The following is a 72,089-nucleotide window of genomic DNA, read 5'->3' as shown; positions in this document are numbered from 1 at the left end:
TAGTCTGGAAAGAGGTTCACAATATCCATTATGAAAGTTAATTATTAATGTCTATGAATTCAAAAATTGGGAATAAAATACATCTATTTATTTACAAGATCTTTTTATGTCAATGACTTCCATCCAAAAAGTAATTTCTGTCTCTAAAAGTAAAAATAAAAATACTCCTATGACATCTCGAAATCGTAAATATAGTGATGTCCACACTAAATCTATATTTTTTTCAATAGTAACTGGGTAGCTATTACTATAGTGGTGGCAATTGTTATGTTATGATTTGTTCATTCATTTTAACTCACCGGATTTAGCATCTGAGGTATAGCTTTTTCGTTATATTTGTCACATTTCTCATTTAGTAAACTATCCTTAACTTAAAAACTCACTTTCTAAAGTATATTACTATAAAAAGAACACAACATATCGCTCAAATGTTAACTACGAGAAGAAGTGATGGTCTTGAAACATCTTAGTAATTTGCTATTTTAGTAACCTTTTACACCAACGTTACGCCGAATGACCCGAGATTATTCGGCGACATTGGGGCTTTGCAGATTTGTGCCTGTACTCAATCATTATATGCATTCACTATTTGTAAATATAATGTCCATAGAATTCCTCGTAATTCACAATAAAAGAAAACTCACTTAATCGCTTCACAGAACCTAGAGCTGATTTTCAAAGTTTTAATTACGGGGTATACGTGACACGATCGTCGATGTATACATTTTTACTTAAGACTTTAGTCATATTAATTAAACATAACTTTTTTGACCGTCAGACCATCGCTTATTCACCACATGGGTTGAGATATTAGCCATTATATATTTATAGTTTATTTGGTTTGAATGCTCGCCTATCATGTTTTGCTTTCAGAATTATTTTTCAAACTTTCGACGACCATAGTGGATTACATGATATTCAATGGAGTTTGACTGGCATGTTTGGCGTTAACGTTTCACTTAGCGAGACAGACATTGCTGTCAGAAGACCATTGGTAAGTTCGTATCTTTTGCATCTACATACATCAAATAAGCGTACATACCAATGACAATTGAAATAAATAACAATTATATTGTAGTGTATAAATGGACTGTGTTTATTCATGCATTTCAACCTTATTAGGTCCAGCATTCAATTCAGACTTTACCGTAGCTTACTAGTGTATTCACTACCGCCTCGTTTTCAGATTGGTGTTTCGCTGTGTGATCTTCCAAGCTGTTCTTGCATACCGAAAGATGGCGAGTGTTATTTTAGAGATTATGACGTAGAACTCTCTGAAGACTTGCTGGGCATACCAACTGAAGACCACGAAGAAATCAAACTATATTATTATATTTTTACAGTCACAGTTACAAACAATGCTATGCTCACGACCACAAGATCGTCCCAGGTACAGTACTAAACCGAAAACACTATGTGCCATATATAATATATTATAACATATTATAATTTTTCCAAAAATTAAAGTTCTTATATTAGACATTTATGAAAAGGTTGGTCGAGCGGATATGCGTCATGCGTTTCGTTCTAGTTGTGTAAAACGATTCACATTGCATAGATCTGTGACCCGTTATTCATCCAAGAATTTCGTATGCTTTGATAGTTTCACCCAGAGTCAAAATTTTGTTTAGGAAATAGATCGTACATGCTTTGTTAACAATTTTGTTAAAACTGGATTGACACAAGAAGTGTATTGACGCAAATGAATACTGCATAATTTAGACAAAACATACTTTCCGTAATAGCTCGAACTTGATCTCCCAATCCAATTTTCTTGTGGTCGTGTCCCGAAGCAATCGGACACATGTTTGTTACAACTAAGCATTTTCATAAAACTGCTATTCAAATAATCAATTTCAGTGGCCGTGAAGAGCAGTCTATGTTGTTTACACTATGCACTGTGTTAAGTTTTTTAAGCATATTAACTTATTATTTTATTCAGATTACGGTAAATGCAAGTGAACAATTTGTTGGGCCGCTGAGTACAACACCTGACTACGTAGGTGAGAAAATCTCATGAAAGTTTGTTATGCTTGTTAAAATATATATGTGTTTTTGAGAGATGTGTTAAGGCACCTCAATACTCGTAACTGAGATTACCAATTCACAAAAAAATAAATAAAACACACTATTAGATTTGTTCATATCGTAAACTTTGCTGTGACAGTCCAAGGATAACTAGGTGCGTAATACAATGGGTAATACAATAAATTGCATGGAACGTGCATAGATAAGCAGAGTGAATTAATGTCGGTATTTATTAAAGTGACATCCCTTATTTAGCAATCACCATGCATCTGTTCCACCCGCCCTCCCCCGTATTCAGAAGATTGCACTTCTGTGTGACAACACACAACAAATTATTCAGAAGTGTAAAATAAGCTTTCTTTAAAGGTCATTACTTCCATCTTACAGATGCAAATCGTCAAACAAAACGTGACATTATATTACCATCTGCAACTGGTGCCGCGGCTGCTCTAGTTGTTACAGCGATTATTGTTGCAGCTGTGGTTGTGTTATGTCGCAGAACAAAGGCAGGTAAAGACAGAGTAAGAAGCAACACTGAGAACACCTCATCAACAAACCAGCTAAACAATACAAGGATGAATGAATCAGCACATGGTGGTGTTGGAAGCGAGTACACTGATATCATTGGAAATGAACCGCGTTACGTTAACATAAAGAATGATGTCAAACTGAATGAATACGAATCGATCGTTGGTCGGAAACAGCACTACACTGATATCAACAAGGACGATGTCAAGGGGAATATCTACGAAACTCCTACGAATGCTATGAATGACGAATATGAATTAATGCGATATTGAGTCGATGTCCTAGGTTATATAACCATTATAAATGCAAAATAGCAATCATATATAGACAAGAATAATCCGTGGTTTATAAGCTACAACGCGCATGCACATTGAGTAATACATAATAGTAAACAACGGAGTGGGATATGATTCACATGTATATCAGTATATGTAGTTGTATTTCACACCCAACATGGCTGTCTGAACTACGCACGTGAGATATAAACTTAAATATTATTAAAATGATCATGTAGTATTTAAAGCATACATAATTAAGCTATATTTGACAACTTTCTGTCATTTATCGATTTGGCACTTCAGAATTCAGAACCAGTTGATTAGGCCTAGATATTATCAATGTTTGTCATATATTAAGTTGCTGATATTAATCGGAATTTTGTTATAAAGTTATTAACATTTACGTTATTGTGCTTAAGGTGTTTAACAGCATTTCTCAACGAATTCCACAGATGTTTATGATATAATATTGTTTCATCGTATTTCAGTGTTTGAGTGATGACATGTGTGATTTAACAAAAAGGTTACATTATATACGCAAGTTTTTCTTCAATAAATATACCCTCTTGAATTGTCAAGATATAATGTTGCAGCTTGAAGTGGTGTATAATACTTTCGCCGTTAAAGTCGCACCCATGCAGAGAGCATGTAACGTAAAGATAATGTACAAAATAATTGAAATAAAACGATGTTGACCTTGTAGGGAAACAACATGTTTGACTGGAGAGGCCAAATCCAATGCACCCAATAGTGTAGCTACCAATTACTCCAAAAAAATATAATATTTAGTAAATGAAGTAAAAATATATTATCCTGAATACGGATATTTATATACATATAATATGTTTAAAATAAAAAAAAATACAGTTATATCAGGTATAGAATATGGGTTGTAATGAATGAGTTTGACCTTGGTAAAGAAGTATGTATTGTACTTCGAAAACGTAGCTACGCCATCGCCAAGAAAGTCAAATGAAAAGAGGGATGAAGTAGTGAAACCGCGGGAAAATATATATTTACAAAATAGTGAACAAATTCCAACATATTAATATTTTAATTGCAATGGTCCTATATTTTACACTACTATATGTTATTTTTTTCTGGATTATGTGTAAAAGTAGTTATGAATGAAGTTATAGTTAGTGTGGTAGCCGTCTGCTTTCTGCACCGTGGTCGTGAATTTGAATCTTCTTGTAACACGTTAAGTATATCATACGGTGGCCCATATGTACAATTGGTTCACTACTTAAACAAAATCGGCCAGCTGCTGGAAAACTGCGTCGAATTTATGAGACCAGCAGGAAAACCATTTACCTTCAGTAGGCCAAGGTGAGTGGTAATGCAAATCTCATATCTGTTTGTTAAGTAAAATGAAGAAAAAACAACCTGCATACTTGAAACACCATGTTTGCATCAGTGTTGAATGTAACTACATGCTGGCTGTAGGTTTCGTAGGTTAACGTGTTACAAGTAAGTGTGTCATTCTAACCTCTATACAGCCACATATTTCATAGTACATATAGCTACATACTTCTAAAAGTAAGACTAATCGTGGTTATGTATGTCGTCTCGTTCCCAAAAATAATGATCTTCCACCATTCAGAGTGTCTTTTTTTCCAACATTTTTTTCTAAAATGAGGTATCTATATCGCACACACACCAAAATGACTGACAAAAAGTAAAATTTCACCCATCAAGCCTATGCGAAACTCGCGACCATAGTTCGGTCTATAATGCCGTATACTCGATCATAATTTGAACTACAGTGCGATATAATTTTCACCTTCACATATTCTATGATGGGATATGGATTTGAAAATGTTGGCAAATTGGAGCTAAGATAATAAGCCCTGTCACATCAACCCTTTGCGCCCGGAGCGACTCATCCAGTCCACAAAGTCGTACCAGTGTGTTTGTCTACGACTACGGGTGCTAGTAATCAGTGGAGATGGGGTAGAATTTTTCACATTGAAATATTCCATATGTTTAATATGTTAAGATCGGAGATGTAATCTTTCACGAGTGTTGTAGTCAGTGGCTCCCTCTAACTATTTGTAAAACTTTTATCCAATGAAATTGTAGAATGCATGACGCATTATTTAAGGAGGATGAAAAGAAAGCAGGCTGGTGGAAATGTTAGGGAATTGTTCTGTTTAAAATAAAATCATAATTGGATATATACTAGATATTCAGCAGGATGTTGAACTAAACCTAGCACTATCATCCACCATATACGGCAGTTTTGTATAATAATTTACGCTTTTTGTGATGATTTCGACGCTTTTGTGAATTTAATATAACACATTGAACACTATTTAAATACAAATATGTGAAGCATGATGATTCATACTCAAGGATGAACAAAAATTAATCATGTAATTTGGATATCAAAAACGATGTCAGAATAACGATTGATACTAGAGTACTAGAGAAATTCAAATTATACAACATCTTATAGTAGAAACAAACCATATGCTTAAACACATGTACCGCACCCACGGCTGTGATAATTTTGCTTATAATTGCAAAACGACATGGATGTTCAACACCTAAATAGCAATATTGTTAATAGTTAAAGTAGCGGAGCGATTTTCATATAGCGGAGCAATTGTATATATGGGCCACTGTAATTTCACATAGTTACTTGTACACGGACAATTATTTGGTTCATATAATGATATGAATATTGTAGGCACAGTAATGAACATCCAAATCAACGATTATCTACAAAGGATGTGGGATTCCGGTACTTACTTTACATTTACAGATGAACATATTTTTGACAATCTTTCTCGTGTCCCCAAGACGTAGTGCGTGAATAATGGGACCCATCGCAACAAATAGAAGACAATAAGTATAAATAATTAAACTGATTCTTATATCAATGCTGTCACGTTTCAAATATACCAAGTTAACAATGAAAAATATAGGCAACCATCCACAAGTTAAAAAGTCGAGTCCAAGCAAAAATAGAACGTGCATCACAATTTTAGAATGTGATTTCCAAAGATGTGACGATGTCTCCATGTGCTGATCTTGGATATTGCGAACAGCGTTTTTCAGTTCATTGATTTGTCTAGCGCTTTCGCGAGCTTTTAAAAATATCTTTAAAGCAAAAAAGTAGCTAATCAAGACGATTACAATTAAACCAACATAGTAATATAGATAGAAATACAATTTCGTTGGTACATCAAGTGGTATACACGTGAACCCGTCTACGCCGTCTTTTCCCCTATAACTGTTCCATATATAAAGAACGGCTCCGCTTAGCAGCGAGACTAACCACGCAACACCAGAGAAAATGTAGAATTTCCTAATGACACTGTCTGAGCTAGCCTTGAATGGATAATGTATTTGAACATGGGCAAGAAGAAGGATATTCAGAACATGTAGTGCCCACGATGTGATCGCGAACGTCGACACAGCCGAGGATGTCACACAGGCGTAGTAATTCCGGAAGCTACTTGGCGTATTCAGCATCCATATCATGAGAGGAACAGCGAGGATTGCGATGAAAAGGCTCATGCACAGTAACTGTGCGTGCAGATAGTGTAGCAAGTTATGTAAATGGTTATTCGTATAGAATGCAACAAGAATGACAATGCTGAAAATGGTGATAGCGAATGATAACAAAGACAACACAGCAGTTGCTCCGCTACCCAACATTTCCTCTTCCATGGCAGCAATTAGTCAAGATGGTAGTAGCATTAATAACCAGTGTTAAATTCATATATTGAAGCTGTCTCTGATGTCGCTGTTGCTCCACAAATCGTGGCAGTCTTAAATATATGTAGGTAATGTTCGATGCATTTTGTATAATCTAATTAAAACGTGGTGTATTTGAAAGTGCATTATGACACGTTGTATCAAATAAGATTAAACGTCGATATGACAGACGAAGGCTTAAAATACGCGTGTTTCGCTTATATTTTTTTTCCCTGGCAGACATTCACAGCATCAATCAGCTAAACGGTTTACATCAATATTTGTCTTTTTGTCAGCGTTTATTGTTTTTGAGTTTGTTCAATCTAACTATATAATGGATTTCCGAAATAATTTGAGCGACAGTTGCATTTTACGATGATTCAACGGGGGCAGTAATGACTGTTTAGTTAATACGTATATCATATTGTCGCTAACCGCCTTAGGATCATTTAATTGCTATACATGTTTTTCTTAATTTCGATATAAACAAATCTTTATTCAGGTCTAATATATATTTCTTTCCATGAATCTGACACATTTTAAATGAATCTTCGATTTTCATATTATTGATGTGTATTCACTGTGTTTTTCTGAATAATGATGTTTTGCAGTACATTTCAACGTTTGACATGACACGATTAATTAAGAAATATACAAATACTGACAGAATAATATCAGAGTATTAAAAACGCAATGTAGACAAATAGTACGGTGTTGTTACATGTAATATTAATTCAGTAAGACATATACAGGCAATTCACATCCGAGTATAGTATTACAGGTGAGCAGACACTATGTACTCAATCAGTGTTATTATTCCTTCATAAATCGCCACGCGTGGTTAATGTCGGCGTTTTAATATCTTTTGAAATGCATGTGAAACAGGCTTTGGCTCTTGACTTAATATGCCACTATACTCCACCAATTACACATCCTGAATTCGTGTGCACATGAAGTGTTTTACTATAGAGTCGATGCATTGTTTATTTTACGATTTCTATTCCGTTGCTATATAAGAATAATGTAGTCGTCATATTCAATTGAAATGCTTCGGCTTTTGAGTTAATATGTCGCTACAGTACACCAATTATACATGCATAATACTGTAAAGGGATTAATTATTCACTGGGTTTTAATTTTGCTTATATCGCTGACTGGAAAATGCGCCAAATTAAAACCCAGTAAATATGTAAAATTTAGCATAGAACACATTATCTAAATGATAAAACCGTGAATTTAAGACCCACTGAATATGCCTGAAATGGTAAATCAGCTAAACCCAGTGAAAATTAGTCATTTTACAGTATATGTGCAATCTGTTTGTACAGCTCTAGTACTGTATTATAGGGAGCAGAACGATGTTACTGATCGATTTCAATTTCCTTTCTGCATATAGGTAAGGTAGTCGGTATTTTAATAACGTTTTTAAAATGCACGAGACGGGGCCGACTTACAACGCCCTGTTTAAAGTCTTGTAAAACTACACGTACACACTTGTATAATAATAGGAGGGTAAATAGGAAAATATTACTGTTTTTAATCAGGGTTTTCATTAACATGTTATCTAGTCTGTTGACTGTGAAATCAGTAATAGTAATAGTAATATATCCAGCATTAAGTTACCAGTATTGCCATTGACATTGGGATTTATACGCACCGCAACTATAAATACTTATTTTATACTTATTATGTGTTTTAAAAGAAAAACAAATCGACTGTCAGTCAGTCATCTGACTTGGATATTTTAACAAATTAAAAAACAAAACAAAACAAAACCAAAAAACAATTCGTTTTAAGGCACACGCGTTCGTGAAGCTTTCTTTTCCTATTTATGGAAAACTTATTCGGAATTCTTGTAAAAAATTACGTAACACTACGATGTTAGATAAGCACATTTCTTGTAGGTATGTGGGTAGGAATGAATTATAAATTACATTTTACATATTTATCACAGCAACTAAAAAGCTTTTTTTCGAAAGATAGGTTTTTAGAATACATTATAGTTAGGTAAAAATTATGCAAAATAAATCCTCTTTCAATACCGGGTTTGATGCACGCATTTAATTTCATCTGGCCTGGGTTTGTACACCTCGTTTTGTATTTTATTTGTTATATAATTTTAATTTTAGGATGACGCGTGAGTATGTCATGCGTGTCCCTATTGTACGCGCAAGCGTTCATAATAGTACAGCTACAATTCAAACAAATGTCACAACATAAGCCAAATGTAGCCGTATTTTCAATGTGCAAGGCGAAGCAATATAACAGTACTAATTTAACAAATTTGAGTTATGTCATTCGTGGCCTCAAGATTCCTCATGATACAGACTAGCCTGAATTCCGGGCTAACCTGGATTTCGTTATACTTTCGGGCAATGCAGCAATAATGGAATAACGAAACACTCAATAACGCAGAACTTTCCGCATATCAAATTTACGTCCGACGTGCACTGAAATGCAGCTATTTTTAGCTTACATACGAAAGAATGATCAGTCTAGAAACCAATGTTCCGCAGACCGCATTACCATGAGGGAAAGGGGGTAGCCCGGACCATAGTTCGTTGACTATTTCACAACAGTTAGGCAGGCAAATTCCGACTTTTTCTGTAACCAATATAATTACATTGTTTTGTTTTAGGATGGAAATGACCAAACAGTGCTCTCCAAACTTATTTAAATCTTTAACCACCATTGCGCAGAAAATAAAATCATTGTGGAAGAAATAAACTAGCAGGAATTCTTTAAACATTGTGGCTAACTTGTATGTGAGAAACTTCCCTTGTTACTTTCATTTATTCAAGTTTTATGATTGTCAACTGATTGTCACAAAATCGATATCAGACTAGATTAGCCAACGGCTATTTCTGGTTCCTATTTATAATTGATTCTTATTTTGTAGACTACAAGTGTACATTATTAGGTAAAATAAAATATTTGATTGATTGATTGATTGATATAACTATATGGGGCTTTCAAATTATTAGCTATTCTCTGACGTAGAGTATTTTCTTATATATAATGAAAACATCCTTAAACTAAAAACGACGCAATTACAGAAAAAAAATGAAAACACGTGACTAATTTAATGTAAAAACGTGAATATTTGGTGGTTCATTTATGTAGTTCCGTATAATATACTATATTTTGGTATAATGACTATTTCGATTGTTTCAAAGCGTTAAAAAGTCGCCTTATTTTTCATGAATGCGTCAATATATATTGTTCTTTGAATAATAATGCAATAGTAAATATGATAGGTGTTTGTTTTCGTCTTTCAAAATAGTTTAACTCAATGAAGTAATTGGCTGAATGATCAAACAATGTGTTTTATAAATATATAGTTTACATATAATATGCGTTGGCTAATATAGATATGTTTAAAAAAGTGTAATCACAAATTGTGCACATGGTTCGAAATACAGGAGACATTTATTTTCTTTGTGATATTTTTGTTCAAAAACGATCTTCTGTTATTTTTTTCAGCTTAATTCAGACGCCATATGTATATAGTCTGTATACTCATGCCATATGAAGACACATTTCCGCACATAACTCACATTCTAGTAATTTTGTCAGGAAATGTGCTTTAGATTTTTGTTTTGCAATCTCGGTCTCACGGACCTTCGGTCTCATGAACCTTCGAACAACTGGAATGACCCCGGTAGAAAAGTGGGTAAAGTATGAACTATGCACTTTATTATATTCTAATATTGCATTTACATGACCTAACCTTGTTGGGAAATAGGAATTTTATGATTTTGAATAAAATCATCAACTCAGTTTCCTGTTCTCACAATTTTCATGGGCAAACATTTTTCCTATATAAACAAAATTGATTGCTGGTATTGACCTATGTGTACTATCAATGTCAGCCATGCAGACCAATTAGTGTCATAGCAGAAGTCATAAGCATTTTGGTAGTTATTGGTAGAAATATTCATAATTTTTGGTAGCTTAATAAATTACCATCTACACCCATCAAAACAGGTACATGGCAAAAAACATTAAAAACTGTTCAGCATTTTTTGTGAAGTCGTCCTCCACATCCATCCATGCAGACAATAGACACAGCATCATTGTTATAGCTTAGTAAAACTTTGGTCCGTTGAGCTGAAAAAAGTTCTGATTGAATGCAGAATCCTATTATTATCTAATGTGGAAAGTGGAAAGACCTATCTGTCAAAGAAATGGACCACTTTGAAAATGTGGTAGAACTTGTTTGTTATACCTTACATTTGAAGTTGCCATATTCAGAAAGTATATAAAAAAAGTCCTCATTGGTAACTTTCCGAAAAGTGCTTGTTGCCTGACCACTCAATTTGAGCGAGTGGGGACTGTAACGCAAAGTTCTAACGCAAGTATAGCAGCCCATCACAGATTTAGCCTATAGTTACTGGTTCTTACTTACTCAATAATAAACCAAAATTTGGCTTTGTTGTACTTGAAAAGTTCAGAATATGCAACAAGATACATATTATTAAATTTTTTTAATACAATTGAAAAGTCCATGTGTGTGAAAATTATACACTTGAACTGAAATAATTTCTCGCATATATATATATAACTGCTGCAAAGAAATTATTACAATAATGTACATATCTATAATTACAGTATTTTTTATACATTAATAATTGTCCTTATATTCACACCAAAACCACTTCCCTTCAATATGAACATAAACAGGATGCAAAATATACAATTTTTGATACTTTCTTTAATTCTATCCAACAAGAGTAACATGTAAAACACTTCCCACAATGAAGGTAAGTAATCACACTGTGTACACTGGAATGGCTTCCTTGCATGAGTTCTCGTGTGTTTTTTTTTAGATCATGTGACTGACTAAAGCCCTTCCCACATTGGGTGCACTGAAAAGCCTTCACTCCAGTGTGAGAAAAAATGCGTCTTTTTAGGTGGGCGGATAGAGTAAATCTCTTATCACACTGTTTGCATTGAAATGATTGCACCTGTGTGAGTAAGCATGTGTCTTTTTAGATCGCAAGGACGAATAAAACCATTCCCACACTGTGTACATTTAAATGGACTTTCTCCGGTGTGAGTAAACATGTGTTGTTTCAAATTATAAGACAGAGGAAAAACCTTTTCACATTGTGTACACTGAAATGGCTTTTTTGAATGAGTAGGCATGTGTTTTGTTAGATGATCAGGCTTACTAAAACACCTGTCGCATTGTGTGCACTTAAATGGCTTCTTTATTGAATGGTACAACAAGTGTGTTTTAAGATATCGGGGCTGACTGAAACACCTGTTGCATTTTGTACACTGAAATGGCTTCTCTCCCGAATGGATAATCATGTGCGTTTTTAGACGCTCAGGCCGACGAAACCACTTGTCACATTGTTTGCACTGAAACCGCTTCTCACTTGAATGAGTTTGCATGTGGCATTGAAGAGTTGTAACACGTCTAAAACACTTTCCACACTGTTCACACTGAAAACGCTTCTCGTCTGTATGACTAAACATGTGGTTTCGTAAATTACGAGGCTTATTAAAGCATTTGCCGCACTTTTCACATTGAAATGGCCTCTCTCCTGTATGAGTAAACATGTGTATTTTTAGTTGAGCAGATTGAAGATAAAACTTATCACACTGTTTGCATTGAAATGGCTTCTTTCCTGTATGAGTGAATATGTGTGTTCTTAGAGAAACAGAATGTCTGAAACACTTGCCACATTGTTGACAACAAAATGGCTTCTCCCCTGTATGAATAAGTTTATGTGATTTTAGAGTACTATATATACTAAAACACCTGTCACACTGATCACACTGAAATTGTTTCTTTCCCGTGTGGATAATCATGTGTTTTTTTAGATTTCTAATTAGCCTAAACTTATTATCACACTGTTCACACTGAAATGGCTTGTCTTCTGTATGAATGAGCTTGTGTAGTTTTAGAACAGAACGCTGACTGAAATTTTTTCCACATTGCTCACAATGAAATTCCTTTCTATTTGTATGAGTAAGCATATGTCTTCTCAGAAAACCAGACCATCTGAAAGACTTGTTACACAGCTTACACTGAAATGGCTTCCCATCTGAATGTCCAAGTATGTGTTTTTATAGAATAGAAGCCCGACTTAAATACTTTCCACATAGTTCACAAAGAAATTTCTTTTTCTCTGTATGAGTAAGCATATGTCTTCTTAGAAAACCAGACCATCTGAAAGACCGGTTACACTGTTTACACTGGAACGGCATGTTTAACACATTGACTAACACACCTCAACATACATCATAACATCATCATCTTTATAAGTATGAATTTCATTTTCCAGCTGTTCACATTAAAGTAATTCCAAGTCTGAATGGGTTACCATGTGTAGCTTTTGAGAGTCAGCATCAGGAAAACTTATTTTACATTGTTTACACTGTGGCCATAGATTTTTCTATTCATCCATTGTGTAATAACTGCTGTTACAAATGTGTATGAAGTGGCTCTTTCGTTACGCAGAATCAGCAATTTTCTATTCCCACTGTCTATTCTGATATTGCTGTCTTAGTTCATCAATGCCATGTGAGTTCAGAGGAATTGCATCACAATAAGTCAGTACAGTAGAAAAATGGTAATCAGGAGTCCTCAGTTCAGATAAATACCATTTGATGATAATTATGGTTCTTCACTTCCTGAAAAAACTGGTTATTACCTGACTACATGTACACTGGTTACTGGTAAACACATTTTGCAGGCTTCTTATTCATTGTCCAAAAGTTAAAGTTCTCTTTCAATATTCATTTCTGCACAAGAGAAAAAAAAGAATTATCAATATTATTGACAATATTTGATTTAGTTTGGAAGGAATGATATGTTGTCAGCCTATTTTGACAGGCTGGGAGATAAGTTTAGAAACAGGGAAATAAGCTTACAAATAGAAAAATTATGATCTTCAAATGGCAGATCTGTATGTAGGAAATGTAAATGGAAATTAAGCTGTGACATTCAGATCACGCTTGCCAACAAAGACATTGAAAATAGAATTAATATTGTAATTTATAATGCATTTTCTGTCATGGTGATGTTTTACAAAATGTACAATGTCACCACTCAAAATTTACATTGAAACATAGTAAAACATAGGATTAACTGTCTGATGATTAAATTATCAAAAGGCGACAGGTACTCACGATAGCACAATCTTTATATACTCTTCCGTTGCAATGAATAATTTTCTAGACTACTCATATTTGAAGATTGTACTACTATAATTATTTTTGCAATGAATAATTCTCTTATTGCATTATTTGGTCATGTGATCGAGCTGTTTGTGTATTGCTGTAACTCCACATTTCAGGGCCATGTCCAAGAATATTAAATATCTCATTTCAGCCTGTGTGATAAACAATTTCAAAATGGATTTTCATAATTTGTTTCATATATTGCTACATTAGAATTATGCACATGGTTATGAATATGGTTTTGATATGATTAGTTGGGTCATGTCAGAGATATTGAACGGCTTAGATCAAAGGATGCATGCATGGATGCACAGAGCTGAAACCATTAATGTTTTGTTTTCGGACCATGGGAAACTTAACTGAAATACACCAGTAAACTAGCACAAGTCATGTCAATGTCAACTTAGAGTTTGAATAAAATTGGCCAAGGTATACATGTAACTGAAATATGGTTGATGACATTTTCAAAAGATAATTTCAGGTGTTTCATGGAAAAAATGGCAGCCAGTTCGTCAAATGTCAAATTGACACACATTTGTACACTATTATAAGTTGTCTATGTATCAAAATCGTCAAAGGCATGTCCAAGAAATCATGTTAGACAGACAGAAAGAACCAATCAAAGAAAGTTCAGAAAGAACTTGCGTGTTGTCATGATGTACAAATAAGAAATACTGTAATATTGTTTCTATGAGAGCAAATTCAACATTTAAAAAATATAACTGCAAGAAATGATCAGGGTGATTGCAAGCAGCTATTGTTCAAACAATTTTAATATTTAATATTCTAATTCGGTAATTGGCTAGTTAATATGCAAATTAGGAAATTAATAAGCATGATACAAAACTAATCTGTTCTGCACAATATCCCAGGGCATCCTTGTACTAGGTTTCATAGAATAGTACATGAGAAACAAATGAAAATGCTTAAAATTGGCTAATTATTATGCAGATTAGGTCATTATTATGCATGGTATTTCAACAAAAAAACTAGTCAGGTCTGCACAGTACCCCAGGGCATCCATGTACCAAGTTTCATAGAAATATATTGATTAGTACAAAAGAAACAAATGCAAATGCTTAAAATTGGCCAATGATTATGCAGATTAGGTAATTATTGACAAGGATTTTCAACCAAAAACTAGTCAGGTCTGCACAATACACCAGTACATCCATGTACCAAGTTTCATAGAAATATGTTGATTAGTACAAGAGAAACAAATGAAAATGCTTAAAATTTGCTAATTATTATGCAGATTAGGTAATTATTGACAAGGAATTTCAACCAAAAACTAGTCAGGTCTGCACAATACACCAGTACATCCATGTACCAAGTTTCGTAGAAATCTGTTGATTAGTACAAGAGAAACAAATGAAAATGCTTAAAATTTGCTAATTATTATGCAGATTAGGTAATTATTGACAAGGATTTTCAACCAAAAACTAGTCAGGTCTGCACAATACACCAGTACATCCATGTACCAAGTTTCATAGAAATCTGTTGATTAGTACAAGAGAAACAAATGAAAATGCTTAAAATTTGCTAATTATTATGCAGATTAGGTAATTATTGACAAGGAATTTCAACCAAAAACTAGTCAGGTCTGCACAATACACCAGTACATCCATGTACCACGTTTCATAGAAATATGTTGATTAGTACAAGAGAAACAAATGAAAATGCTTAAAATTTGCTAATTATTATGCAGATTAGGTAATTATTGACAAGGAATTTCAACCAAAAACTAGTCAGGTCTGCACAATACACCAGTACATCCATGTACCAAGTTTCATAGAAATCTGTTGATTAGTACAAGAGAAACAAATGAAAATGCTTAAAATTTGCTAATTATTTTGCAGATTAGGTAATTATTGACAAGGAATTTCAACCAAAAACTAGTCAGGTCTGCACAATACACCAGTACATCCATGTACCAAGTTTCATAGAAATATGTTGATTAGTACAAGAGAAACAAATGAAAATGCTTAAAATTGGCTAATTATTATGCAGATTAGGTAATTATTGACAAGGAATTTCAACCAAAAACTAATCAGGATACACCAGTACATCCATGTACCAAGTTTCATAGAAATATGTTGATTAGTACAAGAGAAACAAATGAAAATGCTTAAAATTGGCGAATGATTATGCAGATTAGGTAATTATTGACATGGCATTTCAACCAAAAACTAATCAGATCTGCACAATACTCCAGGACAACCATGTACCAAGTTTAATAGAATAGTACATGAGAAACAAATGAAAATGCTTAAAATTGGCTAATTATTATGCAGATTAGGTCATTATTATGCATGGCATTTCAACCAAAAACTAGTCAGGTCTGCACAATACCGTACCCCAGGGCAACCATGTACCAAGTTTCATAGAAATCTGTTGATTAGTACAAAAGAAAAAAATGAAAATGCTTAAAATTGGCTAATGATTATGCAGATTAGGTAAATATTGATATGGCATTTCAACCAAAAACTAATCAGGTATGCACAATACCCCACGTCATCCATGTACCAAGTTTAATAGAAATATATTGAATAGTACAAGAGAAACAAATGAAAATGCATAAAATTTGCTAATGATTATGCAGATTAGGTAATTATTGACAAGGAATTTCAACCAAGAACCAATCAGGTCTGCACAATACCCCAGGGCATCCATCCATGTACTAAGTTTCATTAAAATCTGATAATTAGTTTTTGAGATATCAGTAGAACAGTCACGCACAAACTGCATAGTGTGCTTTGCACAGGAGTCAAACACATGCGCACATGTAAGTCTGTGCTTTGGACTTCAATTGACAGGGATGTTACTTATACTGCTCTTTCCTCTTCTAAAGACAACTGTGGTTCAACTACTCTCAAGTTCCAAATAAATTCCCCCCCTGAATAAACATCTTCCCGGACTAATCTTCAAAATCTAATAAACTTACTCCCCACCCGGAAAATTTCAAAAATGACCGGTAAATTGTTCCCTTGCTTCTAAAATGTGCTCTTACTGGTGTATATGCAAACTTTTCACCGTCCTTCGTAATTAAGAATACAAATGGACAAAAAAAGGATGCATTTCTAGCAATATAATTCAAAATATCTGTTTGCTAGGTTGCAAGATCTAATTAAATAGCAAACCAATTACTACCTGTGTCGGCCTGGCTGAGAAACTTTCCAGCCAAGTTGCAAGGACAATACTTCTTTTTCTTGATTCGCGTGCTGCCGTGCGTTGATAAAAATGCATGGGTTGGTTGGCTGCAGCGATCAAGTTCCCCTAGTGTGACTAGTAATCTTTTACATAGGCATCACTCTAATTTAGGGGTCAAGGAGGAATGAAAGGCCTTAAATTGGTTCTACAATAGACGTCACAAAATGTTGAAAAATTACAGTGAATCGAAAAAACTGTTCACATGACCACAAAAAATATTCACTATATTGCAATATAATATTGTAATCACTAATGTAATATGCATTAATTTTTTTATTTTGTTGGTAACGAAAAGTATGTTTTAAAACACGAATGCAATGCTTAGTAGCAAAAGATCCCAGTCCTATAGCGCAACCCGGTAATGCTGCATTTCACAAGTGAATAACTTACTTGCATCCAATAGTGATTATAATAACATACAAAAAATAAATCTGTTGAATTGTTATGAAATGAAAGTAAAATTCAACTTAGTTTCACCGTAAGTGAATGATCTCAGTCACATTTAAACGTTGGATGCGATATACCATCCACCATGTTTTTCAAAGCACATGAATGACCTGAAACTTTAACCTGTTAGGTCAAGTTGCTAATTAACCAATGAAAAGGTTGGATGGTGCCAATGTGTTTGAATTACCATAGCTCATTTAAATATGTTAATGACAGTTCAGCAAGTTCATGGTGAATGCAACACACAAGAAATTTACCGAATTGTTCTTTTGGCTTTGATTTTGATGGGAAAATGGCATGATTTTTTTTAATCTGCCCAATTTAGAAAAATAAATAAACATACCATTCCAAATAAGAATGTAACGGGTGGAAATTTTCAGGAAAAAAAATAAACATACCGCTCTTGAAACTTGAGTGTACTCATTTGATATGCCATTTTTTTGTGAATTCATTGTTATGGTTCACTTTTACTAATCTAAAACAGCTTAGAAAGAATTGCCTTGTGAAAATAGTGTTGGAGGAATATATGGAATAATTAATAACAAAAACAAAAAAAATTAAATTACAGGTCAGCCTATTAAAAGAATTCAAACTTCAAAAATATTCTAAAATATTGACTGTTGAGTTGAAGCATATATCAGAGGCATAAATTGATATAGCCTCTCAACAAACAAGCTGCTCTTGGATTGGTCTGTCCATTTAGCAGTAGGGTTGGGTTGCCAATCAGGAACAATCTTTTAAATAGCGTCACATTGTATGAACATTTACAGTAGTTTAAAAACTTGAATTATTTCTCCCCCTCCCGCTTCAACAGATTACTACAGACCCCTATGTTACGCCAACGCCCTAATAGTCAGATGGCAGCTTGTTTTGTTGACAGTTTTTGTTCCTCGTTCTACGCATTACCCGTTGCTATGTGGTGGACCACAGTTGAGGGACTGTGGGTGGACCAACTATTGTATGTGCCTGTAGTCGAGCCCACTGACACTTGTTATCGGTCAGAATTAATTGCGAAGGGACCCACCGCCAAATTCAACTTTCGAGGACTTCGTACCTGTACGTACATGCCACAGTTCTCAATGTCAACCGACTAGAAGCAAGCGGACAGGACAGGGCCGGGCCGCGAGGTTAAATACGACGTACCAATCCAGATCGAGGAAGTTCATTTGAATACCATGCTTTTCAAATGATCTCACGTGAAACCAAAGTAGTACGTGAAACTAATTGGAACTGTACTTACGATTGAATTATCGTCGTTAGAAATTACTGAATACAGGAGCGATCTTCAACAGAACAGTGCCGAGGGCAGCCATGTTAGACAAACTAAAATTTATGGTTGAGCTGCCCTCTATCGACTAATACCCCTGTAACTTCGTTTAGCAACAGACAATAGCACAGGCATGAGAAAGGTATCCTCGGGAGCGGAGCTACGTCACAAGATGTTCCACGTGCTAAGACCCGCACCACTGTACCACGTATTTCTATGGGCTCTGAGGAACGCGGAACACCGAGCGAAGAGCCGGTGAAAATTCGAGAAAACGATAGGAACTCAACTTTGAAGTAATCCTGAACAATCAAATTTATATGCGTTACACACGCAGGCGTAATCGTCTCAACAACCATCCAAAAGTACCGTTTTCTGAGAGTTTTCGGCCTTTGTTTTCACCGTGATGGTTGCCATGCGGTGAAAATGCCCGGATGTCCGCCCCGAGAATTCCACGTCACAATTAAATAATAATGATAATAATATGAGGTTATTACCTCAACGTATGCATTCAGACAGTACGCCGCGTATCGACCTCCACTGCGCGTTGGTCGATACTCCAGCTATACTGTCTTCGTGCATACTATGACAGAACCCCACACCCTCCCCGTGGCTTTCGTTGCGTATGGAAGTTATTTTCACGAGTGATGCGGTGTATCCTGCGGCCGTACTTTCACGAGCGAAGCGAGTGAAAGTACAGCAGAATACACCGCATCTCGAGTACAGCAGAATACACCGCATCTCGAGTGAAAATAACTTTCATACGCAACGAAAGCCACGGGGAGGGTGTGGGGTTCTGTTATTATTACATATGTTCCATACTTGATTATTTCGTATTAAAGAAAGAACGTGCAAACCAGGATGGAATTTAGGTCGGGAAATCTGAGTCACTGTCCGAATAAATAACTCGTTGACGTTTAGTTGGGAACACGACAGAACCAGAACTTGAACTGGACGACTATGATACACAGTTTATGTTGAAGTTAAAAGTTCCGCAAACATGCCGTGCAACTGCGGTACTCCACTGACGGGATGACTTTCGTCGACAGCGGTTGTCGCTGAGCTGCACGCTACAACTTCGTGCGTGATGTTGCTTGCTGGTCGTGGATTGACTGAGTCTTGATTACCGGTTAAAATGTTGCTCTTTTGGCGTTGGTAATTTTTATTTGGAACTGAGTAACGCCGCAACGTCGCCAGCAGAAACCTGGTATCTCGATGCTGATGGTTGCGGCTGCATAGTAATCGCTGATTTTACTGCGGGTGGATCTTCTGAGAGCCCTTCAAGGTTTATAAAACTCAGTTTCCAGGTGATCAATATACATTAAGTTCTCCCAATAGTAGTATTCCATGTGATGTACACCTGACATGCCAAAAATGCTGTTGAACGATTTGAACTGGATAAAAATAGCAGACGAAAATGTGTTTACAAAATAAAAATAGTTCGGTAGCCAATGAAAATACCATGTTCATTTGCATATCGACCGTGAAAATACCGAAAACATTATTGCATGGGTGATATGCAAATTAGTTTGGGCCAAAATAAGTGACTGCCTAAAAGTATCATTATTGTTGTTCAAATTTCATTTCACTCGGCAAGTATATTCATGTACCCCAAGGGGAAAATATCATACTTCTAAATATTGTTTATTTCGAAAAACTGTACCCCTGAAGGGACTACTTTGTTTGCTCTCAGACCTCATTTGCATATGGGTTGTGGAAATACCGATTTTGATTTCATGGACGAATCAAAATAAACTGCAGTACATATGTAATAATTTGAGGTATTCTCGTAATAACCTTATTATTATGACCCCAATTCTGACACATTATTTGAAAAATGAAACATATTAAAAAATATGGAGCAAATATGGACATGGAATGTCATGATTTCCCGGCATCTAATTTAGGAATATAGTGTTGACGGGCATCGGTATTCAAGTAAAAGTTATAATTACAAACGCTCTTCAATGATGCATTTTACGATGATACCAGAGTCGCAGTGTTTTGATTATTTATTTTGAGGAAATGTAGCCTTTACGTTAAGCAAAAACTATCTATTAGTGTCCATGTAGGTACAACATTATATATACAAAGACAAGGAAATATTTGTTTCACTTAAAAAAAAGTAGTGTCTATCTGTGAGGAAAATACGAAAACATGATTACAAAGTCTGTGTTGACTTTCCGCTTGTTTGGTGTTAGAAATAGTCTCAAACTGATTTGAATAGTAAAATAATAAAAAAATAACTTAATAAATTAGAAAATAAAAATATAGTTTATTGTTAATTAATTGTTTGATTAAGAACAGTCAGTGTGAAACAATACAGATTTGTTAAATAAGTTTTTCTATACCGCGACCAATGCGTTCTCATGACGGCTGTGTAATTACCTCGCCGTGTGCGCGCGCTCATGGTGAACATGGAATGAACTTTCTTCCTTACAAAGAACTCAGTATGTAATCGTCAATTTCACATTTCCCAGGTCCCCCTGAGAAATGAGAATGATATTATTGCTACGAATAACTTGACATTTAGGTGTGCAATGTTGACCAGCATCTTGTTGACAACATTTGTAATAGCCGGTGAAAATGAGAGAGAAATCAGTTTCAGTCCATTGTATCGTAAGAGGGGCATAGAACTTCTGCATCCGAACCATTTGTAATAGGATTACGATGGCCTCCAACGTTAGATAATATGAAGGATGCTGAACTCAGAATAAATAAATAATGTGTTTATCCACATCTTCGCTTTATAAAAACATATAGTATATTGTAGTTTTGAATGAGATAACAGGCAGAGAAAGTGAACTCCTTATTCCTAAATCTCCACAACCTTCTTACCACTGACTTTTGAGAAAAATGTATGTGAATATGTGTGATATGATGTATGAACCGGATTCGTTAGACCATTTTGAGTCTAATCCGTGAAACAAAATAAACTGTATCAATGGTCCTTGGAGTACATGCGGTCCACAGAAACGAATATCGACAGTTGTTTTGTATCTTGAAAAATCGCAAAGTCCCTGTTGGCTCATCCCGAGCTTACGTAGTATGTGCCATCTCTGTCACTACTGTATAGCAACATGTTTCAGTGGTACTGTCACAGGCTATCTATACTAGCTTATTTGCACCATCATGAGTTTTTAAGGTATAATGTTCCAGCTCAGTGCCTCCACGTATTCGCGGAACTGGAATGAACACATGCGAAGCCGTGCAATCGCTGCTGTATTACTTCAGTAATAAAGATATGGTAACATGCTTGGGCCGGGTTCTATCCCGTGGCGTTATAAATCCAAGCACTGTGCAAGAATTATAATTAAATAATAGTATAACTATATATTGCTGTTGTAGATGTGTCAACTGTGCGTTACGTTGAACGAGTGCTTGTTTCTCGTAAGGTGTGATAGAAAGCTGCGGCGGAATATGTAACGTAACACCTGAGTCAAATTACCCAGACTGTCACTGTCACGTGGTCCAGCAGCAGACAGCGGTGGACCACGATCACTTTACTAATGACTACATGGAGATATGTTTACTGTTAATCGCATGAATCCGATTGGCTGTGAGGCAATATTCTTCCCACGTGATTTTAATTTGATTCATTGTGGGGATGAATACGTCACGACTAAGGGAAAATAGCAAATATATATTACACAAGAAGTACCAATCACCACAGTAGAGCGAATTGCAATTATCTTCGAGTGATTTATTTATTGCACACTGATAATCTTGGAATTTACAGCACAATATACGAGTACATCTAGGCACATGCATATAACTGTTATATGTACATGTATATGCTTTTTCATAATTGACTGAAATTAAAGGGATAAGGTCAATGTTGTGATTTTTTTATAGTTGCCTGATATTATGTGTGTGCTGTTAATTAAAAGGTAGTTGTTGATTATTGTGTACGTTTCAAATCCGAAGGGTTTTAATACATGCCTCCAAAAGGCTACGTACATCGCCATTGTTCTAAATAAAAACGCCCTCACGCGACTGTGATTGACAATTTTTATGTAGCACCGTGACGTAATATCGTCTGATTAATCCATTTATAGAATGAAAGTACACTCGGGCGTATGTTTTCTCCACACTCCAGAATCCGTATTTTGCAACAATTAGTATATACGACAATTAAAATGCAACGTGTTTTCCTCTTTTATTCAAAAACAGAAATGATTGAATGTTTGGCCCGATTTTCGAAATTTTGAATCACTTTATCGTATATATTGTTGATATGTCGCATTATTTTGCCAGGTGAATGCTATATACCTTCACATTTCCGATATGCAGTTATTTCAATATAATGACACACATATTCACCGTACCACATGCCCAGTTTCGTCGAATTTAAGGTAGCGAGGTTTTGTGACGTTTTCGAATAAAACATTCTTTGTCTGTTGTCTCGTTCAGAACAGTAATTTAGCTTATATATTTCAAAAGACTAAGTATAGAGGTACAAGTTCGCACAAACTGGACAGTCATTGTTTACATAATTATCACGTGACATCAAAAATGGCGAACCTTGTAAAAATGACTAAGTCCGCGATTGCGAGAGCACACTGCGGAATTTCCTGGTGAAATTTACGTCATGCATTGTCCGTAATCAAGTCCATTGAAATGTGTCCCCGGTAATCAAAACACCTATTATTCCGATTTCTATGCAGGTTTGTTTTTTTGTCCCCAAATTATTTCATACTTGGCACCTTTAACAGACTATTATTCTGTGACAAAGCATTTTCTTTAAAAACCCAGATATATTTCGCACCATCATTATCTTTTGAACGATAACTGCGAGTTTGAATGTCCTAGTCCGAACGCACTTCATTTGGCGGCGGTCCCAATGAGTCGTACTCAGTCAAAACCTCAACTCGAGAAAAACGCGAAAAACAGTTTTGGTTAATGAAACACTGTAGATTTGCCGCATTATTATAAATATACACTAAAAATGGCCACAAATATTAACCTCTGATATCATAGAACTCATAAAGAGTGTCAGATAATGAATAATTTCATGCTCGAGTGTGAAAATGAAGAAAACTGCTGGCATCTGAGTCCGTACTCCAGGAACGTTCGGGTTTCCATTGTTATGCAAACGCACAACAAGGGATAATCCTCTGACAAACATTACTGTCCCACTGTACACGCTGACAGTTTACAAACAGGCTAATCCTTCAAGTGTCTCTGATAAGAGATCTAATAAAACGGTTTTCATGGTGAAACAAAATGGCCGATGTTTGAAAAAAATTGCTGTTTCCGACTGCGACACTGAGTGGCAGATTTTTCTTTGCCTCCTCTGTCAACGTTTTCTTTTTTTCGCCATTGCGTTATAAAAAAATTTTATTAGTAAAATAGATAATTGACTTGGAAAATAAAACGATTTAAAAGAAAGTTGTGCAAAGTTGTGCAAAATACATGTATTTCATTATACAACGTTTATATTTGTTGTTGTTGTATATATTTGATTGTTGATTTTCTTTTTTAACTAATTAGAGTGATTGCATATCAGGACGATTGTACCTTTTCTGAGGGGGGGGGGCAAGGGTTATTTTCGTTCAACGTAATTGCAATATTTTTTTGTTCGTACAACGTAAATAGAAAAAATAAATTCCGTAATTCTGTAATCACAGGCTAGACGTACAACGTAATCAATCAAATATTCTTTTCGTACACTGTAAAAATGTGTCATTTTTCTCGTACGTACAAAAATTCAAATCCAAATAAAAAAATCGTAAAGAATAATCCAGGGAAATTACATTTTAGAAACTGTAAAACGACAAGATGACACAATTCACTACAAAATTGAATGTCAAGACGTAAAAGGCCCTCAACCGAATGAAGAGCATTACGAGGGTAGTATGCGCATGCGTCTCTTCACACGGCGCAGCAATGGTGGAGAATTTGAGTCGGAGAGCTCTTTGGACCATTCAATGTTCCATTTGTTAACACTGTAAACTGTAAAAACGTCTTTTTTTTCTTCGTAAATTGTGAAAAGCCCTTTTTATTTCCCGTAAAACCGTACCAGCTACGCCCCTTGCCTCCCCTCTTTTCTCATAATAGGACTTGTTATTGCGCCCTCTATAGTTGAGATCAGTTTCTTTATTCCCTATTCGTTGTTGACGCACAGGACGCTATTACTAAAGTTATGGTTACTGGTTGGCCTGTATTTAAATAAAATCTATCGAAAGCATCTACTATGTGGAATGAAAATAGTCGTATGACTTGTTTTTAAAGCCACTTTCTTCTGTGTGGTTCTCCCTTTAATATTTTCAGCGCAATAGCCACTATGTAGTTTTGGGTAATGATCTGTGCCAACAATTGTGTGCAAACAATTGTAGTTTAATTGTTCCTATACCGAACCGATGATAATGATAGATGGTGATAGAGGAATTAAGACACAACTACATGAATATTGAAACTACACAGCACTGTTTCATAATGTACAACAACTATCAAAAATCATAAACTTCGCAAATTAACATATGAAATAAAACGTATGGGTTTAAGTGTTACATATTAACTCGAGCATTGATAACAACACCGTTCTTGTTTAATACATCGGTTATTTAACTTGTGACAGGTATGCACACTGTTTATTATTGAAAATACTAAAATCAATAAATTAATCGCTACATGCACAGTATGTCTGCTGACAATGATGACGTGTGTAAGAATTTTTTCTAATAAATATGCTGCATACAGTCGATAATAAATATTGTGTTTATTATAGAAGCATATCGTAGACGACATACTGAAGTGTACTGTATATGAGCACTTATATAATCGGCTGTTTTAGGTTGAAGGATTGCATGTTTATTTATTTCAAGAGGTACTTCAAATTAAGGTAGCGAGAAGGTTTTGTGACGTTTTTAAATAAAACATTCTCTGTCTGTTGTCTCGTTCAGAACAGTAATTTAGGTTATATATATCAAAAGACTAAGTATAGAGGTGCAAGTTCGCACAAACTGGACAGACATTGTTTACATAATTATCACGTGACATCAAAAATGGCGAACCTTGTAAAAATGACTAAGTCCGCGATTGCGAGAGCACACTGCGGAATTTCCTGGTGAAATTTAAGTTATGCATTGTCCGTAATCAAGTCCATTGAAATGCGTCTCCGATGATCAAAAGACCTATTATTCCGATTTCCATGCAGGTTTGTTTTTTTGTCCCCAAATTATTTCATACTTGGCACCTTTAACAGACTATTATTCTGTGACAAAGCATTTTATTTAAAAACCCAGACATATTTCGCACCATCATTATCTTTTGAACGATAACTGCGAGTTTGAATGTCCTAGTCCGAACGCACTTGATTTGGCGGCGGTCCCAATGAGTTGTTCTCGATCAAAACTTCAACTCGAGAAAAACGCGAAAAACAGCTTTGGTTAATAAAACACTGTAGATTTGCTGCATTATTATAAATATACACTAAAAATGGCCAAACATATTAACCACTGATATCATAGAACTCATAAAGAGTGTCAGATAATGAATAATTTCAAGCTCGAGCGTGAAAAATGAAGAAAACTGCTGGGATTTGAGTCCGTACTCCAGGAACGTTCGGGTTTTCCATTGTTATGCAAACGAACAACGAGGGATAATCCTCTGACAAACTTTACTGTCCCACTGTACACGCTGACAGTTCACAAACAAGCTAATCCTTCAAGTGTCTCAGATAAGACATCTAATAAAATGGTTTTCATGGTGAAACAAAATGGCCGATGTTTGAAAAAAAATTGCTGTGTCAGAGTGCGACACTGAGTGGCAGATTTTTCTTTGCCTCATCTGTCAACGCTTTCTTTCTTTTCTTCGCCATTGCGTTAGAAAAAAAATGTATTAGTAAAATAGAATATTGACTTGGAAAATAAAACGATTTAAAAGAAAGTTGTGCAAAGTTACAGTACTCCTTTCGCACGACCTCCCGCCCGTTTCCGCTTTCCAATCACCTTTTTCTCTCGCTTTTGCGACCGCTTGTTGAATTCGACCGGACAATTTCCGCTTTATTTTCGACCGCGCAAACCCCGAAATATCACCGCCCACCTGCTCGCTCGCGCGCATTTAAGATTCGGACTAACAGAATAATTTCCAAGGTTCACATTGTCTTATAATTGTCTTTCTGGTTTTTATAGATGTTGAACAGCTGACAAAAGTTCAAATACTTTTTGTTTTAACTATATATAATTATATGCACGCAACCTGACCCTTTGACCTCGATTTGGCTTGGACTGAATATTTTATTTTAAACAATATTTTGACGTGAACTACAAAATGTATTTCAACACAAGTACGACATGGTTGTCTGGGGTTTCTTTCCTGATTGTTGAGTCTTCGCAATGTGTTTTGTATAATTATTGTTGTTTTCCCCCGATGCTGAAGGACCGTAAAGCTAAATGGCAGTTACATGCATGGGCTGAGTGAAAGAAAATATTTCTAAGCCTAAAATAAAACCTATTATTACACCTCTTTGTGTATTTGTTAATTTTACATATGTTTGTCATGACAGTATGTTTGTAAATATCTAGAAAAATCTCGTCTTTCGTTGATAATTTCGATTGTTTGTTTGGAATGTCGATCCCCGTTGGTTTCTCCATACTGAGTTTAGGAAGGGCGTCGATCAACACCGTGACAATCAGCCGAGAGAAGACAAACATTGACCGTAATTCATGGAGATCATGTCCGTAATTTGTGGGCTAAAACCCCAAATAATTAATCAAGTATTATTATTTTAATATATATTTTATTTTACATCGCAAAACTAAACCATGCCCAAAACAGAGCTAGAGTTGTTCGCGGTGAAACAACCGCATTGAAGACGATACAACTTCAACTAGCCATTTCTTACCTTGAAATAAAAAAAATAAAAATTCGAAGAGCATTGGGGAAAATATTAATAATCATCCTTATCAATCGCTTGCTTTATTTTATTCGAATCCATGAAATTCACGATTTTTTTTTACATTTGTTGGCAACTTCCGCGCTTCGTACAATCCAATCACCGGCGTCGATTCACATAGTTGTTTGTGCTGTGACAGGCTTCAAAATTATTCGCTGAAAAACATATATTTTTACAAACTGATGGAATTTGACCGTAGTTCAAAAAGAGAAAATACTAGGCTAAGATACATTAGAGCTCACGCGAATCAGTTTTCTCTGCAAGTTGTGAAATAAAGTAAATCAGAGTAGCGTCGATGATTTTCAGCCCTGAAGGACTTTGAATTGTTCATCGACTGGCCACCAAATAGTTATGGCTATAACTAAATTTGACACGTTTTTCTTTTAAGCCCAATAAATTATTCATACATGTCAAGCTCTGTTCGATTTTTCCAGGGCATGTGGCCGTTTTTAGTCGAAAATATTTTTTGTAGGAACACTTTTGCGGTACGTATACGGTATAGACCGAGCTCATTCAATGATCGTGACTTAATTTTAAAAATTGAATGTCAAATTTTACCAGACGTGGGCCGATGTGGATTCGATATCGTTATTTTTGGAATTAATCACTAACATTTCCTCGTTTCTCTGCTCTGTCAAAAGGAGTTACCTAGGCTTTTTTCACGTAACTATCTCATTAAAATAAAAATAAAAAATATTACATCTAGAACAAGCACCCAAAACACGTAACAAGAGGTCCCAGTTCAGTTGCTTTCACGATACAAGTGTAATACAGCTATTAGATTTGAAGTGTCGTTCAGAATGTAATAATAGTTAATACTAGTTGTATGTTCACACTTTACTATCAAAACCATCATTTCGACCACCCATGTGCCAGTTTTCAGTGTTTGGGCGAGCGGTCAATTTTTTCAATGAGCGAGCGAGCGAAAAAAAAAACGCGATTAAAATGCGGTCGGTTTCCGGTCGGAGAAGACCGCGTGGTCGGAAATTAAGCGATAAGCGTTCGATGTAAAAGCGGAAGGTTGGGCGAAATGAGTACTGTATGACCATGTTTCTCCGACGAAGTCTCGACTGACAATAATGCTGACAATGGACGTTAGATAAACACGCATTGTTTGCAACTGGAAGCTTATCACCCGTTATATCAGAATCGTCAACAACAGAGTATACAGATAAGATGTTATCATTTAATTCCTTCCAAAGATAAACACTATGCAAATATCCACGAAACGGCAGTTGTAGTCTTTTCTGCTAGTGTTTTAAAACACTAATTTGAGCAACGTTATTTCGCAATTTCGATCTTTTGTAAACCTGGGGTCATGTATCAAGGTCTAAAGTAACCGTTTTATCAATTTTTGAAAAATCAAGAAAAAAGTGAAAATTTCCCTTCTCGCTACCTTAAAACAAGGAGTGTTTTAGTTTCTCTCATGAAGACAAATGTGCTTCATAGATTAACATTTTGCTAAACATTTATATAGTGTGGTTTTCTGGGTTGAAACATCGTGGCTTTCCGAAGTGTTTCAAACTGTTTAAATCATATATGAGAGTGCTTATATGTGATTAGAACTACCGTTCACCAAATGCGGAGTATGAAAATTCATTAGGCCACTAGGTAAATAATTCACCACGTGTTTCGATTTCTAGTTGTACTTCGGTTAATGAGACCATATAGGTTGGTAAGACCATATAAGCATACATACAATTAATTCGTCCACAACCTGGTGTTTGACATAAAATTGTTTTCTGAAGGTAATGTCATGACTTATCTCATGAGTTGAATGAGGTCACCTTCGGTGATTGTCTAAACGGCATATATACCGTAATATCCACTTTTGTCAATATTGTTTGCATAAATGGCCTATCAATAAACACTTCAATGACACATTTATGTCCTCGTTAAACACCCTGTGTTTTATATTGAAAAAAGTGTATTTTTGTGTGCTTACAATTTTATTGTGCTTAAGTTTCATCAAAAAGTGTTTTAATAACTCCCCAAAACACTTTTCTAAAAATACTAAAACACTACTGTTTGGATATAAGATACAGTTGTTTTATTTCATAATACATATGTGTTTAATTACAACAATGTGCTTTCAATGACAACGGTGTGTTTTAATGAATAACAAGAATGAGCCTCCAAGATTTACAATGGAAAAGTACTTTTACTAGAAACACATTTCGAAAAGTGCTCCAACCAGTTTTTGTCATCGCAACACTTCCTTTGCTATCACACAATTTTGAAAAATGCTAGAAGAAACAATTTTATAAGTTTTATTATAATGAATACTTGTCGATCTGATGTTCTAGTGAAACACTTTTACATATGCAGAAATAAACGAAAAATTTTGCAATCAAAATATTGTTTTCATTATATATTTTTTTCATAATTATGCAAATTATAAACACTTAAAGTGTTTTTTAAAGTGCGGACAAACTATAAATAATTCATCCAAATTTGTTTTTACATAACAATAGTTTTGTAATATAACTCATGTGGTATTTGTTGAATTATACAACACATGGTTTTAAATTGGGAGAAAAAATTGTCAAAACACTTTATAACACTTGAAATTTGATCCCCTTCCCATAATGCGAAAAAAACAAGACGAGTTTTAAATATCGATAACATAAAATGTCCTTCGTCTCAGTTTACAAAGGTCGATGTCTTTCATAAACTGTACATGAAAGGAGCAGCCATGAAGTTCTTTTTTTCACAAGTTTGTCCACGAAAATTATCAATAGTACAAATTTTGAAATAATGACAGATCCAAAAAAATGAAATTTAATAAATATTTGAACCTACAAACACGGACACACTACATCCCCATATTGGAATAAGCACACGCCTACTCGTATTTCAGCAATTACACATAATCAGGAACATCCCTGCTCTGGTGTCACTTCTGGCAGACAGGCAGAATGATGTGCAATGCAGACCCAACTGTATATTGCAATTGTGCACTATAGTTAATATTTACATATTCAACTGACACGTGTTTTGTTAGTAAATAAAACATATATTTGTTGTTGACGTTATGTTTTCGAATTAATGTCAAATGTATATTTATTTGTATGACACCACTAGTCTATAGAAATATTATACACCTGAGTACATCGCTGTACGTGTATTTGCATAGAGAACCATCTCGCTATTGTTTGTGACTGGCTTAACGAGTATAATATCACGTGCAGCGTTCAGACTGTCACTCATTGTAACAACAGTGGTTTATGTATACAGCACACAGTAAACAGGTTCTAAATTAGCAATCACTATTAAATACAGATGGAATATTATACGGATATACATCTCTAAATATTAAAGGAAAGCGATTCCTAAAATCATAATTACAATAAATATAGGGAAAAATATTTTTGATCACGCACTCATTAAATACAAGAGGGAATTCATTTGATAACAAAATAGTATATATTGTTTCTATTAACATGCATCTGCATGGTAACCCTTGGAAGCACTTTCATGTTTTTCATTTAAACACACTATTTACATTGGCAACACACTGTTCAATTGAAAAACATGTGCGTTTTCTATCAAAACAGTCACTCTTACTCCGCGCATAAGTTTACCCAAAAACAGTCATCAACAAATCTATTTTTTAAACAGTGACAGACCCTCGAATTAAAAAAAGATAAATTAAACAAGCACTCACCCACGCATAACGCAATAATTATGCATAATCAGGAAAATCTCAGCTATAATTTGAGCTGATCACTTCCGGCAGACAAGAGAAATCTTGTTGCAGGCCACACGTATGCTGCAAATGTGCACTAAAGTTAATATTTACTTACGTGTTTTGTTAGCAAATAAAACACTTCTTTTCCTGACATTATATGTCTCAGAATTAATGTCGGATTTATATTAATTGGTATGATATCATTGAAATATAGACAATAGTATACACCTTTTGTCCGTTCATTCAACCACACAAGCTGAGTCCATCTCTGTGCGTGTATTGTACAGTGGGAAACCATCTCCACGAGAACAATAGTCTGGCTGCGATCAAACTGCCACTCATGCCAACGCGCATGTGTGCAACACACAGTGTACAGATTCCAAACCGGAAATCACAATTAAATACAGTAGAAATATTGAATAGATACGCATCTACATATATTAAAGTGCAGTGAGTACTAAAATCATAATTAATATAGCAAATGTAAATCAAGCATACACTACCAGTTATACAAACGCGAATTATTTTATAACAAATTAGAACCTATTTACTAATCTATTACATGCGTCTACGTAGTAATTATTGTAAGCACTTTCATGTGTTTCATTAAAACATACTATTTGCACTGAAAGCTCAATTTTCAAATTAAAGACATGTGTATTATATTGAATAAGAAAAAACAGGTTTTAATCGCACCAGGGTATTTTTACACGTGATTTAAGCATGTATCACGAAAACTATTCAATTTGAAGCACTCGGAAAGCAAATTCACCGACGATGTTTCAACTCAAAACACTATAAATGTTTCAAAAAGTGGTAATGTATAAAGCACATTTGTGTTCATGAGAGTAACTAAAACACTTTTTTTTTAAATTATTTTATTTTGAAGCACTTCTGAAAACAAACACACATCCAATGTTTTAACTTAAAAAACCGACGATACATGTTTCGTATGTCTTTTTTGTATACGACATGTACACAAATAACAATAACTGAAATTGTTTGTATTCTGTAGTACTTTAGAAAACAAACACACATGGAATGTTTCAACCTAAAATGATTCATGTACATGAGTTAGAAAAGGTAACCCTTTTATGCAGTCTACGGTACACATCTATAACAGCTACAATGTTTATACAGCATTAGATATCAAAATTGTTTGCACGTGTGCATACCATGTACCTGTCATCGATCAGGTTCCTTTTTTTCGGTGATACAACAATCTTAAACGATGGCGTACACGATGCGCATGCTCATTTAAGGGTCGGATTTTTAATTATTCAAACGTCAGCTGTAATGTACTCATGTGTGAATCTATAGCCACCCTATAGTTGATTTATGCGGTGGTTATAGAGTATTATTTGACTCATGTACACGTAGGGTGCGATACTGCGTAGGTAAGTATATGTTTTATGTCAATATACGATATGTGACAGATTTTTAAACTTACTCTGATTTGATTGAATTTCTTATATTTACAGCTAATAAATATAGCAAAATAAATAAAGTATTGTTTCGGTATTGGTTTCTATTATTTGTCTTTTCAATATCTATTTCAGACTGTTATCATAAACGTGTTATTTTATTTTATTGTATATATGACGTTTTCACGGATTAAGCTCAGCGGGGAAAGAGTGTGTTTTATTTGTATTGGTTTAGTTATTGGGTATTATTTCTTCCAGAGGGTGAGTTATTTTAGAACATATTCTCGAAACTAATCAGCACGACTTCATTTTTCAAATAAATTACATTTATATAGCCACGTCGATGGTCAAATGTGTGTGAATGGTTTCTTGATTATAATGATTGTAATACTGAAATAAAATTAATATACACATATGAAAACAACACCCAGACAGCTTGTAATAAACATACGCCACGCATATTAATGTCTTTCGTATAGTAATCTTGGTTCATTAATACAAGGATTAAAATATGTGTAAATAGTGGTTAATCAGCATGACACTTCTAAGCATTTGATTGCAAATTAACCACAACTAAGAAACTGCATTGGATCGACTACACATCTTTTAATTTGATTGTGATAATTGAGTAAGTGGCAGACCGAGACAGCTGTTACAACGCATATAATACTCCCTTACAGGAACCTGATAGATCTCCGTCATCAAATGAAGATGTGTCTTCGATACAATATCGCACAGTCATTATTCAGGAGAAACTGAAACAAGCAGCGACACATGACACAACGCCTTCTCGTCCCCGCAACCACATAAATGCACCAAGGGCAAACAAGAGTACTGCTGACACCAGTAAAACACGGTTTAATAGTGCTAATGGCGAATCACCGAAACAAGATGAATTGAAAAAAACTGTTGGGGTGGACAACAATGTGGAGGTAGAAGAAGCCGTGAGGAAAAAAACAGTGGACTTATATCCTTACAGAATGTATAACCCATTTGCAATGGAATGGGTGAACGTGGTTGATGAGTTGGAATGGATTCATAGAAACAGTTATAACGAAGACAAGAAGGTTTATAAACTACCGTTCGATTTAGGTAGTGGGGATCTGCGACTAACATCTCCTAATGAAACTAGGTAATGATTTGATTTCATTGTTGCTCGAGAAATTTTCACTCTAATATACTATTTCCGTAACTTAGTTTTTCAAACGTTGAAAATTATATTTTCACATGAATATGAATTGGAGATTTCACAATATGTGTACACAGGTGAGATATTTAATTGTAAGTTCTTAATTAAAAGTAGGTCAATTTAAAACACATTAATCACAGTGCTTAACACATTTTTTTCTGATGCGAAAATCTTTACGTTTCTGCTCTTGAGCACATCTAACACAAAACATAATATTGCCAAATTTTATACAGCTTCCAATCAAAGAAAGCTTAGAACTCCCATGTGCTGAAGGTACTGGAGGCATGAAAAACAAATAAAGAATACTGTATTTATTAATATATTAGAAGCACGTCTTCATTGCACATAAAGCATTGGTTAAGCAATTAAAAATATTCAATGAAATAATGACCATATATAGTGACTTAATAGTTTGGTCATGAACAAAATTGTAGCATAAGTTGCATATCCCTATCTGCAACAGTACTTAGTACATTACACAGGTAGATATTAGGTAATAACAGATAATTAATATGCATTAACATGCATTTCAACCCTGAAGTAATCAGGTCAGTGGATTATCTAAAAACATCTATGTACCTAATGTTATTAACATTTGATCAGTGGCACGCAAGATAACTGAGGAGCAGTTAATTTATGCAAATAAGGTAATTAGTAAGCATAAAATTTAACCCTAAACTAAACATATATATGGCTTATTGCTAAGCATCTACATCTGTATATAAGTTTCCTATAGTGTCTATCTACCATGTTTTATTTAAATCTGTTGAATGGTATTTGAGAAACAAGCTTGAATGCTTAACATTTGCTAATTATTATGCAAACTAGGTCATTGATATGCAAAGGATTTCAACCAAAACTAATCAGTACTGCGCATTATCCCAGAACATCAATGTACCAAATTTAATTGAAATGCGAACAAGTAAAAATGCTTAAAATTGGCTAATTAATATGCCAATTAAACAATTATTATGTACAGAATTCAACCAAAATTTTGTCAGGTCTGAGTATTATCCTAGCGTATCTATGTACCAAGTTTCATTGAAATCTGTTTAATGGTATATGAGAAACAAGTCAAACTGCTTAAAATCGGTTAATTAATACGCAAATTAGTAAATTAGTATGCACAGATTTCAACTAAAAACTAATCAGGTCCGATCATTACCCATAGCATCTATGTACAAGTTTCATTAAAATCCGATAATTGGTTCTTGAGATACCAGTGGAACAGGCACACAGATGCACTAACCTCAAAGATTCCCATTGTGTGTTTTGTACACGAGAGTTAAAAGCAATAACAAACAACTTTCTGCTGAAAAATTGTCCTTCAGTAGATTATTTATTAGTTGAAAAGAAAGTTGGATAAACTAAAAGCTATACAAATGGTTTCAGAGAGAATTACACAGCATGAATGACAGATATGCAAATAGACTGAATAGATGAGAAGTAGTATATCTATCAGTAGACAACTTTATATTTGTGTTTTCTTGTTTAGAGTTGTAGTCCAAAATGTGAAAAACAATATTCGCAAAGGCACATATATTTGTGTTAGTATCGAAACCATCGATGAGAATGGCCGTAAACGAAACAGGGGAGGTGACTTCTTCACTGCTGGCATGACGAATGTTGGTCTAGGAAAGAGTACGGCTGGTCGTGTTGTTGATCACGGCAACGGCACATACCATGTTTATTTCTATGCGGCCTGGTCTGGCGAAGCAACAATAGATATTGCACTAACTTTTACAAGAGAGGCTATCACTTATATTAAAGATATAATGAAAAGGAAAGAAGAACTTCTTGGATTTGCTGCCAACTACAGCGATGGTAAAAACACAGAGGAGACCCTTTGTTCTCTCATCAACGAAGGTGTGTGGTCAAACAGATGTGAATACATAAATCCCAACTCTCTGGGAAAAACAGTGCTTGGTTGTAAAAAACTAGATCGATTCAGATGTGACCAGATTACCAACATATGGGCGGGTGTTAAAGGATTAAACCGTGTTGCTATAGATGAAGTAAGGAGGGTTAAATATTTATTTGAAGGGTGAGTATTTTTATTTTATTTTATTTATTAGTTGGTATTCTGAAGCAGAGCAGAAGAGGCGTTCAGTAAGTCAACTCTTCAAATCGGAGGCTAAATTTAGAGATAATGGGTGACATAGAATGCATAACCAATGTTTGTTTTAAACGAACAATTGTTTTTTTTGTGACAGAGTGCAGTCATGAGATTTAATTGACTATTTAATAGATTAGAATTTGAGGTGATTAATTGTAAGCTTACCAAAATAACTTAACTTCTTAACTTGATCATCAGACTGTATCAGACTGATTTTTATCGACGCCATATTATTTCTATAACGCAGTGCAATAAACAATTCAAATTCATATTACATCCATATATCTACTGTGCAACTGTTTTGAATAACATTGTATTACAAAGTATAATATTTATTGATTTAATGTTATGATGTTTAAGTTAGATGTTTTTTTTGGCGTCTCTATTCTTAATCTTAGGCCCTGTAACTGTAACTATAACTAATTTCAACTTTAAATTGATTCTTCTGTTTTGTGCTTCGAAAACATGCTAACACTAATTTTTGGAGGTAGTGGTTCTTGTTTTGAAATGTGTTGTGTTTTGCGCTGAGATATACAAGAACATATGAATCTCTAAAATCGATATTATGCCACATGTGGTTCCATTATCATCTACACAACGATAGTAATCTCATCCCGTCACATATTGTGGTGCTGAAGGCCAGGATAGAATTTGAATGTCTCAGGTACAACTAGTTCTTTTATCATTGTTACTACTATTCAACATTTTCATTCCTACTTACTCTAAAACCTTAACATGACAAACAACCTAGAAGCCCGTCGCACATGATGTGATTGGAAACAGTACTACGATGCCAGAAAACAATTTAAACCAATGAATCAGTCATATGAGTTTCCCAACTGCAAACCGATCGAGACAACCCAATTTTCAAGCAGTTCCACAGCCCGTAATCTGATCGTCAAAACCAATTGTCAAATGTATGGAGATCTCAGAAATGCTGTGAATTTGGTGAATCTATTCCTAGCATCAAGGTTATGCTCTATCTAATAAAAACAGCTTACAAAAAAACGTAAATCCACGTACGAACATACTAACTACATTGTACGGCTCACACCAGTTCACTAAAGATGGTTTGAAAACGGCTAGGATAACCATCACTGCAGGTGACGCTTCTCAGCTTAAGCTTGCTACCGTTGTATTCAATAATAAGGCGGTGATAGGTCCCTCATTTCTTATAGGTTCACATACACTACGAGAGCGAGTCCAAATTATGTAAGACTCCCAGTCCCAAATATTGTTTGTAAATCTATGTACGGGCATTCAAACTATACTCATGCCAATATACAACTTCAACATCGAGATGGTGTAAAACCCGTTGTTGACTAGCTTGGTTGGCGCCACTTTCACTTTCGGTAATTGATTATCTGGACTGGTATATACGTATATACATCGGACACGCCATAACAATGTCCATGCATTTTACATAGCATGGGCGAAATCTACAGACATTGAAATGGATAACCACAACAAATACACCAAAACCAAAAGCGGCTATGAAAAATACAAAACATACACTGAACAATATGTTGCCAAAGTTGCCATGGAAACCGAATCACCCTATTCTGCAAAACATTTCTGCTGATTTGCTTTCCTCTCGCAATGAAAAATGTGGTAATAAACTGAAATCCGACTATATCATTATTGTCCTTTACGGTGATAAATTTGTCAATTTCTTATGCATACGATAGGTGTTCAATAAGTAATGCCCCTGACCCATTTCCCATAGCAGGAGATTAATGAAACTTTGTACAGTTATTAGTCTTTCTCTACATAGGAACCACCCAGATTTATGCATTTCTCCCATCGTTTGATGCAGCTCTGGATATTGTTTTTGTAGAACACCCCAGGTTGGTCTTCCAACAACGTCGTAACATCAGAAATCAAGGCTGCATCATCTGGGAAACGCTTTCCTTTCAAAAACAACATCATGACTTGAAAAAGATGAAAGTCAGAGGGTGCAAGGTCAGGGGAGTAAGGGGGTGGGGGAAGGCGATGTCATTGGCACACTCCCATGCGTCTGATCTGGCGACATGCGAGTTGTGGATCGGAGCGACTTTTGAAAAACTTTGACTCATCTACTTGGCCCATCTCCAAATTCATTTTTGAGCACTCGACGCGTTCTTGCTTCAGGAAAGGAGTGAGCAACCTGGGAATCCACCTTGCAGACACCGTACGTATACATATGCAAATTGTCATGAATAATAGTTTCGACAGATCTGTAATAATCCTGACCTCTTGGGTTATTTGGCAAACAGTAATGCGTCGATTTTCTAAAATGGCTGCCTCATATTGACGTGCAGATGCCTCATCAATGGCAAAAGAGGAACGACCAGGTCTGGGAGCTGTTTCCACAGACGTCGGGCCATGTTTGTATTCACGATAGCACCATTTTAGTAGCTGTCACATGGCTCTTAAAAGACAAGTACAACATTGTTTGATGTCAAATGTCTAATGATTTATACACATAAATAATATACATACTGTTCAAATAGTATGGGATATAAAAAATAATGAGTTGAGCGCCCAACTGCTCAGAAAATCACGTGGATATGTGACGCACATAGTAGTTATTACGGCGGTCAGTGGCGGAATGCCAATTACATTCTCTGTAAAAATATCACCATCTAGTTTATTTAGGATAACTTCCGGTTTCCTTCTTTCCTCAGAAAATCAAAAATTCATTCGATCCGAGTTTTTACTACCTTTTTTGAACGAATATGATAAAAAATATAGTTGAATTAACTCGAGCAAGACACAAGTTTCCTGAACACGCTACATGTAATAGTGATCATCGTGAGAACACCCTCGTTTAAGGAAGATATTTCACAAAAGAAGTGGCAACATAAATTATTGTTCAATATGAATGTTCATATTCTATTTATTCCATGAGCAAATATCAGTGAAAAATAGTTATGTATTACCAGTGCCTTAAAGTGGCTCGTTTAGCTTAAACTATTATAATATTAGATGAAATTCAAAATTGAGGCTTCGCCAATAAAATAATAGCTATGAATAAAATGAATCTATTGATTAGATCAAAGGGAATTGACACCTGTCTAGAGCTGTGTTTTCCAATTTATTGCGTCGAGAATTGATACCAACACCGTGAATGTTAAATGTCATTTGTTACATCTGTGCATCGTATGCACACACACACAAAGTACAAATGTATAAAGCTGTTTATTATTGAAGATACTAAAATCAATAAAAAGTATCGCAACATACACAGCATGTCTGCGGACAATGGTGAAATATTTTTTGTCATGTTCATGTTTTAATAAGCTTTGAAAACGTTTTAAGTCAACACAATATTCGATATGCTCACATTGTTTCCATTTAGCAACTTCTTGTCAATGAATGGAAGAGAAATATATTTGTAGCTATTATAAGCTATCACGACCATCCAAATTCAGGATATTATCACATACATATTTTCTCATATTTGCAGCAAATATAGCACAGTGAAATTAAAAGGAACTCCAATAAAGTTAAATATATTGGGTAAGTATAAATATAAAAATAAATAAATAAATAAATAAATAAATAAATAAATAAATAAATAAATAAATAAATAAATAAATAAATAAATAAATAAATAAATAAATAAATAAATAAATAAATAAATAAATAAGTGTTAATATGTTTCAGATGCTGTAGTAAGTCCTCCGCAACTGCCGATGTGCGGTCCCGATCTACCTATACCATTATCAGATGGCTACTGGGTGAACTTTACCACTTTCGTTCCTCTTGTTTGTCAAAGTAAACAATGGAAACCAGAAGAAACTGACAAATGCTTAGCTGACACAGAGATCCTTGGTGTTGGCGACTCAACACTTGGACCATTAGCTTACGAATTTATCAAATCACCAGAAATGTGGAAGAAAAACTTTCATTTTATGACGCCGCGAATTGCCGGTCCAAAAGTTCCGATTATGGAGACTGTATTCGAAAGCGATATGATTAATAATATTACCAAAGCACAATGTCAAACCAAAACGCCGATAGTGCTTCTAAATTTCTGTTTTCACTACGCGTTTTGGTCTACCAGAGGATACGTGGAACGTCTTGTGCGAGTGAAGCTGGCGGTGGAACGACTTTTTCAAAGGTGTCCATATTCGAAAGTTCTACTAAAACTAGCACATGCGCGGGATAACCTATATAAGGCACAGAATATACACAGCAACAACTGGATATTCTACGATATGAACAGAATACAACGACGTATATTCGGTGGAACTGGCGTTCTTTTCCTCGACCCTTGGGATTTAACGAATTCAGCGTTTCAAGAAAACACTATTCACATGGGTCCTACGGTCCGACGCCAAGAGTCGTTTCTCGCGCTATCATATTTATGTCCAGAAATGGCGATGGTGCAATAGTTTCTGCTGATAGGTCACAATTATAATATATGTATCAATTGTTGTTACATCACATTAAGCACACTTACACAGCCTCTGAATTATGTATTAGCAGTTCACTGATCAAATAATCCAACACTATATTATGAATACATAAATGTGATAGTGGAATAGACGCTTCAGTCTTTTTTTCGAATAGAAAATTAAAGTTTGCGCTATTAGGTTCAGTAAGCAAAATATGGTAAATGGAAAAATAAGGTTGCATTATTGAAAATACATGGAGGATAACACGCCTCAAATCTCAGATTATGCGCTTCTTACCGTATTTGTTAATAACCACTGACAGTGACTCTTCAACTGCCGCTGTAGGAACAAAATAATTGATTGCACACTGAACAACGAATTGTAAAACCTATTAATATGCGCAACACTATAAACTTCCCCGAGCAACAACAGAACCGCATCCAATACTACCAATTGGTGGACATACAAGCGGAACAAAGCACACTGTTACCAAATGGTGGCAAACCTTCGCATTCGCCAAACAACCCAATCTAAAACGCAAAGATAAGTATTTGTGGTACCGGTGCTGACAAAACAGTATACGAGAAACGATAACGGCCTACATGCCCGCATTCGCATTCTGTATGGTGGTTACTATGTGGCAATGTGCAGAATTACCACTACTTGTACTATCACGTCACACCTTTCAGTGTACAGCACTGCGCCCTCAATAGAGCCATGCCCTCTATGAACGACAAGACAACTCATTACGCTGTGTGACGCTAGAATATTGTTTTTAATTGTAAAATTAAATACATAGCAATTGATTTGTTTATAAATGCATATTAATTAAGGAAATCTAAAGTTAGCTATTTTGGCAACTCGTTCATTATACAACAGTCTGCATGTTTTGCTGAAACCAGATTCACGTTCGCATTTAACCTGCCTTACTGCTGAATTGTTAGACTTATTAAAACATATTTTAGAAACCACACCCACTTTTAGCAAACACTAAATTGTTAGACAAGCAAAAAAGTAATAATGAAACACGCTATCCTGAAAGAAAACAAACAATGTCGATAGATCGTGAACGTAAACAAATATAAACAGAAAGAGAGCATAGCTGCTCATTTCAATCACATTGCCTACAGAAGGCTTCCCTTTTGTCCAAAAAACAACAACAATGAACTTAAATTTGATTGTCGACCATGAAAAACATGGAAGAAAACTGACATTCAATCCAGGGTATACGAAGCCCCAGTTTGATTGACTGCAAAATATGACAGTTCATTTGTTTGGGGCGGTATCTTCCCGCAGCTGTACCAATACTGCACTTCAATGAACCGCTGAGGCCAACAAAAACTACTTTGGTGCAGATGTTGTGATTACAGTCCTCAGAAACTTCTATGTTGATGACTGTTTAAGTCTGTAGAATCTGAAACAAAAGCTATAAGTTTGGTACATGACCTGAGAGATCTGTATCAACAAGGTGGATTTAACCTAACAAAATGGATGAGTAACAGTTGCGTTGTCCTGTCGTCGATTCAGACTGAAAAGTGTTCTAAGAAAGTTAAGCAAATTAACCTCGACTATGATGATATTCCAGTGAGCGTGCTTTAGGAGTGTTTTGGTTGGTTGAACTAGACATGCAAGATTATTGTGCTAGACCGACCAACCACTAGGAGGGGAATATTGTCCATCGTCAGTTCCATCTACGGTGTACTCGACCTTGTGTCACCATTTATACTCCAAGCAAGAATACTTTTACAAAGCTTGTGACAGCAAGGCAGTGAATGGGATGAGCTTACTGAAGGGGCTTGTCTTCAGGTGTGGCAGAAATGGCTGTCTGGCTTGCCAAAATTGGAGCCATTCTCAGTATCGAGGTGTTATAAACATAAACATTTTGGTGAAGTACTTTAATGTTAACTACATAATTTTAGTGATGCCAGTGAACAAATATATGGGATAGTATCGTATCTGCATTTGGTCAATGAGAGAGGAGAAATTCATTGCTCCATACTTCTGGGAAAATCTAGGTTGCACCCCTTAAAATGATGATGATACACCGCATGAAACTGACAGCAGCAACACTTTCAATACGAATGAATGAGAAACTGAAGAGAGAGTTGGATTACAACATTGACAAGTCCTATTTTTAGACATATAGCATGTCAGTGCTGAGACACATCACTAATGAGACTACACACTACCATATATTTGTCTCTAACCGTGTGTCTACAATTCGTGAGGGATCAGAGGTGTCTCAATGAAGGTACATGAATACGAAATTAAACCCAGCAGATGATGTTTCAAGGGGTTTGATAATAACTGACTTCATAAAATGCAAGCGATGGGTTACTGCTTCAGGTTTTCTGAATGGCCAGAGAATCAAGTAGTCTTAGAGAGGATCCACGATGAGGATCCTGAAGTGAAGAAGCTCTCAGATATTGTTCTAATAGATGAGCAATCTAGCTTTATGAGTAGTCTAATTTGACTTTTTTAAAGCTCGATATCACTGAAGCGAACAGAGAATGTATCTTAACTGGTAAGAAAATTTACAACGTTGAGACAATCTGCGAAAACAAATGAGAAAGTATGTCTGCAGATGTAGATCCTGAAAAACGAGAGCAGCTTGTTGATGAAAATATAAGAAAAATCAGGTCTAGAGTAAACCTCAAGTCTGCATCTCTTGATATTGACATACTACAAGAGGCAGAAAGATGCATTGTGACTTATGTACAAAGAAGTCACTTCCCAGATCAGTTGCATATACTTCTCAAAGGTCTTCATAGTGAGACTAGAAAACAAGCCATGTCTATATACTAGATCCAATTCTGGAAGATAATCAAAGTATGCGTTTTCCGATTATTATTTTCTGGAATTATATTAGGCCTTGTTACAAGATACATTCCTCTCTGCCGGAAAGCATTCTCTCCCTTCAGTGTTTTTCTCTGCACGACTTTGGTTTAACTATCGGCTCCTTTATTATGTCAAATAACTCTGATGTGGGGTTTGTCAGCCGTCTGCCAGTTGATTGTGTTCGGAGGTACGCAAGCCATAGGTCTGCTCAGACAACCTGTCTCACTGCCAATACTGATCGGATGACATCTCTGGTAGTGCGCTTATCTTATATAAGTTATCGCTCTTCAGTTCGTCCGCTGTCACGGGTTGTGGATCGTTTGGTGAAAATATATCACCACAACTGAGACAGTGCAGAGAGGAAATATACCTGTAACAAATACAATAAATTAAAACAACACAATATATAAGGTTTCCTTCACTTTAATACATAAATAGTACAGGGTGTTTGTCACACGCAACGTAATATTACCGTAATTGGTATAGTACAGGTGTGATGGCTCAAATACCAAAATGGCAATAGTAACAGAAAGACTTCCCTGGCGGCGATGATAAAATACGAACACGGAGCGAACAGATGAGGTTTCAACTGGTACTGGCATTATTATACTCTGCAAACATCAAGTACAATAACGCGGTAAAACTCCACTACTCCAATGACTATATACTTAAACTCCAATACAATTCAACGAGATCTCCGATCTGATCTCAGTGCTGAACAACTCCCCTATATATACCTCCAATGTCTATAAATAGACCATTACATCAGCATACATAATGAGTCTGGAACTTACTACAAATTTCTAGAATGTTCCATTACCTTCTATTGCCTCCTACAGTGTTCTATTACCTATTCAACCAGTTTCTAAAAAAAATCTAGAATATTCCACCCAGACACACTACGGTTCTAGAACATTCTCAGTGACACGAAAGTGGTAAATAAGTCGTATGCGACAGTGTTAATCACTAGAACCAGCAAGTGACCGGGATACAGTAAACAAATACAACTTAGGACTTGATCGATGCTGCGGGGAACACTCCACTCCCCAGTGAACAGCAGTGTACAATGTTGCGTTCTTTCGTGTCTGGCACACTGTTGAAGCAGCTGCCCTAGAATTTAAACTCGTGCTCTGTGTCCAGGGAGTACCGGCACCTGTACTGCTATTTGCTGCTACTAGTAGCACTGGTACCACGGGAGCCATTCAGGCAGTGGCGTCAGTGGTTCCTGTTGATCAGCAGGAATTAGTGCACATCACGTCTGCATATGTACCTCTGTATAGGATACAGCTCACTAGAGGTTTGAATCAGCATCACAAGATGGTACAGGATCAAGTAAGGTCACCTTCCTGACTAAAGGTTTTCACACAAGTCTCAACTTAAATACTACTACTGAATTATGGCCATGCAAACAATAAAATGTATCCTACAAAATGTTTTAGTTATCTCGAAATAGCAAACAAATCAGTGTACAGAGAATGACAATTTTGGTAGTGGAATAAACCACTTTTTATCCAAGCTCTATCAATTTAAAATAGGAGACTCGGGTTGTATCTTTTTTCATTGCCAACAACACTGGGCTCAGCACATTCTAAGGTATTTCACAATCACCATGATGTATGTATCTCAAATTCTGATGACTACACCACCCAGTGACTGTATCAGCCGTCTAAAAAGAAACATGTGTATCCAAACATCTGTGCTTTTCATTATCAGATGAAGGGTCTGTTTTCTAAAAGTACTTTTTATAATATCAAACACTTTTCTCATGAATATGACTGAAGCCCTCTAGAGTTGAGATCATTTTTTTTACTTCCTATTCGTTTTTGACGAAGAGGACGCTATTACCGAAGTTAAGGTTACTGATTGGCCTGTATTTAAACGAAGTCTATTGACAGCTATGTGATGTATTATGTAGAATGAAAATAGTTATTTGACTTGTTTTTATAGGTGACTTCCTTCTGTCTGGTTCTCACTTTAATATTTTCGGCGCAAAAGCCACTATGCAGTTGTGGGGTAATGCTCTGTGCCATTGTGTGCAAAATATTGTAGTTTAATTGTCGCTATACAGAACTGATGATAGTGATACATGGTGATACAGGAATTAAGACACAACTACATAAATAATAAAATTCTACACCACTGTTTCGTAAGCTACAACTACCAGAAGCTTTATATTTAATAATTGACTGCAAAAACTATCATAAATTATAAACTTCGCAAATTAACATATGAAATGAAACGTATGAGTTTAAGTGTTACATATTAATTCGAGAATTGATAACAACACCGTTAATGTTTAATTTCATCGGTTATTTAACTTGTGACAGGTACGCACACTCGCAAAATATATGAATATATAAAGCTTTTTATTATTGAAAATACTAAAACCGATAATCGGTAAGCATACATACAATTGATTCTTCCACAACCTGGTCCTTGACATAAAATTGTTTTCTGAGGGTAATGTCATGACTTATCTCATTATTCATTGAACCAGGTCACCTTCGGTGATTGTCTAAGCGATATATATATATACCATACTATTCACTTACGAGTCTCAGGACTCTTCACTCAATTTTGCCAATACCGCTTGCATAAATGGCCTATCAATAAACACTTCAATGACACATTAATGTCCTCGTTAAACATTCTGTGTTTTATATTGAAAATAAGTGTATTTTGGTGTGTTTACAATTTTATTGTGCTTAAGTTTCATCAAAAAGTGTTTTAAAAACTCCCTAAAACACTTTTCTAAAAATACTAAAACACTACTGTTGATATAAAATGCAATGATTTTAATTACAGCAATGTGCTTCAATGGAAACGGTGTGTTTTAATGAAAAACAAGAATGAGCGCTAAGATTTACAATGTAAAAGTACTTTTGCTAGAAACACATTTCAAAAGGTGCTCCAATCAGTTTTTGTCATCGCAAGACTTATGATAATGTTTTATGATAATGAATACGATTTTTTTGTGAAACTCTTTTACATATGCAGAAGTAACCTAAAAATGTTGTAATAAAAAATATTTTCATTATATACTTTTTTTATAATTATGCAAATTATAAACACATAAAGTGTTTTTCTAAAGTCGGGACATACTTTAAATAATTTATTCAAATTTGTTTTTTCATAACAATAGTTTTGTAATACAACTCCGGTGTCATTTGTTAAATTATAAAACACTCAAAACAGTTTTAAATAATCAAAACACTATATAACACTTTGATTTACAATGTATATCTCGAAATGTTATCCCCTTCCCACAATGCGAACAACAGACCATGCTTTTAATATCGATAACATAAAGTTGCCTTCGTCTCAGTTTACAAAGGTAAACTGAAACCATGCTCAGTCGATGTTTTCATGAACTGTACATGAAAGGAGCAGCTACGAAGTTCTATTTCTCACAAGTTTGTTTTCGAAAATTTTCAATTTGAGTAAAGACAGATAAAAAAATTGAAATTTAATTAATAATTGGACCTACAAACACGCACACACTACCCCCCCCCCCCATATTGAAATAAGCACACGCCTACTCGTATTTCAGTAATTATACATAACCAGGAACATCCATGATCTGGTGTCACTTCTGGTAGACAGGGAGAAAGATATGCAATGCAGACCCAACTGTATACTGCAATTGTGCACTATAGTTAATATTTACATATTCAACTGACACGTGTTTTGTTTTGTTGTTGACATTCTGTTTCCGAATTAATGACGGATGTATATTAATTTGTATGACACTAGTCTATAGAAAGTATTATAAACCTGAGTACAGCGCTGAACGTGTATTTTGCATAGAAAACCATCTTTCCATGGTTTGTGACTGGCATAACGAGAATAACATCATGTGCAGCACTCAGACTGTCACTCATTGTAACAACAGTGGTTTATGTATACAGCACATTGTAAACAGATTCTAAATTAGCAATCACTATTAAATACAGATGGAATATTATATTGATATACATCTCTAAATATTAAAGGAAAGCGATTCCTAAAATCATAATTACAATAAATATAGCGAATGTATATTTGTGATCACGCACCCATGAAATACAAGAGAGAACTCATTTGAGAGCAAAATAGTATATATTGTTTTTATTAACATGAATCTACATGGTAACCCTTGGAAGCACTTTCATGTTTTTATTTAAACACACTATTTACATTGGCAACACATTGTTCAATTAAAAAACATGTGTGTTTTCTATCCAAACATTCGTGTTTTAGTATTTAACAAAAAAAATCACTGTTACTCCGGGGATAATTTTGCCCAAAACAGTCATCAACAAATCCAATTTTTAAACAGTGACAGACCCTCTAATTAAAAAAGATAAATTAAACAAGCATAATCAGGAAAATCCCAGCTATAATTTGAGCTGATCACTTCCGGCAGACAAGAGAAATCTTGTTGCAGGCCACACGTATGCTGCAAATGTGCACTATAGTTAATATTTACTTAGGTGTTTTGTTAGTAAATAAAACACTTCTTTTCCTGACATTATATGTCTCAGAATTAATGTCGGATGCATATTAATTTGTATGATAACATTGATCTAAAGACAATATTATACACCTTTTGTCCGCTCATTCAACCACACAAGCTGAGTCCATTTCTGTGCGTGTATTTTACAATGGAAAACCATCAAACTGCTACTCATGCCAAGGCGCATGTGTGCAACTCACGGTGTACATATTTCAAATCGGAAATCACAATTACATACAGTGGAAATATTGAATCGATACGCATCTACACATATTAAAGTGCAGCGAGTACTAAAATCATAACTAATATAGCAAATGTAAATGCAAATCAAACACCCATGCATACACCACCAGTTATACAAACGCGAATTATTTTATAACAAAATAGAACCTATTTAATCTATTACATGCGCCTACTTGGTAATTATTGTAAGCACTTTCATGTTTTTCGTTAAAACATACTATTTGCACTGTGAGCTCAATTTTTAAATTATAGACATATGTATTACATTGAATAAAAATAGGTTTTAATCGCACCAGGGTATTTTTACATGTGATTTAAGCATGTATCACGAAAACTATTCAATTCCAAGCACACGGAAAGCAAATTCACCGACGATGTTTCAACTCAAAACACTGTAAATGTTTCAAAAAGTGGTAATGTATAAAGCACCTTTGTGTTCATGAGAGTAACTAAAACACTTTTCTTTCAAATTGTTATTATTAGTGTTTTGAAACACACATGCAATGTTTTAAAATAAAATACCCGACGATAGATGTTTCATACGTGTTTCTGTTTACGACATGTATACAAGTTCATAACAATTACTGAATCACCTTTTTCAAAATAGTTTTTTTTTCTGTAACACTTTTCTTTAGCACTTTCACCCTAAAGTGATTCATGTACGTGTGTACGAACAGAACATCTTTTTTATGCAGTCTACGGTACGCATCTATAACAGCCACAATGTTTATACAGCATTGGGTATAAAACTAGTTTGCACGTGTGCATACTATGTACTTGTAATCTGTCAGTAATAAATGCACGGCGTTGTTATCAAAAATAAAGTTAGCAAACTCAATGACGCAGTGCTAATTTTCTTCATAACATAAATGTAAATGTCATATAGGTGATAATTTAGGTTCCTATTCTTTTGTGAGATAATAATCGTAAACAACGGCGTACATGATGCGCATGCTCAGTAAGGATTTTAACCGCAGGAGTATGTAGATAAGTTTGTTCGCTAATGAAGCAACATCAACTTAATTATTATACACTTGGAGTTTACAGTGTAGTATTCTATATATAACCAGTTAGACAAACACAGGGCAGTGATTAGGTCACGCCCACCACAATATCATTTAGATCGGTACTATTTATTTTGTAGAACGTACTGTATATTGGGATTTAATGATGATGTAACTTATTGTTGGGCGATTTCAATGCAATACTAGGCATGTTGACTCCCAAATATGCAATCGGGTGAGTTTGAATAGTTCGGATCCGCTCGAAAGGTAATTAATTATTCAAACGTCAGCTGTAATGCACGCATGTGTGTGTGAGTCTATAGCCACCCTATAGTTGATTTATGCGGTGGTTATAGAGTATCATTTGACTCGTGTACACGTAGGGTGTGATACTGCGCAGGTAAGTATATGTTTTATGACAATTTACGATATGTGACTGGTTCTTAAACTTACTGTGATTTGATTGAATTCCTTATAACTATCGCTATTCATTAAGTAAATAAAGTATTGTGTCGGTATTGGTTTCTATTATTTGTCTTTTCAATATCTATTTCAGACTGTTATCATAAACGTGTTATTTTATTTTATTGTATATATGACGTTTTCACGGATTAAGCTCACCGGGGAAAGAGTGTGTTTTATTTGTATTGGTTTAGTTATTGGGTATTATTTTTCCCAGAGGGTAAGTAATTTTAGAACATATTCTCGAAACTAATCGTCTTGACTTCATTTTTCAAATAGCTTTCATTTGTATAGCCACGTCGGTGGTCAAATGTGTGTGAATGGTTTCTTGATTATAATGATCGTAATACTGAAATAAAATGAATATAGCAAAAAATACACATTTGTTTTAAAATGTAAGTAGATTAATAATACACGTATGAAAACAAAACCCAGACAGCTTTTAATAAACATATGCCACGCATATTAATGTGTTTCATATAGTAATATTAGTTTAGTAACACATGGATTAAAAGATGTGTAAATAGTGGTAGGTCAGCCTGACAACTTCAAGTAGTTGATTGCAAATTATCCACGACTAAGAAACTGCATTGGAGCGACTGCACATCGTTTAATTTGATTGTATTAACTGAGTAAATGGCAGACCGGGACATCTGTAATAACGCATATAATACTCCCTTACAGGAATTTGTAAAATCTCCGTCTTCAAATAATGATGTGTCTCCGATACAATCTCGCACAGTCACAATTCAGGAGAAACTGAAACAAGCAGCGACAAATGACGTAACGCCTTCACGTTCCCGCAACGACATAAATGCTGACTCAAGTAAAACACGGATTAATAGTGCTAATGGCGAATCACCGAAACAAGATGAATTTAAAAAAACTGGTGGGGTGGAGAAAAATGTGGAGGTAGAAAAAGCTGTAAGGAAAAAAACCGTGGACTTATATCCTTACAGAATGTATAACCCATTTGCAATGGAATGGGTGAACGTAGTTGATGAGTTGGAATGGATTCATAGAAACAGTTATAACGAAGACAAGATGGTTTATAAAATACCGTTCGACTTAGGTAGTGGGGACCTGCGACTAACATCTGTTAATGAAACTAGGTAATGATGTGACTTCATTGTTGCTTGAGAAAGAAAACTTTTCAAATTTTGATTCTAATATACTAGTTCTGTAACTTAATCATACGAGGGTACAACTTTGAGAACAAAAAAGGTGTTTTGACTACATCTCACGGCAAATCAAATATGCCCATGTTTAAGTGCTACAACACATTTTATTCTGATGTGAAAATCTCCTGTTCTTGGGCACAAACACAAAACAGAATATTGCAAAATTGTATACAGCTTCCAATCAAAGAAAGCTTAGAAAAAAATCCCGTGTGCTGAAGGTATTGGAGGCATGACAAACAAATAAAGAATACTGTATTTATTAATATGTTAGAAGCACATCTTCATTGCCCATAAAGCATTGTGCTTATTGCATGCAAAATCATTGGAATATGTCCTAATCCTAATTTATTTTTACAGTAAGCACATGTGCTTCTAATAGAGCAAATGATTAGGGTGGTTCCTAGAAGCTATGGGTTAACAATTATAAATATTCAATGCAATAATGACCATATATAATGGCTTAATAGTTTGGTCATAAATTCTGTCAGAACACAAAATTGAAGCAAAAGTACTTAGTATATTACAGTTATTATGCATATTAAGAAACACAGGTAAGTAATAACAGGTAATTAATATGCATTAACATGCATTTTAACTCTGAAGTAATCAGGTCTGTGGATTATCTAAAAGCATATATGTACCTAATTTTATTAACATTTGATCAGTGGCAGGCAAGATAACTCTGGAGCGCCTATAAATTGATTAATTTATGCCAATTAAGGTAATTAGTAAGCATACAATCTAACCCTCAACTAAACATGTAAATGGCCTATTGCTAAGTATCTACATCTGTATATAAGTTACCTGTAGTGTCTATGTATCATGTTTTATTAAAATGTGTTGAATGGTATTTCAGGAACAAGCGGGAATGCTTAAAAGTGGCTAACTATTATGCAAACTAGGTCATTGATATGCAAATCAGTACTGCGCATTATCCCTGAACATCAATGTACTAAATTTAATTGAAATAAGAACAATTAAAAAGGCTTAAAATTAGCTAATTAATATGCAATTTAGGCAATTAATATGTACAGAATTTCAACAAAAAATGTATCAGGTCTGGGTATTATCCAAGAGTATCTATGTACCAGGTTTCATTTTATCTGTTTAATTTTATACGAGAAACAAATCAAACTGCTTAGTAAATTAATATGCACAGTTTTCAACCAAAAACTAATCAGGTTTGAGAATTATCCCATAAATCTAGGTACAAGTTTCATTAAAATCTGATAATTGGTTCTTGAGATATTAGTGGAACAGGCACACAGATGCACTAACATCAAAGACTCACAATGTGTGCTTTGCACACGGGAGTCAAAAAGTATTTTTTAGTAATTCTCAAAAAAAATACGAACTCACATATCTAAATTAGCTACATTTAATAAATACATTTTATACTAGTAGATCATTTATTAGTTGAAAAGAAAGTCAGATAACTAAAACATTACAAATGATTGCAGAGAGAATTACGCAGCATGAATGACAAATATGCAAATAGTTTTTTGTTCAGACTGAATGGATGGGAAGTAGTATGTCTATCAGTTGACAGCTTTATGTTTTTGTTTCCTTGTTTAGAGTTGTAGTACAAAATGCAAAAAACAATATACGCAAAGGCACATATATTTGTGCTAGTATCGAAACCATCGATGAGAATGGCCGTAAACGAAACAGAGGAGGTGACTTCTTCACTGCTGGCATGACGAATGTTGGTTTAGGAAAGAGTACGGCTGGTCGTGTTGTTGATCATGGCAACGGCACATACCATGTGTATTTCTATGCAGCCTGGTCTGGCGAAGCAACAATAGATATTGCGCTAACTTTTACAAGAGAGGCTATCACTTATATTAAAGATATAATGAAGAGAAAGGAAGAAGTTCTTGGATTTGCTGCCAACTACAGCGATGGTAAAAATACAGAGGAGACCCGTTGTTCTCTCATCAACGAAGGCGTGTGGACAAACAGATGTGAATACATAAATCCCAACTCTCTGGGGAAAACAGTGCTTGGTTGTAAAAAACTAGATCGATTCAGATGTGACCAGATTACCAACATATGGGCAGGTGTTGAAGGATTAAACCGTGCTGCTATAGATGAAGTAAGAAAGGTTAAATTTTTATTTGAAGGGTTAGTATTTATTTTTAAATTTTATTTTATTTATTTGTAGATACTCTGAAGCAGAGTAGAAGTGGCATTCAGTAAGTCAACTCTTCAAATCGGAGGCTAAATTTAAGGATAATCGATGACATAGAATGCATCACCAATGTCTTTGTTAAACTAACAATTGTCGTTTGTGACCGAGTGCAGTCATTATATTCAATTAACTATTTAATAGATTAGAATTTGAGGTAATTAATTGTAAGCTTACCATAATAACTACTTAGCTTCTTAACTTGATCATCGGACTGTAACAGACTATTTTTTATCGACGCCATATTATTTCTATAACGCAGGGCAATCATCAATTCAAATCCATATTACATCCAGGGGTCTACTGTGCAACTGTTTTGAATAACATTGTATTACAAAGTAGCATATTTATATGATATAATGTTGTTAGGTTAGATGTTTGTTTGGCGCCTCTATACTTAACCTTTGGCCATGTAACTGTAACTATAACTTATTGAAACTTTCAAATTATCCTTCTGTTTTTTGCTAACACTCATTTTTGAAGGGAGTGGTTCTTGTTTTGAATTGTGTTGTGTTTTGCGCTGAAATATACAGGAACATATAAATCTCTAAAATCGATATTATGCCACATGGGATTCCATTCTCATCTAACAACCATAGTAATCTCATCCTGTCACATATTTTGGTGCTGCAGGCCAGGATCGAATTTGAATTGTTAGGTACAACTAATTCTTTTATCAATGTTACTACTATTCAACATTTTTTAACATCAAGGTTATGCTCTATCTAATAAAAATATTAAAGGCTGCTTACAAAAAAATGTATTCTATGCTGCCTTCATGCGTGCGTGACACCCATTTAAAATAATATTGTCCCAGATTAACAAGGGGCAGGCTTGAGGCACGATTGAACTTATGTGCAAATACTATTTGCGGCCACATTAACAAATATTTGTGTTCGCGAAATCGAGTATCTGAAATTCATAAGAAACAAGGAAGAGCTTGGATAAATCCAATCACCGTGACTGAAACCCGTCATAACATCAATCTATTAATTCATAACTAAAAATGTTGCCCCAAACAAAGCTAATTTCACGACCTGATATGGAAACAAGGGATAATGCGTTCAGTTTAAGACAAAATTAAAAACGTATAGATTATATTCATTGTCATGAAGAATAAAATATGATGCAATCACACAAATATCATCGGCATACATTTATTAATTATAATGGACTCAGATAAAATACGTTATTTTTACTTTTAAACAAATTGTTGACACATTTTCACTGTTCATAATATATTCGATACATTAAAACTGTACATACCTACTGCATGTTCATACTTCGACTGTTAAACGTTATCCAGTGATAGAATGTTCGTCTCGTGCCGTAGACAGATAGTACCATTCCAGTACCAGTAGACTGGATACAGTTTATAGCACCGTTCTTTTTAGTAGCTGTCACATGGCTCTTGAAAGACAAGTACAACATTATTTGTTGTGAAATGTCTAATGATTTAAACACATAGATAATGTTGATACTGTTCAAATAGTATTGAATATACAAATAATGAGTTGAGCGCCCGACTGCTCAGACAACTACATGGATACGTGACGCACATAGTTGTAATTACGGCGGTCAATGACGGAATGCCAATTACATTCTCTGTAAAAATATCACCATCTCGTTTATTTAGGATAACTTCCGGTTTCCCTCTTTTCTCAGAAAATCAAAAATGCATTGGAGATTTTACTACCCTAGTGAAAATACTAGTGAAAAATAGTTATGTATAACCAGTGACTTAAAGTGGCTCGTTTAGCTTAAACTATTATAATATTAGATGAAATTCAAAATTGACGCTTCGCCAATAAAATAATAGCTATGAATAAAATGAATCTATTGATTAGATCAAAGGGAATTAACACTTGTCTAGAGCTGTGTTTTCCAATTTATTGCGTCGAGAATTGATACCAACACCGTGAATGTTAAATGTCATTTGTTACATCTGTGCATCGTATGCACACACACACAAAGTACAAATGTATAAAGCTGTTTATTATTGAAGATACTAAAATCAATAAAAAGTATCGCAACATACACAGCATGTCTGCGGACAATGGTAAACTATTTTGTGTCATGTTCATGTTTTAATAAGCTTTGAAAACGTTTTAAGTCAACACAATATTCGATATGCTCACATTGTTTCCATTTAGCAACTTCTTGTCAATGAATGGAAGAGAAATATATTTGTAGCTATTATAAGCTATCACGACCATCCAAATTCAGGATATTATCACATACATATATTCTCATATTTGCAGCAAATATAGCACAGTGAAATTAAAAGGAACTCCAATAAAGTTAAATATATTGGGTAAGTATAAATATAAAAATAAATAAATAAATAAATAAATAAATAAATAAATAAATAAATAAATAAATAAATAAATAAATAAATAAATAAATAAATAAATAAATAAATAAATAAATAAATAAATAAATAAATAAATAAGTGTTAATATGTTTCAGATGCTGTAGTAAGTCCTCCGCAACTGCCGATGTGCGGTCCCGATCTACCTATACCATTATCAGATGGCTACTGGGTGAACTTTACCACTTTCGTTCCTCTTGTTTGTCAAAGTAAACAATGGAAACCAGAAGAAACTGACAAATGCTTAGCTGACACAGAGATCCTTGGTGTTGGCGACTCAACACTTGGACCATTAGCTTACGAATTTATCAAATCACCAGAAATGTGGAAGAAAAACTTTCATTTTATGACGCCGCGAATTGCCGGTCCAAAAGTTCCGATTATGGAGACTGTATTCGAAAGCGATATGATTAATAATATTACCAAAGCACAATGTCAAACCAAAACGCCGATAGTGCTTCTAAATTTCTGTTTTCACTACGCGTTTTGGTCTACCAGAGGATACGTGGAACGTCTTGTGCGAGTGAAGCTGGCGGTGGAACGACTTTTTCAAAGGTGTCCAAATTCGAAAGTTCTACTAAAACTAGCACATGCGCGGGATAACCTATATAAGGCACAGAATATACACAGCAACAACTGGATATTCTACGATATGAACAGAATACAACGACGTATATTCGGTGGAACTGGCGTTCTTTTCCTCGACCCTTGGGATTTAACGAATTCAGCGTTTCAAGAAAACACTATTCACATGGGTCCTACGGTCCAACGCCAAGAGTCGTTTCTCGCGCTATCATATTTATGTCCAGAAATGGCGATGGTGCAATAGTTTCTGCTGATAGGTCACAATTATAATATATGTATCAATTGTTGTTACATCACATTAAGCACACTTACACAGCCTCTGAATTATGTATTAGCAGTTCACTGATCAAATAATCCAACACTATATTATGAATACATAAATGTGATAGTGGAATAGACGCTTCAGTCTTTTTTTCGAATAGAAAATTAAAGTTTGCGCTATTAGGTTCAGTAAGCAAAATATGGTAAATGGAAAAATAAGGTTGCATTATTGAAAATACATGGAGAATAACACGCCTCAAATCTCAGATTATGCGCTTCTTACCGTATTTGTTAATAACCACTGACAGTGGCTCTTCAACTGCCGCTGTAGGAACAAAATAATTGATTGCACACTGAACAACGAATTGTAAAACCTATTAATATGCGCAACACTATAAACTTCCCCGAGCAACAACAGAACCGCATCCAATACTACCAATTGGTGGACATACAAGCGAAACAAAGCACACTGTTACCAAATGGTGGCAAACCTTCGCATTCGCCAAACAACCCAATCTAAAACGCAAAGATAAGTATTTGTGGTACCGGTGCTGACAAAACAGTATACGAGAAACGATAACGGCCTACATGCCCGCATTCGCATTCTGTATGGTGGTTACTATGTGGCAATGTGCAGAATTACCACTACTTGTACTATCACGTCACACCTTTCAGTGTACAGCACTGCGCCCTCAATAGAGCCATGCCCTCTATGAAACGACAAGACAACTCATTACGCTGTGTGACGCTAGAATATTGTTTTTAATTGTAAAATTAAATACATAGCAATTGATTTGTTTATAAATGCATATTAATTAAGGAAATCTAAAGTTAGCTATTTTGGCAACTCGTTCATTATACAACAGTCTGCATGTTTTGCTGAAAACAGATTCACGTTCGCATTTAACCTGCCTTACTGCTGAATTGTTAGACTTATTAAAACATATTTTAGAAACCACACCCACTTTTAGCAAACACTAAATTGTTAGACAAGCAAAAAAAGTAATAATGAAACACGCTATCCTGAAAGAAAACAAACAATGTCGATAGATCGTGAACGTAAACAAATATAAACAGAAAGAGAGCATAGCTGCTCATTTCAATCACATTGCCTACAGAAGGCTTCCCTTTTGTCCAAAAAAACAATGAACTTAAATTTGATTGTCGATCATGAAAAACATGGAAGAAAACTGACATTCAATCCAGGGTATACGAAGCCCCAGTTTGATTGACTGCAAAATATGACAGTTCATTTGTTTGGGGCGGTATCTTCCCGCAGCTGTACCAATACTGCACTTCAATGAACCGCTGAGGCCAACAAAAACTACTTTGGTGCAGATGTTGTGATTACAGTCCTCAGAAACTTCTATGTTGATGACTGTTTAAGTCTGTAGAATCTGAAACAAAAGCTATAAGTTTGGTACATGACCTGAGAGATCTGTATCAACAAGGTGGATTTAACCTAACAAAATGGATGAGTAACAGTTGCGTTGTCCTGTCGTCGATTCAGACTGAAAAGTGTTCTAAGAAAGTTAAGCAAATTAACCTCGACTATGATGATATTCCAGTGAGCGTGCTTTAGGAGTGTTTTGGTTGGTTGAACTAGACATGCAAGATTATTGTGCTAGACCGACCAACCACTAGGAGGGGAATATTGTCCATCGTCAGTTCCATCTACGGTGTACTCGACCTTGTGTCACCATTTATACTCCAAGCAAGAATACTTTTACAAAGCTTGTGACAGCAAGGCAGTGAATGGGATGAGCTTACTGAAGGGGCTTGTCTTCAGGTGTGGCAGAAATGGCTGTCTGGCTTGCCAAAATTGGAGCCATTCTCAGTATCGAGGTGTTATAAACCTAAACATTTTGGTGAAGTACTTTAATGTTAACTACATAATTTTAGTGATGCCAGTGAACAAATATATGGGATAGTTCGTATCTGCATTTGGTCAATGAGAGAGGAGAAATTCATTGCTCCATACTTCTGGGAAAATCTAGGTTGCACCCCTTAAAATGATGATGATACACCGCATGAAACTGACAGCAGCAACACTTTCAATACGAATGAATGAGAAACTGAAGAGAGAGTTGGATTACAACATTGACAAGTCCTATTTTTAGACATATAGCATGTCAGTGCTGAGACACATCACTAATGAGACTACACACTACCATATATTTGTCTCTAACCGTGTGTCTACAATTCGTGAGGGATCAGAGGTGTCTCAATGAAGGTACATGAATACGAAATTAAACCCATCAGATGATGTTTCAAGGGGTTTGATAATAACTGACTTCATAAAATGCAAGCGATGGGTTACTGCTTCAGGTTTTCTGAATGGCCAGAGAATCAAGTAGTCTTAGAGAGGATCCACGATGAGGATCCTGAAGTGAAGAAGCTCTCAGATATTGTTCTAATAGATGAGCAATCTAGCTTCATGAGTAGTCTAATTTGACTTTTTTAAAGCTCGATATCACTGAAGCGAACAGAGAATGTATCTTAACTGGTAAGAAAATTTACAACGTTGAGACAATCTGCGAAAACAAATGAGAAAGTATGTCTGCAGATGTAGATCCTGAAAAACGAGAGCAGCTTGTTGATGACAATATAAGAAAAATCAGGTCTAGAGTAAACCTCAAGTCTGCATCTCTTGATATTGACATACTACAAGAGGCAGAAAGATGCATTGTGACTTATGTACAAAGAAGTCACTTCCCAGATCAGTTGCATATACTTCTCAAAGGTCTTCATAGTGAGACTAGAAAACAAGCCATGTCTATATACTAGATCCAATTCTGGAAGATAATCAAAGTATGCGTTTTCCGATTATTATTTTCTGGTATTATATTAGGCCTTGTTACAAGATACATTCCTCTCTGCCGGAAAGCATTCTCTCCCTTCAGTGTTTTTCTCTGCACGACTTTGGTTTAACTATCGGCTCCTTTATTATGTCAAATAACTTTGATGTGGGGTTTGTCAGCCGTCTGCCAGTTGATTGTGTTCGGAGGTACGCAAGCCATAGGTCTGCTCAGACAATCTGTCTCACTGCCAATACTGATCGGATGACATCTCTGGTAGTGTGCTTATCTTATATAAGTTATCGCTCTTCAGTTCGTCCGCTGTCACGGGTTGTGGATCGTTTGGTGAAAATATATCACCACAACTGAGACAGTGCAGAAAGGAAATATACCTGTAACAAATACAATAAATTAAAACAACACAATATATAAGGTTTCCTTCACTTTAATACATAAATAGTACATGGTGTTTGTCACACGCAACGTAATATTACCGTAATTGGTATAGTACAGGTGTGATGGCTCAAATACCAAAATGGCAATAGTAACAGAAAGACTTCCCTGGCGGCGATGATAAAATACGAACACGGAGCGAACAGATGAGGTTTCAACTGGTACTGGCATTATTATACTCTGCAAACATCAAGTACAATAACGCGGTAAAACTCCACTACTCCAATGACTATATACTTAAACTCCAATACAATTCAACGAGATCTCCGATCTGATCTCAGTGCTGAACAACTCCCCTATATATACCTCCAATGTCTATAAATAGACCATTACATCAGCATACATAATGAGTCTGGAACTTACTACAAATTTCTAGAATGTTCCATTACCTTCTATTGCCTCCTACAGTGTTCTATTACCTATTCAACCAGTTTCTAAAAAAAATCTAGAATATTCCACCCAGACACACTACGGTTCTAGAACATTCTCAGTGACACGAAAGTGGTAAATAAGTCGTATGCGACAGTGTTAATCACTAGAACCAGCAAGTGACCGGGATACAGTAAACAAATACAACTTAGGACTTGATCGATGCTGCGGGGAACACTCCACTCCCCAGTGAACAGCAGTGTACAATGTTGCGTTCTTTCGTGTCTGGCACACTGTCGAAGCAGCTGCCCTAGAATTTAAACTCGTGCTCTGTGTCCAGGGAGTACCGGCACCTGTACTGCTATTTGCTGCTACTAGTAGCACTGGTACCACGGGAGCCATTCGGGCAGTGGCGTCAGTGGTTCCTGTTGATCAGCAGGAATTAGTGCACATCACGTCTGCATATGTACCTCTGTATAGGATACAGCTCACTAGAGGTTTGAATCAGCATCACAAGATGGTACAGGATCAAGTAAGGTCACCTTCCTGACTAAATGTTTTCACACAAGTCTCAACTTAAATACTACTACTGAATTATGGCCATGCAAACAATAAAATGTATCCTACAAAATGTTTAGTTATCTCGAAATAGCGGACAAATCAGTGTACAGAGAATGACAATTTTGGTAGTGGAATAAACCACTTTTTATCCAAGCTCTATCAATTTAAAATAGGAGACTCGGGTTGTATCTTTTTTCATTGCCAACAACACTGGGCTCAGCACATTCTAAGGTATTTCACAATCACCATGATGTATGTATCTCAAATTCTGATGACTACACCACCCAGTGACTGTATCAGCCGTCTAAAAAGAAACATGTGTATCCAAACATCTGTGCTTTTCATTAACAGATGAATGGGTCTGTTTTCTAAAAGTACTTTTTATAATATCAAACACTTTTCTCATGAATATGACTGAAGCCCTCTAGAGTTGAGATCATTTTTTTTACTTCCTATTCGTTTTTGACGAAGAGGACGCTATTACCGAAGTTAAGGTTACTGATTGGCCTGTATTTAAACGAAGTCTATTGACAGCTATGTGATGTATTATGTAGAATAAAAATAGTTATTTGACTTGTTTTTATAGGTGACTTCCTTCTGTCTGGTTCTCACTTTAATATTTTCGGCGCAAAAGCCACTATGCAGTTGTGGGGTAATGCTCTGTGCCATTGTGTGCAAAATATTGTAGTTTAATTGTCGCTATACAGAACTGATGATAGTGATACATGGTGATACAGGAATTAAGACACAACTACATAAATAATAAAACTCTACACCACTGTTTCGTAAGCTACAACTACCAGAAGCTTTATATTTAATAATTGACTGCAAAAACTATCATAAATTATAAACTTCGCAAATTAACATATGAAATGAAACGTATGGGTTTAAATGTTACATATTAATTCGAGCATTGATAACAACACCGTTCATGTTTAATTCCATCGGTTATTTAACTTGTGACAGGTACGCACACTCGCAAAATATATGAATATATAAAGCTTTTTATTATTGAAAATACTAAAACCGATAATCGGTAAGCATACATACAATTGATTCTTCCACAACCTGGTCCTTGACATAAAATTGTTTTCTGAGGTAATGTCATGACTTATCTCATTATTCATTGAACCAGGTCACCTTCGGTGATTGTCTAAGCGATATATATATATACCATACTATTCACTTACGAGTCTCAGGACTCTTCACTCAATTTTGCCAATACCGCTTGCATAAATGGCCTATCAATAAACACTTCAATGACACATTAATGTCCTCGTTAAACATTCTGTGTTTTATATTGAAAAAAAGTGTATTTTGGTGTGTTTACAATTTTATTGTGCTTAAGTTTCATCAAAAAATGTTTTAAAAACTCCCTAAAACACTTTTCTAAAAATACTAAAACACTACTGTTGATATAAAATGCAATGATTTTAATTACAGCAATGTGCTTCAATGGAAACGGTGTGTTTTAATGAAAAACAAGAATGAGCGCTAAGATTTACAATGTAAAAGTACTTTTGCTAGAAACACATTTCAAAAGGTGCTCCAATCAGTTTTTGTCATCGCAAGACTTGCTTTGCTTTCACACAAAACACATTTGAAATTGCTAGAAGAAACAATTTTAAAAGTTTTATGATAATGAATACGATTTGTTTGTGAAACTCTTTTACATATGCAGAAGTAACCTAAAAATGTTGTAATAAAAAAATATTTTCATTATATACTTTTTTTATAATTATGCAAATTATAAACACATAAAGTGTTTTTCTAAAGTCGGGACAAACTTTAAATAATTTATTCAAATTTGTTTTTTCATAACAATAGTTTTGTAATACAACTCCGGTGTCATTTGTTAAATTATAAAACACTCAAAATAGTTTTAAATTATCAAAACACTATATAACACTTTGATTTACAATGTATATCTCGAAATGTTATCCCCTTCCCACAATGCGAACAACAGACCATGCTTTTAATATCGATAACATAAAGTTGCCTTCGTCTCAGTTTACAAAGGTAAACTGAAATCATACTCAGTCGATGTTTTCATGAACTGTACATGAAAGGAGCAGCTACGAAGTTCTATTTCTCACAAGTTTGTTTTCGAATATTTTCAATTTGAGTAAAGACAGATCAAAAAAATTGAAATTTAATTAATAATTGGACCTACAAACACGCACACACTACCCCCCCATATTGAAATAAGCACACGCCTACTCGTATTTCAGTAATTATACATAACCAGGAACATCCATGATCTGGTGTCACTTCTGGTAGACAGGGAGAAAGATGTGCAATGCAGACCCAACTGTATACTGCAATTGTGCACTATAGTTAATATTTACATATTCAACTGACACGTGTTTTGTTTTGTTGTTGACATTCTGTTTCCGAATTAATGACGGATGTATATTAATTTGTATGACACTAGTCTATAGAAAGTATTATAAACCTGAGTACAGCGCTGAACGTGTATTTTGCATAGAAAACCATCTTTCCATTGTTTGTGACTGGCATAACGAGAATAACATCATGTGCAGCACTCAGACTGTCACTCATTGCAACAACTGTGGCTTATGTATACAACACATTGTAAACAGATTCTAAATTAGCAATCACTATTAAATACAGATGGAATATTATATTGATATACATCTCTAAATATTAAAGGAAAGCGATTCCTAAAATCATAATTACAATAAATATAGCGAATGTATATTTGTGATCACGCACCCATGAAATACAAGAGAGAACTCATTTGAGAGCAAAATAGTGTATATTGTTTTTATTAACATGAATCTACATGGTAACCCTTAGAAGCACTTTTATGTTTTTCATTTAAACACACTATTTACATTGGCAACACACTGTTCAATTAAAAAACATGTGTGTTTTCTATCCAAACATTCGTGTTTTAGTATTTAACAAAAAAAATCACTGTTACTCCGGGGATAATTTTGCCCAAAACAGTCATCAACAAATCCAATTTTTAAACAGTGACGGACCCTCTAATTAAAAAAGATAAATTAAACAAGCATAATCAGGAAAATCCCAGCTATAATTTGAGCTGATCACTTCCGGCAGACAAGAGAAATCTTGTTGCAGGCCACACGTATGCTGCAAATGTGCACTATAGTTAATTTTTACTTAGGTGTTTTGTTAGTAAATAAAACACTTCTTTTCCTGACATTATATGTCTCAGAATTAATGTCGGATGCATATTAATTTGTATGATAACATTGATCTAAAGACAATATTATACACCTTTTGTCCGCTCATTCAACCACACAAGCTGAGTCCATTTCTGTGCGTGTATTTTACAATGGAAAACCATCAAACTGCCACTCATGCCAAGGCGCATGTGTGCAACTCACGGTGTACATATTTCAAATCGGAAATCACAATTATATACAGTGGAAATATTGAATCGATACGCATCTACACATATTAAGTGCAGCGAGTACTAAAATCATAACTAATATAGCAAATGTAAATGCAAATCAAACACCCATGCATACACCACCAGTTATACAAACGCGAATTATTTTATAACAAAATAGAACCTATTTAATCTATTACATGCGCCTACTTGGTAATTATTGTAAGCACTTTCATGTTTTTCGTTAAAACATACTATTTGCACTGTGAGCTCAATTTTTAAATTATAGACATATGTATTACATTGAATAAAAATAGGTTTTAATCGCACCAGGGTATTTTTACATGTGATTTAAGCATGTATCACGAAAACTATTCAATTCCAAGCACACGGAAAGCAAATTCACCGACGATGTTTCAACTCAAAACACTGTAAATGTTTCAAAAAGTGGTAATGTATAAAGCACCTTTGTGTTCATGAGAGTAACTAAAACACTTTTCTTTCAAATTGTTATTATTAGTATTTTGAAACACACATGCAATGTTTTAAAATAAAATACCCGACGATAGATGTTTCATACGTGTTTCTGTTTACGACATGTATACAAGTTCATAACAATTACTGAATCACCTTTTTCAAAATAGTTTTTTTTTTCTGTAACACTTTTCTTTAGCACTTTCACCCTAAAGTGATTCATGTACGTGTGTACGAACAGAACATCTTTTTTATGCAGTCTACGGTACGCATCTATAACAGCCACAATGTTTATACAGCATTGGGTATAAAACTAGTTTGCACGTGTGCATACTATGTACTTGTAATCTGTCAGTAATAAATGCACGGCGTTGTTATCAATAATAAAGTTAGCAAACTCAATGACGCAGTGCTAATTTTCTTCATAACATAAATGTAAATGTCATATAGGTGATAATTTATGTTCCTGTTCTGTTGTGAGATAATAATCGTAAACAACGGCGTACATGATGCGCATGCTCAGTAAGGATTTTAACCGCAGGAGTATGTAGATAAGTTTGTTCGCTAATGAAGCAACATCAACTTAATTATTATACACTTGGAGTTTACAGTGTAGTATTCTATATATAACCAGTTAGACAAACACAGGGCAGTGATTAGGTCACGCCCACCACAATATCATTTAGATCGGTACTATTTATTTTGTAGAACGTACTGTATATTGGGATTTAATGATGATGTAACTTATTGTTGGGCGATTTCAATGCAATACTAGGCATGTTGACTCCCAAATATGCAATCGGGTGAGTTTGAATAGTTCGGATCCGCTCGAAAGGTAATTAATTATTCAAACGTCAGCTGTAATGCACGCATGTGTGTGTGAGTCTATAGCCACCCTATAGTTGATTTATGCGGTGGTTATAGAGTATCATTTGACTCGTGTATACGTAGGGTGTGATACTGCGCAGGTAAGTATATGTTTTATGACAATTTACGATATGTGACTGGTTCTTAAACTTACTGTGATTTGATTGAATTCCTTATAACTATCGCTATTCATTAAGTAAATAAAGTATTGTGTCGGTATTGGTTTCTATTATTTGTCTTTTCAATATCTATTTCAGACTGTTATCATAAACGTGTTATTTTATTTTATTGTATATATGACGTTTTCACGGATTAAGCTCACCGGGGAAAGAGTGTGTTTTATTTGTATTGGTTTAGTTATTGGGTATTATTTTTCCCAGAGGGTAAGTAATTTTAGAACATATTCTCGAAACTAATCGTCTTGACTTCATTTTTCAAATAGCTTTCATTTGTATAGCCAGGTCGGTGGTCAAATGTGTGTGAATGGTTTCTTGATTATAATGATCGTAATACTGAAATAAAATGAATATAGCAAAAAATACACATTTGTTTTAAAATGTAAGTAGATTAATAATACACGTATGAAAACAACACCCAGACAGCTTTTAATAAACATATGCCACGCATATTAATGTGTTTCATATAGTAATATTAGTTTAGTAATACATGGATTAAAAGATGTGTAAATAGTGGTAGGTCAGCCTGACAACTTCAAGTAGTTGATTGCAAATTATCCACGACTAAGAAACTGCATTGGAGCGACTGCACATCGTTTAATTTGATTGTATTAACTGAGTAAATGGCAGACCGGGACATCTGTAATAACGCATATAATACTCCCTTACAGGAATTTGTAAAATCTCCGTCTTCAAATAATGATGTGTCTCCGATACAATCTCGCACAGTCACAATTCAGGAGAAACTGAAACAAGCAGCGACAAATGACGTAACGCCTTCACGTTCCCGCAACGACATAAATGCTGACTCAAGTAAAACACGGATTAATAGTGCTAATGGCGAATCACCGAAACAAGATGAATTTAAAAAAACTGGTGGGGTGGAGAAAAATGTGGAGGTAGAAAAAGCTGTAAGGAAAAAAACCGTGGACTTATATCCTTACAGAATGTATAACCCATTTGCAATGGAATGGGTGAACGTAGTTGATGAGTTGGAATGGATTCATAGAAACAGTTATAACGAAGACAAGATGGTTTATAAAATACCGTTCGACTTAGGTAGTGGGGACCTGCGACTAACATCTGTTAATGAAACTAGGTAATGATGTGACTTCATTGTTGCTTGAGAAAGAAAACTTTTCAAATTTTGATTCTAATATACTAGTTCTGTAACTTAATCATACGAGGGTACAACTTTGAGAACAAAAAAGGTGTTTTGACTACATCTCACGGCAAATCAAATATGCCCATGTTTAAGTGCTACAACACATTTTATTCTGATGTGAAAATCTCCTGTTCTTGGGCACAAACACAAAACAGAATATTGCAAAATTGTATACAGCTTCCAATCAAAGAAAGCTTAGAAAAAAATCCCGTGTGCTGAAGGTATTGGAGGCATGACAAACAAATAAAGAATACTGTATTTATTAATATGTTAGAAGCACATCTTCATTGCCCATAAAGCATTGTGCTTATTGCATGCAAAATCATTGGAATATGTCCTAATCCTAATTTATTTTTACAGTAAGCACATGTGCTTCTAATAGAGCAAATGATTAGGGTGGTTCCAAGAAGCTATGGGTTAACAATTATAAATATTCAATGCAATAATGACCATATATGATGGCTTAATAGTTTGGTCATAAATTCTGTCAGAACACAAAATTGAAGCAAAAGTACTTAGTATATTACAGTTATTATGCATATTAAGAAAGACAGGTAAGTAATAACAGGTAATTAATATGCATTAACATGCATTTTAACTCTGAAGTAATCAGGTCTGTGGATTATCTAAAAGCATATATGTACCTAATTTTATTAACATTTGATCAGTGGCAGGCAAGATAACTCTGGAGCGCCTATAAATTGATTAATTTATGCCAATTAAGGTAATTAGTAAGCATACAATCTAACCCTCAACTAAACATGTAAATGGCCTATTGCTAAGTATCTACATCTGTATATAAGTTACCTGTAGTGTCTATGTATCATGTTTTATTAAAATGTGTTGAATGGTATTTCAGGAACAAGCGGGAATGCTTAAAAGTGGCTAACTATTATGCAAACTAGGTCATTGATATGCAAATCAGTACTGCGCATTATCCCTGAACATCAATGTACTAAATTTAATTGAAATAAGAACAATTAAAAAGGCTTAAAATTAGCTAATTAATATGCAATTTAGGCAATTAATATGTATAGAATTTCAACAAAAAATGTATCAGGTCTGGGTATTATCCAAGAGTATCTATGTACCAGGTTTCATTTTATCTGTTTAATTTTATACGAGAAACAAATCAAACTGCTTAGTAAATTAATATGCACAGTTTTCAACCAAAAACTAATCAGGTTTGAGAATTATCCCATAAATCTAGGTACAAGTTTCATTAAAATCTGATAATTGGTTCTTGAGATATTAGTGGAACAGGCACACAGATGCACTAACATCAAAGACTCACAATGTGTGCTTTGCACACGGGAGTCAAAAAGTATTTTTTAGTAATTCTCAAAAAAAATACGAACTCACATATCTAAATTAGCTACATTTAATAAATACATTTTATACTAGTAGATCATTTATTAGTTGAAAAGAAAGTCAGATAACTAAAACATTACAAATGATTGCAGAGAGAATTACGCAGCATGAATGACAAATATGCAAATAGTTTTTTGTTCAGACTGAATGGATGGGAAGTAGTATGTCTATCAGTTGACAGCTTTATGTTTTTGTTTCCTTGTTTAGAGTTGTAGTACAAAATGCAAAAAACAATATACGCAAAGGCACATATATTTGTGCTAGTATCGAAACCATCGATGAGAATGGCCGTAAACGAAACAGAGGAGGTGACTTCTTCACTGCTGGCATGACGAATGTTGGTTTAGGAAAGAGTACGGCTGGTCGTGTTGTTGATCATGGCAACGGCACATACCATGTGTATTTCTATGCAGCCTGGTCTGGCGAAGCAACAATAGATATTGCGCTAACTTTTACAAGAGAGGCTATCACTTATATTAAAGATATAATGAAGAGAAAGGAAGAAGTTCTTGGATTTGCTGCCAACTACAGCGATGGTAAAAATACAGAGGAGACCCGTTGTTCTCTCATCAACGAAGGCGTGTGGACAAACAGATGTGAATACATAAATCCCAACTCTCTGGGGAAAACAGTGCTTGGTTGTAAAAAACTAGATCGATTCAGATGTGACCAGATTACCAACATATGGGCAGGTGTTGAAGGATTAAACCGTGCTGCTATAGATGAAGTAAGAAAGGTTAAATTTTTATTTGAAGGGTTAGTATTTATTTTTAAATTTTATTTTATTTATTTGTAGATACTCTGAAGCAGAGTAGAAGTGGCATTCAGTAAGTCAACTCTTCAAATCGGAGGCTAAATTTAGGGATAATCGATGACATAGAATGCATCACCAATGTCTTTGTTAAACTAACAATTGTCGTTTGTGACCGAGTGCAGTCATTATATTCAATTAACTATTTAATAGATTAGAATTTGAGGTAATTAATTGTAAGCTTACCATAATAACTACTTAGCTTCTTAACTTGATCATCGGACTGTAACAGACTATTTTTTATCGACAACATATTATTTCTATAACGCAGGGCAATCATCAATTCAAATCCATATTACATCCAGGGGTCTACTGTGCAACTGTTTTGAATAACATTGTATTACAAAGTAGCATATTTATATGATATAATGTTGTTAGGTTAGATGTTTGTTTGGCGCCTCTATACTTAACCTTTGGCCATGTAACTGTAACTATAACTTATTGAAACTTTCAAATTATCCTTCTGTTTTTTGCTAACACTCATTTTTGAAGGGAGTGGTTCTTGTTTTGAATTGTGTTGTGTTTTGCGCTGAAATATACAGGAACACATAAATCTCTAAAATCGATATTATGCCACATGGGATTCCATTCTCATCTAACAACCATAGTAATCTCATCCTGTCACATATTTTGGTGCTGCAGGCCAGGATCGAATTTGAATTGTTAGGTACAACTAATTCTTTTATCAATGTTACTACTATTCAACATTTTTTAACATCAAGGTTATGCTCTATCTAATAAAAATATTAAAGGCTGCTTACAAAAAAATGTATTCTATGCTGCCTTCATGCGTGCGTGACACCCATTTAAAATAATATTGTCCCAGATTAACAAGGGGCAGGCTTGAGGCACGATTGAACTTATGTGCAAATACTATTTGCGGCCACATTAACAAATATTTGTGTTCGCGAAATCGAGTATCTGAAATTCATAAGAAACAAGGAAGAGCTTGGATAAATCCAATCACCGTGACTGAAACCCGTCATAACATCAATCTATTAATTCATAACTAAAAATGTTGCCCCAAACAAAGCTAATTTCACGACCTGATATGGAAACAAGGGATAATGCGTTCAGTTTAAGACAAAATTAAAAACGTATAGATTATATTCATTGTCATGAAGAATAAAATATGATGCAATCACACAAATATCATCGGCATACATTTATTAATTATAATGGACTCAGATAAAATATGTTATTTTTACTTTTAAACAAATTGTTGACACATTTTCACTGTTCATAATATATTCGATACATTAAAACTGTACATACCTACTGCATGTTCATACTTCGACTGTTAAACGTTATCCAGTGATAGAATGTTCGTCTCGTGCCGTAGACAGATAGTACCATTCCAGTACCAGTAGACTAGATACAGTTTATAGCACCGTTCTTTTTAGTAGCTGTCACATGGCTCTTGAAAGACAAGTACAACATTATTTGATGTGAAATGTCTAATGATTTAAACACATAGATAATGTTGATACTGTTCAAATAGTATTGAATATACAAATAATGAGTTGAGCGCCCGACTGCTCAGACAACTACATGGATACGTGACGCACATAGTTGTAATTACGGCGGTCAATGACGGAATGCCAATTACATTCTCTGCAAAAATATCACCATCTCGTTTATTTAAGATAACTTCCGGTTTCCCTCTTTTCTCAGAAAATCAAAAATGCATTGGAGATTTTACTACCCTAGTGAAAAATAGTTATGTATAACCAGTGACTTAAAGTGGCTCGTTTAGCTTAAACTATTATAATATTAGATGAAATTCAAAATTGAGGCTTCGCCAATAAAATAATAGCTATGAATAAAATGAATCTATTGATTAGATCAAAGGGAATTGACACCTGTCTAGAGCTGCATCGTATGCACACACACACAAAGTACAAATGTATAAAGCTGTTTATTATTGAAGATACTAAAATCAATAAAATGAATCGCAACATACACAGCATGTCTGCGGACAATGGTGAAATATTTGTCATGTTAATGTTTTAATAAGCTTTGAAAACAATTTAAGTCAACACAATTTTCGATGTGCTCACATTGCTTCCATTTAGCAACTTCTTGTCAATGAATGGGGAGAAATATATTGGTAGCTATTATGAGCTATCACGACCATCCAAATTCCGTATATATTCACATACAAATATTCTCATATTTACAGAAAATATAGTACTGTGAAATTAAAAGGAACTCCAATAAAGCTAAATATAATGGGTAAGTATAAATAAATAAATAAATAAATAAATAAATAAATAAATAAATAAATAAATAAATAAATAAATAAATAAATAAATAAACACATAAACACATAAACACATAAATAAATAAATAAATAAATAAATGTATGTTAATATGTTTCAGATGCTCGAGTAAGTCCGCCGCAACTGCCGATGTGCGGTCCCGATCTACCTATACCATTATCAGATGGCTACTGGGAGAACAATACCACTTTCGTTCCTCTTGTTTGTCAAAGTAAACAGTGGAAACCAGAAGAAATTGACAAATGCCTCGCTGACACAGAGATCCTTGGTGTTGGCGACTCGACCCTTGGACCATTAGCTTACGAATTTATAAAATCACCAGAAATGTGGAAGAAAAACTTTCATTTTATGACGCCGCGAATTGCCGGTCCAAAAGTTCCGATTATGGAGACTGTATTCGAAAGCGATATGATTAATAATATTACCAAAGCACAATGTCAATCCAAAACGCCGATAGTGCTTCTAAATTTCTGTTTCCACTACGCGTTGTGGTCTACCAGAGGATACGTGGAACGTCTTGTGCGAGTAAAGCTGGCGGTGGAGCGACTTTTTCAAAGGTGTCCAAATTCGAAAGTTCTACTAAAACTAGCACATGCGCGGGATAACCTGTATAAGGCACAGAATGTACATAGCAACAACTGGATATTCTACGATATGAACAGAATACAACGACGTATATTCGGTGGAACTGGCGTTCTTTTTCTCGACCCTTGGGATTTAACGAATTCAGCGTTTCAAGAAAACACTATTCACATGGGGCCTACGGTCCGACGCCAAGAGTCGTTTCTTGCGCTATCATATTTATGCCCAGAAATGGCGATGGTGCAATAGTTTCAGCTGATTAGTCACGAGTATAGTAGTTGTATCAATTATTGTTACATCACATTAAGCACTCTTACACATACTATGAATTATGTATCAGCAGTTCAGCCTAAACCAGGATCAAAATACTATAACACCAATACATGGATACATGAATGTGATAGTGGGATATACGCTTCAGTCTTTTTTCGAATAGAAAATTAAAGTTTCCGCTATTAGGTTCAGTAAGCAAAACTTGGTGAATGGAAAAATAAGGTTGCATTATTAGAAATACATGGAGGATAACACCTCAAATCTCAGATTATGTGCTTCTAACCGTATTTGTTAATAGCCACTGACAATGGCTCTTCAACTGCCGCTGTAGTAACAAAATAACTGATTGCACACTGAACAAAGAATTGTTAAACCTATTAATATGCACAACACTTTAAACTTCCCCTAGCAACAACAGAACCGCATCCAATACTATAAATTGGTGGACATACAAGCGGAACAAAGCACACTGTTACCAAATGGTGGCAAACCTTTGCATTCGCCAAACATCCCAATCTAAAACGCAAAGATAAGTATTTGTG

The 72,089-nt window shown here is 34.9% G+C and overlaps 5 protein-coding genes and 1 long non-coding RNA gene across 6 annotated transcripts in view; 4 read left to right on the top strand and 2 right to left on the bottom strand.

Moving 5' to 3' along the window:
• LOC144353819 (uncharacterized) overlaps nucleotides 1–1,402 on the top strand; it is a 12,894-nt gene extending 11,492 nt beyond the window's left edge. The window contains exons 11-12 of the mRNA XM_085495791.1: nucleotides 874–994; nucleotides 1,187–1,402. Of these exons, the coding sequence (XP_085351917.1) occupies nucleotides 874–994; nucleotides 1,187–1,402 (337 nt within the window). The remainder of the gene's footprint in view (nucleotides 1–873; nucleotides 995–1,186) is intronic.
• Nucleotides 1,403–11,347: 9,945 nt separating this feature from the next.
• Nucleotides 11,348–12,655, bottom strand: LOC146729065 (uncharacterized). Its single transcript, XM_085495572.1, has one exon. It carries the CDS (start codon nucleotides 12,525–12,527, stop codon nucleotides 11,478–11,480), a length of 1,050 nt encoding a protein of 349 aa, XP_085351698.1. The 5' UTR covers nucleotides 12,528–12,655; the 3' UTR covers nucleotides 11,348–11,477.
• A 133-nt stretch (nucleotides 12,656–12,788) lies between these two features.
• On the bottom strand, nucleotides 12,789–18,715 carry LOC144353820 (uncharacterized). Its single transcript, XR_014928190.1, has 2 exons — nucleotides 18,631–18,715; nucleotides 12,789–13,295 (listed from the first exon to the last, which is right to left on the bottom strand). It is a non-coding gene; the product is annotated as an uncharacterized LOC144353820 (long non-coding RNA).
• A 14,161-nt stretch (nucleotides 18,716–32,876) lies between these two features.
• LOC102807402 (NXPE family member 3-like) lies at nucleotides 32,877–40,502 on the top strand. The gene is made up of 5 exons (XM_085495549.1): nucleotides 32,877–32,929; nucleotides 33,349–33,800; nucleotides 35,353–35,901; nucleotides 39,422–39,474; nucleotides 39,622–40,502. The coding sequence occupies exons 2-5, from the start codon at nucleotides 33,649–33,651 to the stop codon at nucleotides 40,350–40,352; spliced, it is 1,485 nt and encodes a 494-aa protein (XP_085351675.1). The 5' UTR covers nucleotides 32,877–32,929; nucleotides 33,349–33,648; the 3' UTR covers nucleotides 40,353–40,502.
• A 2,427-nt stretch (nucleotides 40,503–42,929) lies between these two features.
• LOC146729064 (NXPE family member 3-like) lies at nucleotides 42,930–56,116 on the top strand. The gene is made up of 7 exons (XM_085495790.1): nucleotides 42,930–43,125; nucleotides 44,299–44,525; nucleotides 49,492–49,617; nucleotides 50,082–50,509; nucleotides 52,154–52,702; nucleotides 55,028–55,080; nucleotides 55,236–56,116. Exons 1-7 carry the CDS (start codon nucleotides 42,930–42,932, stop codon nucleotides 55,964–55,966), a joined length of 2,310 nt encoding a protein of 769 aa, XP_085351916.1. The 3' UTR covers nucleotides 55,967–56,116.
• A 2,423-nt stretch (nucleotides 56,117–58,539) lies between these two features.
• LOC102807529 (NXPE family member 3-like) lies at nucleotides 58,540–71,813 on the top strand. The gene is made up of 7 exons (XM_085495789.1): nucleotides 58,540–58,735; nucleotides 59,948–60,135; nucleotides 65,145–65,270; nucleotides 65,735–66,162; nucleotides 67,807–68,355; nucleotides 70,593–70,645; nucleotides 70,793–71,813. Exons 1-7 carry the CDS (start codon nucleotides 58,540–58,542, stop codon nucleotides 71,521–71,523), a joined length of 2,271 nt encoding a protein of 756 aa, XP_085351915.1. The 3' UTR covers nucleotides 71,524–71,813.
• The last annotated feature ends 276 nt before the right edge of the window (nucleotides 71,814–72,089 follow it).

This window comes from Saccoglossus kowalevskii, chromosome 22 (genome assembly GCF_978046115.1).
Source record: "Saccoglossus kowalevskii chromosome 22, keSacKowa6.1, whole genome shotgun sequence".
Lineage (NCBI taxonomy): Eukaryota > Metazoa > Hemichordata > Enteropneusta > Harrimaniidae > Saccoglossus > Saccoglossus kowalevskii.
This window is presented reverse-complemented; position numbering and strand designations above follow the sequence as displayed.

Coding starts and splice junctions, on each gene's coding strand:
- LOC146729065 (XM_085495572.1), bottom strand. CDS start 12,527: ATGCTTACTCATACAAATAGAAAGGAATTTCATTGTGAGCAATGTGGA.
- LOC102807402 (XM_085495549.1), top strand. CDS start 33,649: ATGTATAACCCATTTGCAATGGAATGGGTGAACGTGGTTGATGAGTTG. Junction 33,801..35,352: donor ACATCTCCTAATGAAACTAG/GTAATGATTTGA, acceptor TTTCTTGTTTAG/AGTTGTAGTCCAAAATGTGA. Junction 35,902..39,421: donor GTTAAATATTTATTTGAAGG/GTGAGTATTTTT, acceptor TCATATTTGCAG/CAAATATAGCACAGTGAAAT.
- LOC146729064 (XM_085495790.1), top strand. CDS start 42,930: ATGTCTGCAGATGTAGATCCTGAAAAACGAGAGCAGCTTGTTGATGAA. Junction 43,126..44,298: donor ACTTCTCAAAGGTCTTCATA/GTGAGACTAGAA, acceptor CTGTTGAAGCAG/CTGCCCTAGAATTTAAACTC. Junction 55,081..55,235: donor AATAAAGTTAAATATATTGG/GTAAGTATAAAT, acceptor AATATGTTTCAG/ATGCTGTAGTAAGTCCTCCG.
- LOC102807529 (XM_085495789.1), top strand. CDS start 58,540: ATGTCTGCAGATGTAGATCCTGAAAAACGAGAGCAGCTTGTTGATGAC. Junction 58,736..59,947: donor ACTTCTCAAAGGTCTTCATA/GTGAGACTAGAA, acceptor GTGTCCAGGGAG/TACCGGCACCTGTACTGCTA. Junction 65,271..65,734: donor GGTATTATTTTTCCCAGAGG/GTAAGTAATTTT, acceptor ACTCCCTTACAG/GAATTTGTAAAATCTCCGTC.